We start from the raw sequence: 50,933 nt of genomic DNA on the forward strand, positions 1-50,933 counted from the left end.
CCAAACTTCATATTTAATTTAAAATGACATCAATAAATACGAGGAGTGCAAAGAGCTCATCAATAAACAAATTCAAGTGGAGGCATATATTTTATTTCTTCAAGGAACTTCGTAATTACAGCTTTGTAAACAACCTACCTGGGAACAGGAGGTCTTTTTAGAGTAAGTTTTGTCTTATCTAATACAGAAGACCTTAAAAAAGAAGGTGTAACTGTTTTGTTAAGGAATTAACATTAAAAACAGGTTAGAATTTTAATTTTGGGTATTCAGTTTTTTAAATTAAAAAGACATCTGAGTAGTAATATGGCTTTGTTCCTGTACCAAAATGTAGACATTTAAATATCACAACCTAAGAAAACGTTTTTGATCTAATGCATACAGTCATAGCTATTACAAAAAAAGTGCCAGTGTGGATTTATGTGGTGGGTGTATCTTTTCTGTTCTCTAGCTGACAATACATGACAGCTATAAAACATGCCTGCCAACATCTGAGATCTCTGAGAAGGTTGAAAACCATGAAATATGGTCTTGAGCTTTCCAAAGGGACAGGGCAAAAGCAAGCAGGGGCAATTAGCACACAAAGAAGCCAGCCACCACGTTCATCTCTGAACTCTGAGCCACCATGCTCATCTCTGAACATACTTCATATTAGAAGTATGAGCTGAATTCATGCTTCTAATAACATAGGGAAGTCCTAACAAACTCAGTGCCACCCGTGAATCACTGTCACGAATCATTGCTGGCTACAAGCCAGGCAGGCTGTGTGGCAGTGCTGACAGTTAGGTGGCTGCTCAAAAGGTCTTGGGGGACTCCAAGCAGCACACCACTGGAGTGCCACTGAATGCACATCCATCAAGTCCAGGGCATCTTCTCCACACTTGCCCACAAAGTAACTGGCAGACCTACAGCAGTTCTATCCTTACAACTGTTTGGTAAAGCTCTGAGCTTAGTCCTCATTCGAGCATACTGAGACAAAATTAAAACCATAAACTGTACATGTAAGGAACAAAATCATTTGCTGTCTCCCATCCTGAGGCAGTAAAGAGTAATGCAAGTGACAGCAGGGAGGCTTTTTAGAGCTAAATTTGTCTTCACTAAGTCATAAGTGACCTTGAACAAAAGATTTTGAAGGAAACAAGACCCTAACAGAAAAGTCTGCTGAAAAGCTGAGGGATGGAGGAGGTAAATTATGGTTTGGCTCGATTCCTGTTACTCAGGACCATGCAGGCACAAACAGCAATAAATTTAAACATAAAGACAAGCGTTTATGGCTGTTAAGTGCGGTCAGACCCCAGCACTGTCTGAAGAGCCTGTGGGACATCCCTGCCTGGCAAGACCCAAAGCCAGAGCGGACATGGCCACGGGCCATCAGCAACCATCGGGAACCCCACTCAGGGCCAGGGAAGCTGCACTGTAGCACCCCCTGGGGCCCCTTCCCACATCCATATCCTTGGGTCTCCATGGATTGTCCCATGGGCTCTTACAGCTGTGTGTGATCAGATCAGTTTTATATGCTTGATGCCCACCGCGAGGCACCCAAATCAGCATCACAGCCCATCTGTGCCAGCTTCACAGGTTGCAGGAACCAGAGGGCTGCCTTTTGAAGATGCTGGGTAAGCCAGCTCATGTCATAGACTCATAGAATTGCTTGGGTTGGAAAGGACCTTAAAGATCATCCAGTTCCAAGCCCCTGCCATAGGCAGGGACACCTTCCACTAGACCAGATTGCTCCAAGCCCCATCCAACCTGGACTTGAGCACTGCCAGGGATGGCACAGCCACAGCTTCTCCCGGCAGCCTGTGCCAGTGCCTCACCACCCCCACAGTAAAGAACTTCTTCACATCCAACCTAAACCCCCCTGTTTAAGTTTGAACCCATTACCCCTTGTCCCATCACTGCAGCCCCCGAATAGCGCTCCTCTCCAACATCCTTGCAGCTCCACAAGCTCCTCCCCTGCTACCACCTCCCCGCGCGTTGCGCCTGCAGGGCCGCTCGGAGCCCTCCAGGGGGCGCTGCCGCGGCGGCTGGCGGCCTCTGCGCCGCTCTTGGCGCAGGCCGGGGCCTGCCCCGCCGTGCCGTGCTGGCAGAGGAAGCGGTGCCGTGGCAGCCGCCAGTGTTGCCGCCGTAGTGGGGCTACCGGGCCGGGCCTGGTCATGGAAGCGAAGAAGATGAACCTGCCGCGGGGCCCCGAGAACCTCTGCTTTGACAAGGACGAGTTCATGAAGGTGAGTGAGGGCTGCGGAAGGATACTGGAGGCCCGGGGCGCCCTGAGGCACTTCTTGAGGCGGGAGGTGGCGGGTTCACTGCGGGCTGAGGTGGGTCCGGAGCCTTGCTCGGGCACTTTTAACTCCACCACGGCTCTTTCCCCGGGCTGAGGCCCCTGGAGGACCGCTGTGTCAGTGAGGGGGTCCGGGCCGTTTGCAAGGCCGGGCGGCTTGCACCTCTGCTTTTGCACCGAGCAGGACTTGCCTCTGCGAGGTTGAACCGGAACCTGAGCGGCGGGGCGGAGGGGAGGAGAGAGGATGGGACGGGAGGAGAGGCCTGTCCGAGGCGTCAGCCGCGGGGTTGAAGCCGGGTAGCGTCTGTGCCTGTGGGCCGGGCCGGTGCTGCGGGTCAGCTCCTGGGGCAGACCGCAGGCATGCTTCCTCCAAGTCAGCCTCTGCGTGCTTCGAGGCTAAGTTGCAGGTAGACTGATAGCCGGCATTCGGGCCTCATTGCTTGGAGAGCTTAAAAGTAGTTTTTAATACTATATTCCAGCATGTGTTTGGGTTTTCTTTAAGAGTGTACAAGGAATGTACAGTCCTGTGTTTTGGAGAGCTAGTCTTTTAGGTACTGTGACCCACGACATGTGTGCTTTTGGGATTAAAGACCAAGATTTTGAAGCATTTAAAACTACTTTGTTAAATAGCGTTTTTGCCCCCCCCCCCCCCCCCCCCCCCAAGCTTTAGTTTGGTCAGCTCTCTGGCATACAGAATACTTTATTTTGGAGGTGGGGAGGGATGTGTTCCTGGTTTGAACTTTTTACTTACATCCTTATCTCTTTCCTGTTTCTTTTACAGCCAGATTTTGATGTTGATCACTTTGTATCAGACTGCAGGAAGCGTGTGCAGTTGGAAGAGCTCAGAGAGGATCTGGAGCTCTATTACAAACTCCTTAAAACTGCTATGGTAGAACTCATAAATAAGGACTATGCAGATTTTGTTAATCTCTCAACAAATCTAGTAAGTGTTATTAAATTGTACTGTGTAGTTCAGACTTACTAGTTTAGTAAGATTTTTAGTTTTCGTATGACAAGTATGTGGCTTTATTTTGGCACTGTCATCTTAAACTGTGACCCCTTGTGACTCCCTGAGAGAAACTGAAAGACAGATCCTGTAGAATTCAGGTACTCTACAGAATTGCTGTTGGTCTGTAGTAAATGTTTTAGATGAATGCTTTTTGTCTTGAAAAACTAATTCACTAGGAAGTTAGACTTCAGACAACTTTTTTTTTTTCAAACTGCCAGCAGTTGTAAAATTGAAGGAAATAAATCATTAGAATAGTAATTCTGAAGGATTCTTATAGAAGACTTTAAACTTACTATACAATCAGTATATCTTTAAAAAAATACTCAAACAAACAAAGCAAAACCCAAAACAAAACCAAAAAACCCATCAATATATTTGACTGAAAATTGTGATTATTTTCATATTAAAATGTTTTGCCCGCTGTGTCTCCTGTGCTTTCATTCCCATTCATCCAGGATCAAATTATACAAGTTCAAAGACTGAGATTTACCAATTTTTTTTATGGGAAGAAAAATTTCCATAGGTCAAGGAATATTGTTTTTTTTGGCTTTGTGTGACAAGCAGTCTGATGTCTTTATGCCTGTATATGGGGTAATGTATTTGTGCATAGCATTTAAAACTGGAGACTATAAAGGGGAGGTATCTTTTGTCAGTTCTCTTTTAGAATCTGTAAAGTGATGTCTTTGTCATTAATTCACATATAAACTTATAAAAAATGTCATAAATGTTTTTATTATAATTGCTTTAGGTTGGCATGGACAAGGCTCTTAATCAGCTTTCAGTACCCTTGGGCCAGTTAAGGGAAGAAGTTATGGTATGCTCAAAACGATCATTGTACGCAGCTTGGTAAACCTCAGCTCATTTTCATATGTTGTAGAGAATGTCTTTTACTTATGTCACTAATTGTTAAACAAAAATTAATGACTTAGAATGGTAGTAGGAGAAGCATTGTGTTTTCACAATGTTGTTGTACTAGCACTAAATTTACATTTTCATGAAGATATAAAAGATGCCTTAAACATGATAAATGAATAAACTCTTGCAAGACAAGTCTATGGTGAAATATTGATTCTGTTTCAATATTTGAGTAACTTTTTAGTAGGTAGTAAATAACTCAGAAAAAACACAGGCCCCTTAAGGACTTTTTTTCCTTAGAGCTGTGGTTTAACCATAGAAGATCACCCTCTTGAAGGTGGGTCTTATTCTCCCACAGCGACTTGGTCTTTAGCAGAGGACAATTTTTGATCACCTTGGCAGCCAGTGCAAAGGGATGTTTGCTTCCTAGATGTGCCTTCAAAATATCATATCCTTGATGTCTAGAACAGACAACAGGTTCAGTTACCATAGATAAATATTTATTATGTGAAAAATGCAACTTAAGTCTGATTTCTGTCTTCAGTTTCAAGACATCAGCTGGTTTTATTGTCTGTTTCTGGGTGAAAGGTCGTTTGTTCTCAGTAAGAACACTTCCAGTCAAAATAATGTAACTTCTAGTGGCAGTACTTAAGGAACAGCTTATACTTTCAGTTATTTAGTCTTATTTCTGGCTTTTTCACATAGAGGGCAGTGGATATACTGTAGCTTTTATCGCTCCTATATTCCTAGTAATCCTCCTCCTGTTTTAAGTTAAGATTTTTGATTTAAGGCTTTTTTAAACCTTAAGTCGGAAGTGATCTTTACATAGTGACTTTCTCTCTCAGAGTCTTAAGTCTTGTGTCAGTGAAGGAATCCAGGCAGTAGATGACCGGATGACTAAACAAGAAGATATCAGAAGAAAAAAGGTATAACAGCTAAATTATTACTTTTAAAAGGTCCTCCTTAGGATGACTTTGGTTTTGCCACTAACCCGGAGAAAAGATAATTTAAAAAGTTTTAGGCTCTCTAGATGCACACTGTGCAGGATTTTGTACCTGTAAAAACAGATATTGACATTACGGTTGGAAGACAATTTTTTCTTGCAGTGTCTAATTGAGCATAAATGTTTTACTTTATTTGCCAAAAACATACGTTTTTTTATTTGACTGGCTTTTGTTTCTACTGTAATTGCTCATGTTTCTGTTTATAGTAGTATGTAAACTTGCATATTATGAATGTCATTGCAATATGGTAGTTTTAATTTTTATATGTGGGACACTAACTTTGTCTTTCTGCTGAATTTGGGAAAATATCAGGGATAAGAACATCTATGTCTGTGACAAAAACGTGTCTGCAGGGTTTTATGGACTTACATGAGCAGTACTTCAGGTGAGACATGGCTCAAGTATTAAGATGAAGGGAGAAAACTTACATCAGTAAAAAAAAAACAACAAACCAACAGACAAACCTAAAAAACTATCCAAAATATCTTCAGGGTCATTAGATAATATAAATTGGGACTGGGGTAATCCATGAAAAATTTTTCTTTAATTGCAGATGTGTGTCTTGAGACTTATTCATGTTATTCAGTCCGTTGAGAAAATTGAGAAGATACTACATTCTCAAGGCAGTAAAGAATTGTCCTCATTAGAGGGAAACAGGTAAAAAATCTGTAATACTCAGTTTCGCTTATAACTGATGGGACTAACTTTATTTCATGGTATTACTGTAGATAAGTTTACAAGCATTAGGATATATATTTAGAAATGTAACTCTGATGGAATAAGTGACTGTTACTTTAGTAATTTTGGAGTTTGTCTTCTGTAATCTGGTCAGTTGCACAACCTGTAACAGCCTCCAAAGTTCTGAATTGCAGTGCTTTCAGTAAATGTGCTTTTTGAAGTTGCATGCAATAATATTTTTTTTTATTGAAAGTCACTAATCCTGTCATGTCTGAAATATTCTCTACACTACATTTTATTCCAATACCATTTTTAAGTAAAATGGGAAATAGCTTTTCTTGTTTTCCCTGCTTTATGTATAACCAAAAGGACTGCTGCAAGAATAGTCTAAGGCAGGCAAGCCACACATGTAAAACTTCTGGTACAAGAAAGGTTTGTGACAAATTCCAACAGACTTGCAAGTTTTGTTTTTTGACAGCTTCAGGGAAAGAAGGGTAGGACTGCCTCTTTAGAGATAGCTGTCACATAACAGAAAGGGGAAACGAGAAACGAATCTGGATGGCGAAGAGCGCTTACTGCAGTTTCTGAGCTCTGTAAGGCTGACTTTTCATGTGACAATGAACAGCACTGCCATATAGAAGACAGTGCTTCATGCTGAGGCAAGATCTTATGTTCCTCTCACCTTTGATTCACCTACTTCATATCTTAATAGCCCCAAAACAACTATAGTCATTTTGTGTGTTCCAGATTATTATTACATGATTGCAGTAATTGTAGTAGTACCTATCAGGATTCCAAACATTTAGATTAAACCACAAAAATTGGGGAGAGCATTATCTAACTGCTGCAGATGAAACTGAGTTGATTTGAAAGAATCTATGTATTCCATCTTGTATCATCTCTTTTCTAGCTCACTTTTAACAGGACAGGTTCTAGAGAGAATTGCCACAGAATTTAATCAACTACAATTTCATGCAGTACAAAGCAAAGGAATGCCCCTTTTGGACAAAGTAAGACCAGTAAGTATTGCATAGTAGCCAACTTAACATTTGCAGGGTCAAGCAAAGCCAATAAAATTCAAAGACAAATTCCTGTTTTGACAGGGTTTTGTTGAATTAATTTATGGGTAAAAATGTGTTTCAAGAGGTAATTTTTATCAGTCAAGTAGAGGTATTGCTGCTTCTGAAGGTTTAGACTTTGTTTCCTAACTTTAGAACAAATTACTTAGAATAAGAGTAGGAAATATGACAAATTTTTGTCAGCCTAATGTATCTTGCAGTTTGCCTGTTTGATGATATTGAGGCCTAGTTCTAGAGACTGATGTTGGTTTTGTTAGCTGCAGTGTATAGACCAGAATATAAATGGAGTATTTCTGCAGAGTTGCTGTCTTGAGTATATTCAGGTTTGTCTTTTGAAATTTATTGCCAAACTGTGGCTGTTCAGCCTGGTACACTAATCTCTAATAGTCTGTCTGTAGTAACTACTGTCACAGATGAATTGATGTTTTGGTGGGTTTTTTTCTTCTATCCATTCATTGGAAAGAGGGAAGAAATGAAAACTTGTGCTGAAAGGTAGATATTATGGAGACGGGGTAATGCTTTTACTGGGTTAGCATGGAGCTGGCATTCTTGATTGCTTTTGAGCTAGTAAGGTAGTTCATAGTGCCATTTTTTCATTATATACACATGCCTGTTGGCAGTATAAACATGTTTCAGCTCAAGACTTCCATGGTACCGTGCTGATTCATGGACAGTTTACAAGAACATTCTGGCCACTTTGTTATCAGACATGGATAATAACAGGAGTAAGTATGAGCAGCAGAGTAGTATTCATGGTGAGAGAACCTTTGTTACTCTGTTGTGTGGCTTCCCTTAATGGTGCTTGCCAGGACTTCTGTCCTGTACTTTGTGTTGGTAAGGTCATCAGATTGTAGGTTTCATGACTAGTCAGCGGTTGGGTTACTGACTTGGCATGTTTAGAACAAATTCTGTGGAATTGTTTTAGGATGGATGAACGCAACAGCATGCAAAAGGGCAGAGAATAATTTTGACTGGTTAAATTGGTAGTTCAACTGTAACTACTAATGTGTGTTTCTGAACTTGCTTCAGATACACAGTTGGAAGGACCATCTTGGGCTAGCAGTGTGTCTGCAGGTAGGGTAGCAAGGAGTTGGACCTAGTGGAAGAGATGTAGCAGGAGATCTGGAATAAGGGTTAGCAAAAAGAATGTATGTTGACTGAAGCAGCTGTTTGGCAGAAGCCAGAAGGAATCTAATGACATCATTTTTTTTGTACCAGTGTCACTCAATGTCTTTGGTTTGCAGTAATTTGACAAGTAGTGCTGGAAACACACAGTCAGGTTTTGAGTGAGGGATAAATGCCCCAGTTGTTATCCCAGTGACTTACTGTAAAGCTGTTGTATGTTATCACACATAGTGGTTCAGTTGAACAAGGAACATTTATCAAAATTTCAGGATAAAGAGGACTTTAGATAATACATAATTTGCAACATACAGAGGAAAATACTTGCCTTTTAACTTACTCTAATAAATACTTTGTTAAATAGTATCAGTAACCCACTGAGCTTGTGCTAGCGTTCATTTCTTGCTAACACTTAATAAAACTTGTGCACCTTTCAAATGAAAATAGCAAACTGAGGTATTTCCGGAAGAATTTACTTCAAAAATAATGGCAAGGCTTTGTTTTTTATTATTATATTTGTTTCTCTTCATAGCGTATAGCTGGAATAACAGCTATGTTGCAGCAGTCTCTGGAAGGGCTGCTCTTGGAGGGCCTTCAGACTTCAAATGTTGACATAATACGTCACTGTCTTCGCACTTATGCAACAATTGACAAAACACGGGATGCAGAGGCTTTAGTTGGTCAAGTGCTTGTAAAACCTTATATAGATGAGGTAAGATAAAAACATGAATCCTAAGAAAATTAATTGTTTTGCAAACATGCTTATTTTTCCTGTTAAACTCCAGCTTTCATCATGAGTTTCAAAATGCCTTTGAGGAGAGAGCAGGAGAACTGAGCCCCAACACAATGTCACTTTGTTTGTTGTTGCTATTTTAGAAAAAAGGGATTCTCTTTCTTACCTATGGAGGTTTTTTTTGGGCCAAGAAGTCCAAAAAGCAAGCGTTAAACCAAGCATATGACTGCAGTGAAATCCAATTTATTCTGGACCAGGGTGCATCTGTGGGAATTGCACCAGATCTGGGGCTTGCATTTCTCCGTGGCTGGCTCAGTAGCAAGCAAATGCAGCAAAAATAGTTCTTTGTGCAATGTCCTTTCCTTCCCATTGTCTGAAGAAGCAGTTTCTACATTTTCTAGCTGTTCCCTGTGACAAAACAGTATGTCTGATGCCACCTGAGCTATATGTCATTGTCAGTAGGATGTTTCTTTTCTGCTGCTGGGAATGAAACATTTAAAATTTTCCTGAGTTTATTTTGTATACATACAGATTTATAAAGCAAAACTAGCTCCTGGCTTTGGATGGGAGAGGGAGTCAACTGGTGGTTGTCCTCCCCTTAAGGACAAACTTCCTTTGGGTGCTTGCTAATGCTGTAGCAAATGCTTTAGTGGGGGCCAGGTCATCTTTCCCCCTCAGTTTTCTTAGTGCCTGTTCTTTCCCCACTTCTGCACCATTCTGCTTCTTTATGTAGCAAGAGGCAAAAGTGTTCAGACAGGTAGAAGAATACTAAGAAATGTAAGCTATTGTTCTCGTATTGTCTAACTATGATCTGCCTTCTCTTTATGGCAGCAATTGTCTTTGTTCACTGGATATGGGGTACTGTCCAGGCAAACTACTTTGCTAGCTGCATTAAAGAGTTAGCATTTTCACGGAAGATTCTTTGCTACTGGCTTACCTGCATGTGGGATTGAACCATCAACATCTAAATTTAGAAGAGATTTATGACTTTGTTCTGAGATTCGATTAGCTTTTCCCAGTCATGTATTTACTTTCACGGACTGCTTCAGGCATCAGTGATGTATGAAGTGGGTGGGGAGCCAGACTAACATTTAAAAGTAAGAAACTCATTCCCATTTTTGGGGCCAATCTTCCCAGCTAGAGTGCTGCATTAAAGGAAGTAATAATTCAAGCTGGCAAGTTATACTTGGAAACTGTATATAAAAAAGTAATATACTGAACTATCCCAATGTTTGGCTTACAGTGGTAGGAGTTTTGAAGGACTAGATTGTGAGTCTTGCATTACAGTATTTTATATTAGGTTTTCTGGCATTTAACATTGAACTCTTCCTGGCAGGTGATTGTGGAACAGTACGTTCAATCTCATCCTAATGGACTTCAGTCTATGTACAATAGACTATTGGAATTTGTTCCTCATCATTGCCGTCTCTTGCGTGAAGTAACAGGCGGAGCTATTTCGAGGTAAGTATCTTGTGGTTTCTTTTGATTTCACTGAAGTTACAGCAAATATCATACACTTTCAAAATGCTGTGCATAATTAGCTTTGATGTACAAGCCACCTATCTGGCCTTTCCTGAAGATTCACAGTCAGGTTTGATTTCTGGCTCATATCTGTGTTTTTTTCAAAACAGAACACTGAACAGACTTTCTGGGTGCTGTGGCCCAGACCTTCAGAGGAGGGACAGAGAATCCTTTGTTTCAGTAGTAGAATTTAGTATTGTTCATAGTACAGTGTGTCAGATACCTTGTTTTTTGAATCCATGAAATATGATTGTTCATTTCATCCAAGCAGAAGGGCATAATAAAGCTATTAAAAAATACAAGTTCAAATATTACTGGGTTGTTAGTGCGCATCAGAAGAGTGTGCGTGGTCCTCAGAGGCTTGCTGGTATTTTGCATGTACTAGAACTACAAGTTTAATTGATTTGTACTTTCAGTGTCTTCTCTGAAAGTGCTTAATTCCTTATGCAATTAAATTGGCTGGTTTTGAGGGCTAAATAATTCAGGTCCACTGAATTGTATCCATTTATTCGTCTGTTTGCAGGCTGGTTAATATAGTAGCCTCTAGGGACTGCAGAATTACTTTTTCTAATTAGTCATCCATTGCAGAGCTTTTTATGACTCTTAAGTTTTACTAACATTTCAATTCTTTTAATCCCTCAGCAAGTTACAATCTTTCTTCTTAATAATGGAATGATTCTACGTTGTACTGTGATGTACTGAACTGGAATTAAATGCTTGTATCTCTTCTGCTCTCAATTTATAAATTTTCGTAAGCAAGGTAGCTTTTAATCTTTTGCTTTGAAGCACAATGTCATGTATAAATACAGAGTGGAACAATTATGAAGAAGTTCTGCTTCTTTCCATTGCATTAGTTGCATTACTCGGTACCTCTTTGGAGTTGTTGAAATACACAAGTAAGAATAGGAGTTTTCAGCTGAAATGTAATCATCTTCCAGAACACACTTGCAAAATATATAACTGATAAGATTCTAAAGCACTTTGAGAGTTATAAAAAATACTTTGCATTTGCTGAGACTGTGGGATTGGATAGGAGACCTCAAAGGAAGAATAAGGGAATTAGCATACCTACATAGAAAAACTTAGTTGCATCTCGTCTAATGCAGTGCATGTCTTTTTAATTAATCCTGCCTTCACATATAAGGCTGATGGTAAAATATAATCGTGGAATAATTGCTATTTTATTTCAGTGAAAAAGCAGATATTGTTCCTGGATATGATTTCTTAGTGAATTCAGTGTGGCCAGAAATAGTACATGGTTTAGAAGAGAAATTACCATCACTGTTTAACCCTGGAAACCCAGATGTGTTTCATGAGGTAATATTTTTTTTTTTCATTTGTGATTCCTTTGGCATATACAAGAATTGAATGAGTTATGTTCTCTAGGGTTTCTTTTCCTTGCTGCTTTTTGTGTAAATTCATATTGTTGTATGAGGTTATCTCAAATCACTTGATTTAATTTTCATAGGAATTAATTCTCCCCTCGAGTTTACCAGGAAATCTCATACAGGAGTTACTGGAAACCACTGATCATGTGAATTTGGTCTTAGCATTTGTTTTAGGAGTAGGTGTTCCTTCTTAATTGTAGAATTACAGCGTAAGTGAAGGTGGGAGGGGACAACTCCAGTGTTCGCCCAAGAGTAGGACTTCTGTATAGAAAAGGCTCTAATGGTAATGCAATACCTGAGTTACAACTTGCTTTCTACTGTGGTTGGTTAAAAAAAAATTTGTTTCACTTGCTTGTTTTAGTTTTTGCTCTCTTTCAGTACTGCAGATTACGTTGCGATTAGAATCATGAATTAGCTGATAGAAACAAAAGTATTTGGAGGCAGTATGATAAGGTTTAGAACGTAAAAGATGTATTTTCTGTGGTATTGCAATTATGAAGCCAGGTTACATTATAAAATGAATTTAAACTACTTGTCACTTTTATATTTTCATCATTGGCAGCACTGCCCTGCCTCTAGAAGATCATCTTTTACTAATGTTGAAACAGATTCTTGGTCCGGTATGACGATTGGCTGTGGCAGTACTTGATTAGTGTGTCACAAGCATAAAATACGAGCTTTATGCTCTTCTTCATGTCCTGTCTGTCTGTATTGAACAGGATTGCTGAAATACTTGATTTGTATTTTATTTTATTTTTTTAAACTTGCCGTTTGACTCATGATTACTGTGAAACCTTTTCTTTTCCTTTATTGCCTTTGGCAGGCAATAAAAAATAGTGTGAACGAAAGAACAGTAGGCAGGTCAGAACAGATGACTTAGAGAAATGTTAGATTGCTGGTGGAGGTGTCTAATGATTCTTCTTCCTGTGTTCATGCAAAACTGCTTTCACCTAAATACTTGTATTTGTCTTGGAATTTAAGATCTTTTCCATACAGATATATGAATAATTGAAGGCAGGCAGGTATGACAGTGAATGTTTGCAGGGCAGGCTCTGAATAAGAAGCAAATAAAATAGATGTTGAAGGAAGTTATGGTAATGCTGTGCAAATGACACTGTAGTATGTTCCCCCTTCCTGGTAAGAGTACTATGTTTCCCATACAGTTTCAGTCGCTCTTCAAGCTTTCACCTAATGCCCTGAATGCTGCAAATTGTGAGCCATGCTGGGTTTCTGTTGTCTCTGCTCTTTGGTTTACACAAGAATGTATTTTATCTGCAGAATAGCTCGGTTTGTTGTTTTAAATGAATTATTTTTGAAAGGCTGTGATATTATACTGATACCAGCAGTGACATTGTGTTTATTAAACAAACATAAAACCCCAGCATCCCCACATGACTTTCAGGTAAACCATGTAGTAGGTCTAAAGTATTTTCCAAACTGCTTTTGACTACTTAAGTGACTCAGAATCTAAACTATTAAAATTTTTTACCTAAAAGTCAATAAGAAGTTGACATGACAAATGTAAACATTTCTGTCTGAAGACTGATATTTCTGAAATAAGACAGGGAAAAACAACCATTTAAATTGTTTCTGCACTGCTGCTAAGCCAAGTAATGCAACACAGATTTGAGACAGTAATCTTCTATCTGTGTTTTTTAGATTAATAGAAATGCAGAAAAGTATATTTTTTCCAGGTTTATTTGCATATGTACATACGTATAGGTTTAATGCCGAAAAGTTTGAATATGCTGTATTAACTTTTGGGAGGTTTTTAGATATAGAGCTGGAGAATAGAAAAATTATTTTTTAAATCCTGGAAGAATTGAACTGGCAGTGTAAGCATGAATGTTAAATCCATGCACCATTTACTTATATAGAGTTTTTCTTAAAATTGTTTCATGTTGTTGTGCCCTTATTTCTGAGTCAGATTTGTAGATTTACAGGGTATGTGAAAAGAGTACTTCTTTTATCCCTGAACATTCATTTGAGATAGTTTAAGTTTAGATTCCTCTGTTAGAAAATTGCTCAATTTTGTTTCCCACTTGAAGTCAACAATTCAGTCCTAAAAGCTGAAATGGGAATGAGTCCTACAGTTAGTTCTCTCTCTTGGATATAATGTTATCAGTAACTAGATAAATGTCTCTTGAGTTGTCTTCTATTTTGAACATGAGTGTTAGGTCTCTTAAGAGTTTTTTGGTTTATATCGCTGACTAATACTTACGGTGACAAAGCATTAACAGCTTATTTACCTTTTTACATTGCTGAGTTTAATATCTAAGAAAGGAGGCCTGAAAGAGCACTAATCTGTCATTCATTCTGGATTTAGCTCCCATACCTTATATGGTTCCATTGTGTTATAAATACAGCCACTTTGGGAGAAAAGTCATTACCTAAAAGCTTTTGCGTGCATTTTCAGAATGCTGTCTTGACCCACCGAACTGTCTTTAAACACTACAACTGCCATGTCACAAGAAAAGTATGCTTAAATTATACCTTTAACAAAGTTAGGAACTTGCTGGCATACACCGCAAAAGCCCATGTCAATACATGTCGTGTAGCCACAGGAGTTTCTGAGAGCAGAACCTGTAAGCAGCAATTCAGGAGCTTTTCCTCAGAGTGTTCTGCTGGTTCGTAAGAAGCAAAATCACATCATTCACGTAGTGCTCTGGATTGTAGGAAGAGTCTTGCTACCCTGTTGCTGCTTTTACTGCAGAGAAACCAGAAGCACTGGGATGTTCAATCAGGCTTACTTCATTAATTCACAGTGGCATACTGAGCATGTACCATAGGTTTTAGGACTGCTTTGGTTTGGGTGTTTTTTAAAAGAAAGTTGCACGTAATCCAAACTTTTTCATTGCAGAGGTAGATTTTAGCTGTATTTTGATTCTAAATTGGTTTACATAGCCTTTGTGTTCTTGGCTTTCTGCTTTGTGTGTGACTTAATTTATTATTTCATTATTTTCGGGGTATTAGTAAGTTACTGTTTAGAGTAAGCCCACAGTGCCTTTGAGTATTAATATAATCTCTCTTTGCTTGCAACTGGCTTAACACTGTTTGTAAACATCTTATTAGAAGTATACAGTGGATAAAGTTAGTTTATCTGAAATTGAAATTCTTATGCAAATATTTGGTATTTGCAAAACATAGTTTTAGGCAAACAGGTCTAGAAATTCCTATAATACAGGTCCATATAACAAAAAAAATAGGCTTTCATTCTTGTGTTTATGTTTACTTTGGGATTCATTCCTGATTATTTGTTTGTTGTATGCCTGTTATCTCCTGTGACTGACTGTTCTTAGTACTGTGCAGCAGTGTTGTTCCACTCCAGTGACTAAGCTCAGAACTATTCATACTTCTCTCTGATCAGTTCTTCTTGTTCAGGGTACTTGAACAGTTTTACGCTCTTTAGAAGTGTCCTGCACTGGCTTTTCTTATCACAGAATAAGAGCTACCAGTTAATTGGTTTCGTTTTCACTGCAATCCATGATTTTAGCCTAGCATGATTAAGTGGTGGAGTTAGTGTCAGCCCATTCTGAAGTGTGGTTAACTGTAGTAAGTGTAATACAAGAGTTCTGCTGGATGAGCAGTGACTTTCCTTGTCTGCTGGGACCTGGTATGTGATCAGAATGCTTGTTCTCTGCCTGCAGAAGTACATTACTAGTATGGATTTTGTACGGAAATTTGAACGACAGTGTGGCTCCCAGGCCAGTGTGAAACGGTTAAGAGCTCACCCATCTTACCACAGCTTTAATAACAAATGGAATTTGCCTGTGTATTTTCAAATAAGGTTAGTATGTAATTTTTTTATTCACACTTTCAAAAGTAAAAGTCAATCACAGCGGGATGATCTGGCTTAGGGTCAGATCTCATAGTTCAGAGTTTCCCTTGTCAGCAAATTGTAGAAGTCAGACTAAGAATTTAATTAGTCAAGTAACTGTTTTATACATCTTTTGGTAATTGAGCAAAATCACAACCAGCTGCTCCTGAATATGTACTGCATTACACTGTTTTTGATGCATTACTCATAAGACATTCAGGAGCAGATGTAGGTAAGTCTTGAAATCTTGTTTCAAATTCTTTTTCTCCACTATCCCTGGAACTAAACTGTGTGTCGAAGGATGCTACTTGTGCAAATCCAGAGGAATACTTACTGTGAGAGAAGGAGTCTTTCTTCTTAGAAATACAGAATTAAAGGACTTGATAACTTACAGGTTTTCCAGATGTAGAATGTTTCTGACATTCTTTGTGTCTCACAGGATATACTCTGTGAAGTGCTGGGTCTTGCAACATGTCCTTCCCAAAGATTCCCCCTACTATTTCCTTTTCCTGAGGAGTTAAGTAATAAGTTTTAGGTTACTTTTCAGAACAGGTCTGATGTATCTGCAGCATTATCTTTTACATATCTTGCAGCTAAAAGAGAGCAGAGAAACCCAAGAAAGCCCCATCTTAATTCAAGTAATGCTAGAATGTTAATGAACAGAATAGAACGTAAACCATATTTTTAGAAAGTGTAGTCTGCGCATTTGATTTTAGGGCTGGTTACCAAGTCTCCAGGCAAGAAAGAGAACTATTGATGAAGTCTGCTATGACCTAAGTGTGCTGTGTGTGATCTGTCTTGGTCCAGAACCTTCTGAGGGTCTCTAAAGAAAGGGTAGAATTTCCAAAAGAGAGGGGAGAGAAATTGATTTGTGTATTTTTTAACCTGGCATTTTTTTATTGCGTGACTTTGTAACTGGCAATAACAGTACAAGCGTAGCCACATTTATCCAGTATCTTTAATCCAGAATAGATTTACATTATTGGTGAAAAATTTCATCCAGGAATCTGAAGTGCTGGAACTAGTATAAGTGACAGGAGCATGGGGCTGTGAGCAGAATCTTGGTGTTTTGGTGTTTCGTTGCATTTTGTGAAATGTAAATGCACAGTAGTCCCAGGCTCTGACATTCTGGTTTGATTTTTTGCTTGCACATTTGTTCCTTCGGCTGTGTAGTGAATTGATAGGAGGATCTGTTGCTCTGGGCAAAAAAAGGCTGATGTTCAACTCCAGTCAGTTTCTCCAAACCACTTAACTGTACAAATATTTGTGCTGGCCCAAGGGAAGGGGCAGGTGTACTTACTACAGTAGCAGTGCTGAGTGCAGAGACTAAAAATGTCTGTTGGACAGTAGCCATTATGAACCTTTTAACAGATGTATATCATTGATAGATGTGTGAGTCTGCCCTTTTTGTTTGAAATGTTTTGTTTGCAACTTTTCTGATAAGTGACCACTTGATCAAACTTTGATATTCTTGCTCATAAAATTGAAATGGACCTGCCGCATATTCTTTCTGTTCAAAAATGTTCTTCCCCATTAGGTGTTTTGAGCTTTGACTGATTAAAAAAAATTCCTTTAATCCAGGATTACTGTAAGTCTAAATAATTCACTATTTCACTGAATGGTTGGATAACAGCAGCTGTTTTATCTTTCACCAATTATTCCTATGTATAGGAATAATCTGATAAGTTTTGAAAGTGTCCATGAATTCTTCAGTGCACAGCTGTGAAAATAATGCAATATATTAATAATACATATATGAAGGAAGCTTTTTCTTTAATGATATGTTAATATCCTTACATCAGGATTTTTATGTATTATTCCCTGCCCATGGCAGTAGGGTTGGAATGAGATAATCTTTAAGGTTTCTTCCAACCCAAACCATTCTATGATTCTGTTATCTCACACTATGGCATTTAGAGTTAAGATAGTTGGGGGTTTTCTATTTTCAAGGATTTTTCTTTTTTTGATTACAGAAATCACACATAACAATCAGCCCTCAGTAACGCCTTACAAATGATCCTTTAAGGAACAGATAGATGTACAGGTGTTTCTTCTGTAGCACTGCTGTCTCAAACAGACCCAGTAACTCTTTCCCTTGCCATTCCTTAAATTACATCAGTACAACTGAGTGTGGAACTGTGGTGAACCCTACATTGGGGAATTTTTTTTCCTATGTAAGAAATATTCAGTAAATATTATGTTGTTAAAAATTCAATTCCATTCTCTAATCCATTTTACCATAAGACTTTAAGACACTGCTCTGTCAGTGGAAGTGGTGCATAGGCAGGAATGAGGTTTGATTTGAAGCCATTTTGCAACTGTTTCTGAAGTAAGTTTGGTTGCTAAACATGCATTAGGAGTTTGAACAAGAAAAGCTAGGTGGGCCACTGTTCTCATCTGGAAATGTCAGTTAAGAGGAACCCTATAGTTTTATAGGAAGTTTGATAGAAAGGCCTATATGCACATAAAAGCAAGAAAGGGGTAATCAGTGCCAATAGAGCTCTCTATAGGGGAGGTTAAAATGATAGCTTTGTTTCAGCATTTAGAGGGAAAAGCTGGTTAAAGAATTTTCTGCAGCTCTTGCCTGACAGTTTTTAGACGAGGGAAATGCTGTGTTGTTTATCCAGTATGCTCGAACTAAGGGAAAGTGTCAAAGGTTTCAATATTAACTTTGCTTGTACTAAAAAACCTGTGGAGGAAAGGTTTATTTTTTTTTTTTTTTTTGCTGTTTTAAAGGGTGAATTTTTTACAAAGGGGTTCAAAGGTATCCTGTGAGGAACTATTGATTTTTTGCCAGATACAGAATTGTTTGCAGAACCTTATGCCACTCTTCATTAACAAACATGTAGAAAGCTGAAGCCTCTGGTGTCATGTGACGTATCTGAAGGTCAGCCAAAGAAAGTGTGAGATAATTTGTTCACTTTTAGTTTAAAAACAGAAACAGAAAAAACCCAAAACTTCAGTTCTCAGGAAAGCTGAAGACTTGACACACTGTGAGCTATCATTTTGTTAATGTTTGCAATTGTGACCTTGATAATTTCCCAAAGTATCAGCTTCATATCTGCCTGTGAAATGTTAAAGGCCCATTTTCAAGTGTTTGAATGTCGGTCTCATTTATATCCCAATTTATGCTGGGGAAAAAATAACCATAGATGTAAAATCTGTCAATTGATAACACATTGAAATAATACTGAAATAAACATTGAAAAAATGTTTAGTCATCAATTTAAGCAATTGTTGAATTGTAATATTCAAAACCTTTCTGTCTCTCAGATTCAGAGAAATAGCAGGGGCCTTAGAAGAAGCACTTTCAGATACACTAGAGGAAGCACCAGGTAAACTTGCAATAATAGTTTATTGTGAAGGAAATGGTGATATAACTAACAGTGGCTGCTGTCTGTCGTTTGAGTATTAAGTAGTGACATGCATCCAGTGGATTTACATGAGATTTCTGTTTTCTGATGAACTTATTAAACAGTTCATAGGGAACTGTTTCATTTTTATAGAGAAGGCAATATGAGAGTATTGTGCTTTTTGTGATCACTTCCTAAAAATACCCCTTTTGGCAGTAGCCCTTCACATACTTGTGTAACTATCCTCTCAGTGCAAGAAGGAAGCAAATTGGCGTTTGGCATCCTCTTAAGTGACAACCAGAAGCCTATGCTGTGTTACTGTGGAATATTTTTCTTATTTAAGACTATGTAGAAGTGAAACTGGTTATCTGTTGGCAGTATATGCAGCATATAGGCTTGTTCTGGTTTCTCATATTGGTGTCTGCTCCAAAAATATGCATTGATTTATGAGCAGATGAGGAGATATGCACAGGAAGGATTACAGTGGAAGAGAAAATACGGTCTATTCATTAGAAGGATACTGTAATCAGAAAAGCTTAGTTCAGTTAACAGAGTAAATACGTATGAAGAAGGCAGCTAAGAGTTGCATAAATGTGTCTGTGTATACACACACATGCTCTCCGAAGAGAGACAGGAGAAAAAATCCTAATGGAGATTAAATGCATAAATCCTGCCACTTCAAGGCATTTACCTGGAGCTTGCAGACATATGCATTATGTCTCTAATTGTATGCTATAAAATGTTAGTGCATGAACTACTTTTAAAATACTTGATTTAGATATGGATATTCCTACTGTGTTTTAAGGAAATGTTTCTATTTCAGATATAACTGCGACAGGAGCAGTAGTTTAGTGCTGAGGGAGTATTACTGTTATGGCTGGAAAGCATGTCTACTAAAACTTCTTTATAAGACAGCCAAAAATTATCTTGGGATTGTTACCTCTTAAAGTAGATTATTTGGCTAAGCTGTTCCTGCCTTTGTTGCAGGCAAATTCTCATTTGTTGCTTTTGCAACAGTGAAACTTAATGAAATTTGAAATCTAAAGTAATGAAGAGCTAGTATTTTATGACTGTTTTAGACAGTGCTTAATAAATCCTCTTTGCTATCTTTGTGTCTTTTTGTAAGGCTTTTTTTTTTTTTTACCTTTTATTTTAATCTCAGATAATACAATTACACTGATTTTACATCTTCTAAGTATGTGCTTAGGAACTTGATCCTTGTGTGATTGTTTCTAGATGGCAGCTCATACTGTCTTTTGGCCACCCACATGGTCTGGACAAGTCTTCTGAAGTGCTGGTCAGATCAAATGTTTTTACCATTATTAGCACACCGCCTGTGGAAACTCAGTCTGCAGATTTTGGCACGCTACTCTGTGTTCATTGGTGAGGTAAGAGAGCAGCATGCTTGTGCTTTTGGTAATTGGGTATGTCCATCAAGAGACCTTGTGAAACAAAGTATGTGACCTCTTTTTAAGCGCTTTTTCCCAGAACTTAACATTCTTTACGAAGAACACTTTCTGCCAGTTGATGAGTTTGTTTTATAAAAAGCACCACTACAAAACGTGTTATTAAGCACAAATATGAGTGTTGCTGCGGTGTTACTGTCTGATGGTTATCAAGGCTGTACTTCCATGTATGCTTGAGGCTGCCTCTGCCACTGAAAAAAGTAGCCACAATCTTGGTTTTGTTCTTTTTGTGTGTTTACTCATTGATACAATGAAGAGGTTGTGAAACAGCCAGGTGAAAGCTTAACCCTGCCAATAAAAAGGGATAAATTAATCTAGATCAGTTGCTCAGCATTGAGATTATAAAATGCAAAGTTTTATGGGCAGCTGACTTGACATCAATGATTCCCTGCTTCTGAGAAAGAGAGGTTGTACTTTGCCCTTCTACTCCCTGCTCCCAGCCATACAAGCATGCCCCTGCTTCTTATGTCATAGAAAGACAGCATGATGGAATAGTTGTGATTTAAAGGGACTTCTGGAGGTCATTTGGTACAAATTCCTGCTCAAAACAGGGCCATCTTAAATAAGGTTTTTCAGACCAAGCCTTTTGAAGTTGAATTTTAAGTATATGCAAAGATGCCGATTTCATGCATCTATGGGAGCCCTGGTCCAATGACTGACCACTTTTTCTTCATATTTGGTCAGAATTTATCCTTGCTACAGTCTCTGTCCAGTGCTTCTTACTTTATCACTGTACCTCAAGGAAAAGTAGTTTGAGTTCATCTTATCTTCATATGCCCCTTAGGTAGCTGAAGACAGCAGTAAGATCTTCCTTTATCCTTTTCTTGTGACTCAGTTCTCTCAGCTAAATTGGCTCATGAACAGTACTGATAAGTACCAGAGTTAAAACAGAGTAGTTGAATGAAGTATGTGTTTGACAGATTTGCTCAAAATCATCCAACTCCATAGTGCACCAGAAACTGTTTTCAAAATAACTTTTTTTAACATAATTTAGGAATATCCTTTGTACGTGTGCCATTCTCATGCTGAGAATGTTACACATCCCTTACTGTTTCTCTTTGTCCAGCTTTAACTGCCTTCACTATTGCTAAGGTTCTCATCTCAATTTGATGTTTCAGGTTTCTGTAAGGCCTATTTCCAGTGAGAACACAAAGGAAAGCAAAAAATCTGTGTCAGCCGGTAGAAAGGAATCTTCTGTAAGCCTCAACCCCAGTGAGGAACAAGGGAATGGGTCTTCTTCAGAAAGTCAGCCATTGCCTTCTATATCTAGTACTCAGTTGGTATATGTTGCTGCAGATCTGGACAAACTTCAGGATCAGGTTTGTGCTTGTGACTTTACTTACAAAAGAGACTTTCTTATCTATGTATTCTTACTGTTTAGCATCTTGTTAAGGACATGAAATAGTTTAAAATAATGTACTGTACAGCTTTTTTTTTAATCTTAAATGCTAATACTGGAGTAGTCTAATGTAGAAAATATCCCCTGAAATAAATGGTCTACATTGTGTTTATTTGGAATAGCAGATTACAGAAAAATTACTTTAGTTATTTAAACTTTTTATGAGTAGCTGCTGGACTTAACAGCTAGCCAGAATAGTATGTTTCTGGTCATTTTTGGTGGAAAGTGTCACTGTGCCAGAGTCTTGCCTTTACTAGTAGAATCTCTGTTGCAACTTGGAGTGTGGTGCAATATTCAGCTTTAATATTATGCTCTCTTTTAAATATTTACAGGTTTTAATCTTTGAGGTTGAAAGAAGTTTTATCGTCATGATTGTACTTTACTTATGGTCCAGAATTTGGAAGAGAGATGTATTGCATTAATTTTCTTCCAGTAGGGATGACTTCTGTGTATTTTTGGTCAATAAGGCTCAAATTTCTGTAATTTGTGAAGTATTCTTGTAGTACTGGTTTCCCATAAATGCAGTAAAAATATAGGAAAGAAGGTGTCTTTTGATGCATTGGAGGCATAGAATGTAGGAAAAGTAATGAAAATATGTTTATAACATGACTGTATCTATTTGTTTTGGTTTTTGTCTTTTGTTCAGATTCCTGACATCTTAGAAATGGTTAAACCAAAACTTGAAATGATTGGCTTCAAGAATATGTCCTGTATTGCAGGTAAAGCTGAGAGGCTGAATTCAGTTTCCGTCCCCTTTCTCCCAGATCCACTCTGCCAGCCAAACAGAATCACCTTTTACACACAGTGTCATTATTTACAGTGGAAAAAAATGAAAATACTATTGGTTTTATTACTTGAAGCTTGCTTTAGGTTTAACTTGTTAAATAGACGCTTTCTTCCCAGGCGTGGTTGGACAGGTTTTTGAGCAACCTGATCTAGTGGAAGGTGTCCTTGCCCATGGCAGGGGGGTTGGGACTAGGTGGTCTTTAAGGTCCCTTCCAACCCAAACTGTCCTACGATTCTGTGATCTTGAACTGACATTTTGAGTCTGGAAAATGTTTGATTAAAATTGAGAGTTTGAAGTGCCCTTTTTTTTTTTTTTTTAATGGGAAACATGCAGCCTGATTTCAATCTAGTAATTAAAGCCAAGCATGTAGCTGGTTGAGTGAACTGTTCCCTGACTTCAAGTAAAGCCAGAAGTTCTGTGCTGTGAATTCCACTTACATCTCTAAATTGGAATTATTGGTAGATGTCCAAGTCCATAAGAGAGGTAGGATCTTGTGCATGTCACCCAGTCAGTAGACAGCCTGTTGTCCATCACAACTTGGAGTATGCTGCAGTTGTTCCATAGGGAATTTGGATACTGTTGGCAAGAATTTCACAACCACGGTTTCTGTGGTAGGTTGGAGCCTTTTGATTCAAGCTCCTTGCTGCATCGATACTAAAAAAAACCAGGCAAGCCCAGACAATGATACTTTTTCCTTCCCTCCATCTGTTTTTCTGACTAAAGAGTGGTTGATGTTTTAAAAATGGCTGGTGTGTATTTAGGAAGCATTCTGTATTTGACACCAGCAGACATCTAGGATAGTGAGTGAGATTGGGATGATAGTGGGGTTCACATAATTTATGTTGTGATCGGGCAGGGTAGCTCAGTTTAAACTTTAGCATTTTTACTTTAATAGGAGCCTTGGAAGACTCAAAAACTTCCTTATCAGCCTGTGTGCCTGCCTTGAATAACAGGATTATCCAGGATCTCAGTGAATCCTCCTTTGCTTACCTGAAGAGTGCACTGGAAGTTCCAAGGTTATATAGGAGAACCAATAAGGTCAGTGCTAGTTGCAGATACGAAAAAAGTCTTGGAAAGGCCAATGCTAAGAATGTTAAGCAGGCAGTACGTTTATGAGTTCTTCCGGCCTGTTCATATCTTCTTGACAGTCAAGAGCCCTGTTAAATACTTTGAGATAATTTAGTGATGTACTGTTTTACTTCATTGCAAAGGAAAAGAAATGATATTTTCAAAATTTTCAGTAGGGTAACATTGAAGGAAGGGCAAGGAGTAGAACTGTTCATCTGCAAGAGGAAAACGGTTAAAGAGGATAAATGTGTTTCTCTTATGTTGTATACCGTGAGATGCAGCACCTACTGAGCGGCAGGCTTCTTTTGTCTATGTCAAGAAACTTCTTCCCAGTGAACTAGCTGCGTGGATTTGATTCAAGAACTATCTTGCACAGAAAGAGCAAGATGTGAATAGCTAAAAAGAGTAATTTTTTGAGAAACTAAATAAGTAAATGTTGAAATATGATACCAAAACCAATTGTCTGTCTGATCTTGGCTTTTTCTGACACTGACTTGCCTTTGCCAGTCTGTCTGCAGTCATGTTGGTAGTTAGCTTGTTATCATCCAGGCAATAGAGAGAAATTTGGTTAACAGGAACCACAGAGTACTACAGCCTTGCCTGATTTGAACACACAAATTCTAAGATTTGGAACTCTTAAGAGGTTAGTGATGTATTTCAGGTGTTAGAGATTTTGTGTACCCTGGGTGTGTTCTGTTGCTTTGCAGTGCATGAAGTTCACCCAAGCTATGTGTGGATCATCCATGGAGAGATGAAGCATTCTGCAACCAAAATGAGAAGAGAAGATAGGGGATACTAGTTATCCCAAAAGTATTCCTCTGGAAAATATACTGAGGGAGCAGGATGGCATAAGAACAAAATAAAAAATGTTTTCTGTTTAGTGAATTATAGCATAAAATAGTAGGTATTTTCACATAGATATAATAGTCTATAGTGGACACTGAGTCTGTTCAGTTTTCTCTGAAATTGGCATGATCAGAAAGTGCATTTAAGATCATGCCCTGATAATAGGAGTGGCTAGCTAGCACATGGATCTCTCTAAATGCTTTGGTGATTTTGAACACTGTTCTATGTTATATCACATTGTATAACACTACTAAATGATTTTGTGATGGTGTCTTTTCTATGTATGATGACCTCTTCATTAACTTATTGTGAATGAAGTACATATCTCTTTGCTTCGGTGCAGGCTTAGGATTTTATATATGTGCTAGAATTTGCTGTTGATGCTTTCAGTAAGTAAATTACTGTTTCTTTTTCCCCACCTTGTTTCCCTGTCATCTACCAGGAGGTGCCAACTAAAGCTTCACCTTATGTTGACAGTGCTCTTAAGCCCTTCTACCGACTGCAGAATGAATACAAAGGTACATTGAAGCAGCCCATGATTCATCAATGGCTGGAAAGTGCCCTCTCTGAAAGCACACAAAAGTAAGAGGAACCATGCAGAGCATTGTTGGTATTAATTGAAAACTCCAGTGTTCATTGAATGGGCACAGGAAGAATACCTAAAGCACTATGAATTAACTGTAAAGAAAACAAGACTGTACCCGTCTTCTGGCAGGGTGTGTTTCTTCATATATACTCTGGTGTTGCTTATTCAGCAGATGAAAAGCGGGACAGATACCTGACTTCTGCTCAGAGCTGTGCACAGGGCATTTGAAAAATTGTTTAGCTCTAGTAATGCAACAGTGAACTAAAAATGTGCATGTTGTTTCAGAATTGATGTTAAGACCTTAACCTCGTTATTCGCAGGGAACAATGGGTGAATTTTCAAGAAATCTGAGTTCTACTTTGTTTTGACTTTTGAAATGTATATAGTGATTTCTCAGGGTCAGTGATGTACTAACGTGTATGAAGTAGTCTTTTCTGTAAAAGTGAATTTTTTTTCTTTCTCATCTTCCTTAATTTAGGTATTATGAAACTGTATCTGATGTGCTAAGTTCTGTTAAGAAAATGGAAGAGAGCCTAAAAAGATTGAAGCAAGCCAGAAGAACTGCAACTTCAAACCCTGTTGGTACAAATGGAGGCATGAGTGATGACAACAAAATCCGACTGCAGCTGGCCCTAGATGTTGAATATTATGGAGAACAAGTAAGTTATGAAAAACAAGTTTGTTTATTATTGTTACTAGTTTTGGAAGGGTGTGAGAGAGGAAAGAGAAGCTTGACTTAGTCTTTTGGTCTTGAAAGCTTTGTCACTGTGAGTGGGGGGGGGTGCTTTCTTTTTTCACATCTGTATAATGCAAGTGACTTGAGACTTTGGTGATTGTAGATCCCACTTGAGTAATGCATGCTTTCCTGTCCTTATACAAATGCAAAACTTGTGCTTAGTGCTCGGAAGCAAAAATAAAATACACTGTATGGACAGATCAGAGGGCAGGGACCTTCCTTAGCTATGATCATCTTTATGACCCTGCTTTTGTTTGCCTTCTCTCTGGATATTTCCAGCCTTGACTTACTGCAGAGTAAAGGGTCTATTCCCAAGAGCTTTAAAGATGTTAGCCTTACTTGTTGTTCTGAGTAGCTGTAAGTTCCTTTCAGTGCCAAATACAAAACCTTAAATAACAAAATAAATAAGAGAAGTAAACGTTCCAGGAAATATGTGCATTAGCTACATGAAATTGTTTAAGAATACTGTTTTGCACTAATTTATTTCTGAGAATTATATACAGAAATAAACAACATTCCAAGTGCAAGTTTGTATCATTAGCTGCCAAGCAGTTGCCATCGGTCTTGTTTGTGAGCAGATTTTGTTGATGTATTAAAACAGGTAGATAAAGTCTGCCTGTGTATGAACAGATGCTTTTCACATATTTGGGACTTGAAGGAGATTTGGGTGGCAGTGTGGAAATCTTACTTATTATTTGGCAGGTTTTGGCTGGGGCTGGGCTTTTGTTCTTTTATTCCCATTATATGCACTAACATCACTGCAAAGTGAATTTAAGCTGAACTGGGGTAGGCTATTCATGATCACTTAGGAGCTGTTTTGGTACATGTGAACATTCCAAAGAGTTAGTTCCAGCAGCAAGCACCTTTTTCAGAATTATTTCATTATGGTTTTGTTATGGATCCAGGTTTTCCTTTTTCACTGCATGCTTAGTTTTCTCAAGGCCATATTTTCCTAACTGTCAGAGCAATAGATTTCCTGAGTAAGGAAAGACTCACAGCAACCTATTTGTAGAGTTGTTCTCATCCCCAGGGAGGTTGAAGCCTAGAACCATAGGCTCTTGCACCTTTCATCACCATGCTGTTGGCTGTTCCTGAATATATTCATGTTTATCTTTAAAATTTTGCCCAGAAACCTCATCTGAGGTTTGAAAAAATTTTGCTTGAAATCAATGCATTAAAAACAAACTTAGAGCCAAGTTTCTCTTTCCGACTGTTCACTGGACAACTTCCAGCTGGATTTAGTTACAGCTTGCCTAGATGATGGTTAAATATTTCCCTGCAAGACACTACATTAACTGTAAAGACTTAAGTGAGCAAAGTTGGCTACAAGTATCTTTTCATAGCATGCACTATATGCACTTGTGAGTTTTTGCCACATATCAATGCAGGACAAATCATGTGTTTTGCTAAATGTTTTAAGTAGAATAATTAGTGAGCTTTTGATATTTTAAAGAAAATTAATGTATGTTCTGTGTTTTCAGATACGAAAGATGGGACTGGAAACAAGCAATCTAAAAAGCTTTTCAGCACTTACAGAGCTGGTTCTAACTGCCAGGGATCAGGCTACAGCGGAACAATCCTAGATATTTTTGAAAACATGTGACTGAAGATAAACAGTGTCCCTAAAAGAAAGAGAATTTAACTCTTCTTTATTTTACCAAATAAAGTAGCAATGAAGTGCTTCCTAATGTATCTCAAGCAGCCAGTCTGCGCATCTACTTTCAAGATAGGCTTGTTTCACCAAGACTGAGCATTTACCAGAGTTTTCCATTATATGGAAAGCAGTCAGAAGTTCTGAACTTTCTACTGTAGAATAAAAGTGGAAGAAAATGTGGGGTTTTTTTTTATTTTTGTTGTACATCCTAAAATGTAGAAGAATGAACTTATATGATGAAAATAATATGTAATAAATTGTCTTCCTAACTTCTGGTGTCCCATACGTTTTTAATTCAAATGGATTCATTGATGGCTGTCAAAACCTTTCAAAGGACTTTATTCCAGCTCTCCTGGAATAAAGAAAATGCTTGCAGCAATAAGAATCTGCTTATTGTTACTGCTTTGCACTTACTTGCTTTCCCTCATCGTAGGGGATGCTTGGCTCTTGATTGAGGTTTGAGTGGTTTCATTTTACTGATTTTTTTTTTTTTTTTTTTGGGGGGGTGGGGGGAAGGTATCTGTTGGAATTTGGGAATTTTTTTTTTGCCTGAATACATGTTGACTTCTTGTCATTTCAGACCTAGTTACAAAGATTTGTCTTTAGCCTAGAGTGATTTGTGTGCAGTCATCTTTTACATGTGAGGGACAGGTGACATAGTTGGGGACAGTAGGAGATGAATTTGAGGCTTTCAAATGAGAGAATGCCTTGTGTGAGTGAAATAAGGTTGTGTTTGTGTTTTGGGGTTCTGCTTTCTTACCTTGTGAAGATATATCACTGGAATTCTAGTTCATGTTTATTAATTAAAAATACCCATTTCTTCCTAAAGTATTTAGAGAGCTTGAGTCTTAATGGGGGAGCCGAAGACAACACAGGTCTTCCAAGTACGGAGATAGAGAGTCCGTAGTCCGTAGCTATTCTGTATCATTGAAGTTGTAGGGAGCACACCTTTCACGGCATTAAGGCTTTTTATTCCTCACTGTTGATGAGCTGGTCATATTCTAGTTGAGAAGACACACCTATGTGATCACTGTGCTTTTGAAGTGATTAGGATAGGTGATTATTAGGACTTTTACAATTTTATGAAGGGAGACAGCGGGGAAAGTGCTGCTGCTTAAAATTATGTTGATTCTCCTTGGATTCCATCTGAGTAATGGAGAGCAGGATTTGGCTCTCTAGTTAGCTTACATCTCTCTCTTCATGGCAACATACACAATTGAGAGAGCATCCAGATTCATTGCCGAAGAAAGCAAAGTGAGCCAGCTTGCTAGATGTCACATCTGTTTGTTTCATTCAGTGATGTGGAGATCCTCAGCCAGCCAAGGGCTTAGGTACACACTACTGAGTGCACCTAATTCTTACTACTTACGAACAAGAAATTTTTTGTCTGTGTTCTATTTTTAACAGGCTTCTAACTGATGAACCTCGAAAGCTTGGTCTCCCTGCACCTCTTCATTTGCTTTTATTAAGTCAGGAGTAGAGATATCTTATAGCTTCGTGTTTTCAGCAACGTTTTCTTACTATAAAACAGACGTGTGAGTTGTAGTCTGAGACTGAGGTTGTAACATGCATTGTGGAACTTCTTGTTTTGGAAGGTGTGTATAGATTTAAATGTCTGTAACAGCTGTTACAAAAGTAGCAGCTTCTGAGATCTGTGCATACAGCTTTGTCTGTATCCTCCAAAATCGGAAGAGGATGCATTCTGTGTACCAAACCAAAAAGGCATGAAAAGATTACTTGCCCTTTTGTTGCATATGATTTCCCACATCTTCCTGCAATAACAATACTTGCTGCTTGCCATCTTTGGCTTGCTGAGTACACAGGCTGAATTCTGTTCTTTTCCATTAAAGGCCAGCTTTAATTTCGGGCAGGAAGTAACATTGTATAGCAAATCAGAATCATTGAATGGCCCTGTGATTGCTGTAAATATCTACATCACTGGGTTTATGTCGGTTCCCCATCTTTTATTTTTGTTCACTTGAATAGCGTTTAATTTTCTCTCAGTGGGATACAACATTAGTTAAAATATGTGATATCCCTGTTGAAAGAAAGAAGTTAGTTGGATTGGCTTTGTCTTCGGTAAAATGAATTTATCATTTTCAAATACTGTGGATCAGTGAGGAGGAGAGGAAGTACTGTGTAAGTAAATGTGTTCTGGTAGAGATGCCTTCTGCTACTAATCCTCTTTCTTCTGTTCCTCAGACTTATTTGTATGTGCACTTCCCTTCATGACCATAATGCAGATTTTTGAACCTTTTTCTTCTTTCATTCTAGGCTTCTAGAAAACTTGATATGCCTTTTAAATCTGGAAGGAATTTACCTGGAAGAGGGTTACAGCATTGAGGAGGGAAAGAGTGGTGGCATGTTTTCCTCTAAAGCAGTATTGGATTTTCAAGTTTGTGGGTTATACCAGGAGAGGACCAGACTTTCAATCTTGTCATCTAAAGGCAACTAGCAATATATGTATTTGGCTGGACCACTCAATATTGAAGAATATTTACTCTTCGTTTTCATAAGCAGTTGTGGTTTTGTGCTTGAACTGGAGGGATAAGGAAAGAAACTGCCTAGGCATTCCATTTTTAAGCTTATCAGCCTTATTGTCAGCTATGCTTAGGGATAAACTGTTGTTTTGATGAAACTTAGAAAGCCTGTCCTTGTCTTTGTTTTCTTTCTCCAAATCTGTTTGTTAGAGCATGATTTTAGGTGCTTAGACTGCAGTTGAGAGCTCACTGTATGAATTATGTTTGGGTTGTGCATCACTGTGTGCCTGGCAGAGGAATTTGGTGGAACTGGAGGAGAATGAAGGGTATAAAATGCCATAAAAATTTTAGATGTAAAATTGATGTCAGAAGCAAGTCTCAGGAGATAATACATTATTGGGGAAGCAGAGAGATTTAGTTGGGAGGAGTGAGGTGGGGTATATTTTTTGTTTTGTTTGGGTTTTTTTACCATTTGAATGTCTAGGAGGATGGGTACATGTAGAAATAGCTTGTCTTTTTGGTACTGTAGTGCTTGCTCCAGCACTTCTCTCTTCCCAGTCTTTGCTCTGGCCAGTTCCCTGTCTCTGCCCTTTCTTCCTTCCCTTTTTTCTCCATGGTGTCAGAAGAGAGGTGCTCTCCACCACAAAGTGTGTTTTCTGAAAAGTTTTATGGATTGTGGGTTCTGTTTGGTTTTCTGCCTGTAACTACTGAACAGGGTACAGAGCCCTGCAACAGCACGCAGCCCCCGCCTGCAAATAATGGCATTTTGTCCAGGGCCCAGGGTCTCCATTTTATTATTTTCCATCTTCATCATAGAAATTAAATATGTAGTGGTCTGAAATTTTATTTATGGCTGATGCTACCTTCTGACTTTAATGAGCAAATGGGATAACTCAAAGTAGTGAGAGCACTTGGAAGCTGCCTCTTTCATGCTTACAGCTGTATCACTGGCTGTATTGCATGATAATATGCAACTTGTGTCTTAACAAAAACATAAACCTGACTTGGAGCACATATCAAAAGCCAGAAGAAAGGATGTAGTTATGGATATAAACCCAACTGAACTGTGGCAAAGCAACTTGGAAGTGGGTTTATTTGCATCTTTCCCTATCTGCATATTTATAATTAATTGCTTCTGTATACAATACAAGTACAGTATTTAGATGTTAGAGTGTCTGGAATACATAGCAGTATAACAGGTAAATATGTGGCTGCTGTGTCATAGCACTTGAAATCCCAGTATTCTCAGGAGTTGTGTTATTTATTAGTCCTTTCCGAAGGATCTGTCATGTATCTGCATCACCAGCAGCAAGCCACTGGCAATATTGGGGTTTGGGTTGGAGACACACTCGGGCCACTGTGGATGACAATGAGATGCCGTGTTCTGTAGGATACTTCTAGCATCATACACCAAAGACGTGTGCGTCAGTGCTGAAGACAAATCTAGAGATGAGGGGTGGAAATCTTTGTTCCATTGAGAGGTTTCCTTAGTACCGAGATTTCACTTCCAATTCCTCACTTCCTAATTCAAGCATCTTCTAATAGTTTGTTGGTCCAGTTTAATGGTTCAAACCTTTATGACTCCATTAAGAGTTGGATTGGATCACTGAAACCTTTTCATTCATGTGTAGCGGTACACCCACCATTTATGCTAGCATAGATTATTGCCATTAATACTGTTCTTTAAGAACATATGGTTTAAATATCTTAAAGTTTACGGATCTGGGCTCTAACCAGTAATGTTCTTTTTCATTGTAAGTCTGTTATAAATGCCTCTCAGGTTAGAAAGTAATCCAAGGGATGGAATTGTATTGGAATAGTCGGCCTCGTCTTTCTTTTTCTAAAAAAATTGGGGATAATTCTGTCTGGCAATGAGAATTTATCCATCACAGTTCATTAATGCTTCCAAACCCTATTTTTAGCTTTTTCCACAGAGTTAAGAAATTAAAGTATCCACTTGGGCTGCAGGAAGAAGAAACTCTGAATGTGTTTTTGCTTCCAAGGCAAAAAATCTTGTCTCAGTGGGACAAGCGAAGCTTGCCCATGCTGTTGGCAGCATGTTAAAGGAAAATGTTGCTGATGAAGCTAGAAATCTCCGTGGGTAACAGTAAATCTTTAACATAAAAAGGGGTCTCTCTTGCAAAACTGACCAAAGTAAAAATTACAAGGTGACCTCTTAAAGAATGAAGAGGTTCTTTTCTGTACCTTTCTATAGTAAATGTGTATGCTTATCAAACTATTTTTGAAGTCACTGCCGTGCTGGCTACTACTTTGTCCCCACTGCATCAAAAAGGGGGCTGAGGGCAGAAAGGAGACAAAGTGGGAATAAGGAAAGAAGAGAAGCTGGAGGAGAGTTTGGGTCACTTCACATGAAATAGATGAACGGGAGTGAAATGTTGCAATGTTTTAGCTTTCAAAAAGCTGTATTTCGAACACTGCGTGCTTCATCTCAAAGCCAAGTAGAGCACTCAATGAGGTTATAAAAATAGCTGATGAATAAGAAAAAGGTGATGGGAAATGTACATCATTCCCCACCCTTGCCATCCCCTGTGCTTGCCTTTAGACCCCTTGCAGAGGATTTGTTACCCTGCCAAGGAAAAGCATTGCCCTTGTCTTCTCTTCAAAAACAGCTAAAAGGAACGGCTTGTTCAGCATTACATCCAGGAGCACCACATCTTCCTTCTGTACTGTGGGGTCCTCTGGCTGACCTGTTCCATCACCAGTCAGCTTGAAAAAGGCTTTATTTATTACCTGCAAGGCAAAATACACAAGTAACTGGAGTCATCAGAGCATGACAGTGAAGAGATAAATGAAAGCTTGAGTAAATGATAAAGCACATGAAATAATAACTTAGCAGCACAGGATAGACTCTGTGGATGGTTTAGAAAAAGACATTGGAGTACTTATTCCAGAGCATGTGAAAAAACTCTACAACTGCTCAATAATTTAACATAATTTGCCTTATTTTTATGAAAGACAGCCCTCTCCTTCAAGCTCTCCCTCCTTCACCTTGGGACTTGAATGCTGAAGCCTGTCTTCAGGTGAGGTTGTGTGCTGCACGCACCCATGTGTGTGCCATGTCTGGGAGTAGCCCCTAAGTGATGGATCCTCAACAGCCCAGGAGCTGCAGCCTATACTGCATGCTCCAGCTGCGGTGCCTGGAGGTGTTTGAGCTGGAGGTGGTAACAAATGCAGTCTAACTTGCCCATGCAGTACCTAGCACACTTGGATCTCAAACTTCATCTCACTGTTGCTGTTTGTGTTTGTGCTGTGATGAAATTTGAAGTTTGAAGGTAAACCTGTTGCTGCAGATAGGTTAATCTAAGGAGTATTCATATCTTCCAGTTACCCTAAATACCCCCAACTGAGCATGTCACACGTGGCTCTGAGTGGTTTGTTGTAGATAAATTCACGCAGTTCAAGAGGCTGAAACTGAGCAGGAGGCATAGCTTTTAAGTGCCACTAATGTGTACTGTACCTTTCCAACTGTGAGGTTGGCATCACTTATTCTACTGAGATCTGCTCCCTTCCCCAGCAGTGTAGGCAGTTCCATGTTGCCAAGAAGTTCCTGTAGATCAGAGCTGCCTTCTATTGTTAACTCTGGCAGTGTTAGTTTAATTTCCCTACAGAAAAAAGAGAGAGAGACACAAATGAGTGCATGCTCTCCACTGTGAAAGCATGGTGTTTGGGCAGTACTGCGGAACAGGCTTGTGATAACAGCCACAAGAAATGCTTGGTGTGTGGGGAAAGACAGCTACCAAGGGTTAATGGGCACCATGTTACTGTTTCCAAGTGGGAAGTCAACCTAAATCTGCCCTGGTTATGCTATTAAACCTCAGAGCATCCCACTTTGTGGGTCCTGTTGCTCATTTCCTTGAAATACCCCAGATAATAAGCCAATCCCTCTGAAGTCTAGTTTCCCTGGAGTGAGGCCCCCTGGGTTTATCATGGAATGGCTTGTGTTGGAATGGACCTCTAAGATCATCTAGCTCCATTCCCATGTCATGGATTTGCAGTTGTTTGTGCTCAGTGTTAAACCCTCCCTGACAGCATCCAAGCCCCAGTTAGTGAGTAGGTGGGTCTGTGCAGTGCACCCTGTCTCATTCTTCCCTATGGGAGGATGCCTGTGCCCAAGCCCTACCTTGGAGAGAGTTGCTGGAGCCAGGCCAAGGACTGCAATGGCAGCTCCACATCGCTGTCATTGATGGGCTGCAGCAGAACCAGCAGCATGGTCTTGCTGATGGGCACTTCAACCACAGCAAAAGTCCCACTGGCATCAGTTTTGTAGTTGAATGTCCCCACGAATGACAGCATAGGGACCATGACCTTCGTATTTGAATCCACCCAGAACTCCTGAGTCTCTTCAAGCCGGGAGGCTTGCTTAACATTCACTGAAAAACAGATTGAGAAAGAGGAAGTTGATTCTTCCTTCATTCCCCTCCTTTGCCCCTCAGCCAGTATATATGTTTGTTTAAAACCAGCACACTGTGCATTAGACAAGAGCTATGTGTATAAAATCAGATTTAACTGCTATAAACATATGTATCCCGCCTTTAATATGCTTTCCGGTGGCATGAGGCAGAGGCTGGTGCAAGCTCACAGCACAGGGACCACAACCATCAGGACTGCAGCCAAAGCTGTTGTATTTCTGCTGGCTTTGTGGCCTTCCCTGGGAACAGCATTGCTGCTTGCTTGGTTGCCTGCTTCCTCACAGTGGAGGGTTTGCTTAGAGTTCCTCTCCATCCCTTGGGTTGTGTTGATAGTACATTTGGGAGCACATCCATCAGGGCCAGCCTTGCTGCAGGAGTGCTCCCAGCAGCTGGGAGGGCTCAGGAGAGAGAAGGTAGCACAAGCTCTGGCTGAGATCTCACCCTTGGCAATCTTATGAGCCAAAGCAATAAGGAAGGTAGTAAGAACAACTCTGACATGTCAATTGTGCCAAGGAGGTTAGAAAGGACACACCTGAACATATACTAAACTTTCATGTAAATATCTTATCCAGTTCAAAAGTATGGGAAGCTTTGCTCTTACCTCCTGCTGCTTCTATGCAGCTTTGCATTTCTGCATGTTATTTGCTCGCTGCCACAGATCAGTGCTGCTGCCCAGTTAGGCAGGTAATCCTGTTGGCATTAAAGAAACTACTGCCACATCACTGAGAAGGGCAAAGATCAGAAATGTCAACACTGCTGTGTGGTGGCATTAGGGAATTAGGAAAACAGATGTGTATATTGTGTTAAAGAGAAGAACTCCTTACATTTAAATATTTAGTATTGATATAAAATAGCAGCTGGTCCAGATCTACCGTTAACATGTCTGTTCTCCAACAAATCCACCTAAATGCTGGACACTGACATATTTAGTGAGTGATTTTGCATAGGAACACTTGCCTCTTAAATGAGCTTGCATAAAAGCTTTAGGCACATTTATGCACTTTCACCTAGTATAACTTCACCAAAAAGAAGCAGCAGGTAGGAGATGTAAAAGGTGCAAGCAAAACAAAGAATAAGGCAGTAGTTCACTTTTTTCTCTTATCTTACAGTAAGGGATGCAAGCAGAAAGGAGCCGCTTTCACAGGGTCTATATAACCTGCAGAATCTATTCTCACAGGATAGCAAAAGTCAAGACTGTAACAGAGTTAAAAGGAAAAAAAAATGAGCATTTAGATAGCTAAAAGCATCAAAGTGGGATAGTAATTGATTTTAGATAGGCTTGGGAAAGATATTGCAAACTTTCAAAGCTCTCCTACTGACTTTGAGACTGAGTCCATTAATACTGTGCCAGTTGTGAAAAAGGACAGATCAGCACCACTGTCTTTGAAGCAGCTCCCTGTGGCCTTCCCAGGAGCAGGGCTACTACCCATCCTCCACCCAGCCTTCAACCCCAAATAAGCATTGCTTCCTCATACCTGCCAAGCGGACATCCACTGCAAACAGCAGGTCAGCAGATGGATCGACTTCTGTCAGTAAGCAGTTGCTTTGGCCATTGCTTTTGGCCTCCATGAAAGCGTTTATTTGCTTTACTGCCTCGCTTGGGTTTGTGAAGTCAACAGCTCGGGCATAGAGAGCATCAGCAGAAGGGAGCAAGTCCTGCACAAACAGTAGGGATAGAGGCACACCAGGGGCGGAGAACAGGCAGAGCATCTTGGAAAACTGCAGCTCCTCGTCCCTGCTCTTGACCAGGTTTTCAATCATCCTCAGGATGGAAAAGACTTCCCGCCCAAACACCCGGGAGATGCAGTCGGGGTCTCCAGAGGCAGGAACAAATCCCAGCAATCCCTGCAAATCAGCTGCCGTCTGGTTTGAGGCGCCCAGGTAGAAAGACACCAAGGAGCCGTAAAGGCTAGTTGGGGACAGGAGCAGGTTTTGGCCCCGCCGCTCCTCCCGCAGCGTGCTGTAAAACCGCACGCCCAGGTTATGCACAAACTCCTTTAAGTAGCTCAGTGCCTGCTGCCCCTGGCTACTCCTGCTTGGGACCTCCAGCTTGTCCTTGTTCAGTTCGTCTTCATAGGCAGGTGTGGTTTGAGACTCAATAGAGACAGGTACAAAGGTTTTCTTTCCCTCCGGAACCTGGCTTTCCAGCTCCTCACAGGTACCCTTCTTGAAAGAAAACAGATTGAAAGGGTGGACATAGACCCGGTCACAAGCCAGTGTGGTGAGGCACGCCAACAAACAGAGCAGTTCTGCTACCAGATTCATGCTGTAAACTTGATTCCACGGTGACTGCTGCAAGAAAAAGTCAGGAGGAAACAAGACTGATAAGCCTGTAGTAAACACAGTTTTTCTTACTTGCAGGGTGAGGTGTTTGTGTTGCTTTGGAGTTACAAAGGCAGGAATTTAGTGCTGACTGGTCTGACTGTGCCCCCTTTAAAGCCCAGGGTGAGATGGCCACCAGTTTCAGTGATGGCAGGTGAGGAAGTGCTAAGCACAGGTTTGACCCCATTACCCACTGCAGTACTCTAAGGATTTAGCATGGGAAGCAATGTGGTTGCGCTTGCAAACTAGAGTGGGCTAGTTCTGTCAAAACATTATAATAATGCAGCTATATAGCTCCAGGGGCTTGGTCAGAGCACTCTCTGCAAACTGCTGCACTAAATCTTGCTGACACGTGGACAAGGCTAAGCGATTTGCCTGCTGTTACATGGGAAGTGGGTTTGGAAACCAGGTCCCTTGAGGTCCGACCACTGAACGTTCCCCCTTTTTCTGCCTAGTCAGCTTAATTCTTGGCACTAGAAGAGCATTTTGTATTCTCATAGCCCAGGGCAAACATTCTTCTAGCTCCTAGGCAAAAACACTCAAGGCTTCATTATACAAACGTGCCAACACTAAAGCCATTTCCGTATCTCCTTCCTTATCTGAATACAGACTTAGAAGGGTAAGCTGAGTTTTAGTCTGCTGTACAGGCAGTCTTCTCCTGTTGTAAAGGACCACCTGCTGCTCTTGTTTTTCCTCGTGTCCAGGGGATTTTACTGGGTGTGGATGTCACTGGTGTTCTGTCACAAAAGGTCTGGTGCATACTGGGAATGAGAAAGGCATGGGCACAAATGCACAAACATGCATGGATACACACACCCATGCAAGCACACTGACAAATTTTGCATTTTTATAGTTCTTGCCTTTCCTGCATCCAATGTTTTGGCAACCAATAACTCCTCTGTACCCTCCCTGGGTTTGTAGTATGACTTTGAATTTGTATATTTGAAACACAAATGCATTGGAAATTACACATCTATAACACTTATCATTGGTCAAAATGCTGTTGTTCAGAACTGTATTTTTATTCTACTAGTCGTTTCTTGTTTACTGTAGCTCTGTCCCCCTCTTTTGTCCTTTCCAAGCTCTGCAGAACTCATTGCATGGGCAAAATGCTAACAGCAGAGCCAGTAGCCAAGCTCTGCTCTCCACTGCCTTTCTCCAAGATGTTTTGAGTTGCACCAGCCTGTCAGGTTTTGCAATTCTGGCAGCCTGAGCCTTTTGAGAAGACACAGTGCAGTGTCTGTCTCTTCAACACTTTAATTCACACAGAGTGGAAGTATTTGTGTTTAAATCCAGTCATTCAAGCCCTGGCACCTTCCTAGCTTGATTTACAATGTATAACCACAGTCACTTCACTGAGGGATCACTGAGTCTTTCATGCTTAGTAATACTCCAGTTTGCAGCATTGCCATTCTCTTGCAAATACAAAAACTGAGACATGCAGATGCTTGGTAATTAGACATACCTTGCTAAGTACATACGCCCTCTAAAGGGTGCATCTATGTTCCCAGGCTGTAGGCTTCTAACAACTTGGTTTGCAAATGGAGTTTCTGCTGTTGCGATGGTCCCTTAGAATTTCTGAACTTCTCCCTAGCCGGTGCCTGCAAGTCCGGCCTGAAACTGTTTGCTCCCCAGAGGTATGCAGGCAAGGACCTGCTGTAGATCTCTTCATCTAAGGATTGCTCTTCCCCATTAACTGCCACCCCATCTCCTGAATTAGCATGTAGGCAGCAGCAGCGGGTGCTGCCATCCCCTCTGCTCTCTGCTCTGTCTTCACCTCCCCAGTCCTGCTGGCAGCAAGTGACATGCATCACAGAGCTTCCTCATTGCTTATGACCAGTTAAAATATTATCCTGGGATGTGCCTTCTCAGTTTCAGCTTCAGAGTTAGCCCAGTCACTGTGCTAGTGTGTTTCTAGGCTGCTTGCTGCATTTTCCAGACTGGGATAGCTCAGAAAAACAAACTAAAAAGCCATAAATTAGAGGCACTGCCCTGCTCACCCTGTTGTCTCCACCTTACAATTCTTTTGAAGCATTTCTTAACCTTTCCTGCGGCAGCCAGGAGGGTGACTCTGTGCCCCCCAGTCAGGCTGTGCCATTAGGCATTTTTGGTGCCCAGTGATTACTTCTTTACAGCTGCCAGAGCCACCATGAGCAGAAGAGGAGCAGTTCTCACTGCCAGCATTTACGCTATGACCCCATCTATGAAAAGCCAGCGTGTTTTATTTCCCTAGAGAAGCCAGCCCCAAGCCCTTCAGAAAAGCAGGAAAATCAGAGCTGAACGGCTGGCATTCAAAGCAAATCCAGTAAGTGTGCTTACTTGCCTTGGGCCTGCTGTGTGCCACCCCTCCGACACCGTCCCCCCTCCAGCAAGCTCCTCTTTACCCTGGTGCGGGGTGTAGCGATTGCAGCTGGATTTATGCCCTTCCCACGGGAGGGCCCTTTCCACAGGGCCCTGTGTGCAGTGGCGTTGCGCAAAGCTACTTTACATCACAGGCTGTGGGGACAGAAGGAGGTAGCTCAGGACAGACAGGACCCAATGAAACCTGAGCACAGCTTAACACCGGCTGCATAGAAAGTTCCAGCGATGGATATGCAACCTTTAACCGAACTCAGCACATCTGTGTAGCCTGCAGTTACACATTCACTAGGACAGACACTGGTGTTTCGCTATGCAGAAGAACTTATTATAGGAGCTGAAAACAACTCAGCTCGGTTTGGGCCAGGTTGAAAGGAATGCAGGTTTCTTTGTGCCTGTTATACGGTTGGATCATGTATTTTTCTCCTCCAATAAATTGCCTTTAATCTGTGCCTTGCAGCCTGGGTGCTCAGTGAGTGGGACATGTACGCTACTGTGGATTAAAATGATGAAGCTCTCAATTTGTACCACATCTTTCCCTCTTGATCTATCTAGGAAATCAGAAGATTATTCTTTTTTCTCTTCAAAGCAAAATGTGTCAAAAAGGAGAGCATGAAAATTAGATGGATGAGATTGCCAGCACCACATCACAGAGACAGCATCCCTCCCAGTCTCAGTTTCCCAAGCCCTCTTTGGCAAAAGGGGTGGGATTTGGACACCTTTCTGCTCGTTTTCAAACCATCCTGCTGTTTTGGTGTGCCCCTTCTTCCTCTTTCAACAAATAAACAGTGAATCAAACGTGATGTGGCAGTTGGGTTAGACTGGGTCTCATTCAGTGCCCTTGTTATAGCTCATAATTAAAATCCCATAGCTTTCGTGAGAGTAGGGCTGATTTAACATCCATGCCCTGATTTTAGAGGGCCAGTCAGGCATGGTTTGTACTGCGCTGCCCAGTTCCATTCGGGTTCAAGAACAGAGCCAAGACAGAGAGGGATGTTTTTAGTGTACATGGGCAGTCAGACCTATGTAGCTGAAATGGAGACAGGGTCAGCTGAGTCCTGCCAGCCCAAGTGCTGCTTGCCAGGTGCCTAACACCAGAGGGATGGAAAATGTCTGTCTCTGCAGCCCTGCTTTTCACTTAAACAACCTAATTACCTTAGCTCTAATAAGGTCTGAAAATGGCTCTTAGCACAGGCCCATAGGACATGGTATCATATGTACAAGGCTTAAACAAACAGCTTGAAATATTCAAGAAGTTTTGTCCTCTTGTTGCCTGAGCATCTCAGTTGAAGAAGCATCTGGCAACAGAACAGCCCCTGATCACTTGTCCTATCACAGGCAGCTATAAAATGCGTGTAGCCCAAGCACAAACACAGACAATGAGAGGAGCAGCTCTTCCAATGAAGATGCATTTTGTTCAGTTAAATGCTAAGTAAACAAACTAGGTTTTGGTTTGCAATCCATTTCTTTTCCTTTTCCATTGGAGGGCTGGGTAGAATGTGTGACAGCACTGCCTACATCTGTCTCCCACGCTGCCACCTATGCAGATCCATGTGAGGTAATAAGCACCAGTGGTGGGCACAAGTGGCCTGTGAGCTATAGCTTGTCAGCTACATCATTCTAGGTGAGTCTTGAAGACAGAGAAAAAGCAAACCCAGCCTGATAGTCTCAGTATTAAGGACACTGAAACCAAGGCTGTTTCAGTGAAGGGCACCTTGTGTTCTGTAAAACTCTGGAAAGAATCCTTTTTAACAAGAATTATTGACTTTGTCTAATAAGTGATGCTAATAACATACACTACAGCTGCCAGACTTATGTGTTTGCTATGGACAATAAATACTGGAAGAGGAAATAACATAACCTGAGGCCACTGTATTTTTTTCCTTAAATCATCACGCCTCTGCACTGTAGCACCCGGGGGAGGTGGTGGTTGGGTGTTCACTGCTTCCAGTTCCCCTGCAGGCCACGACTGAGTAGTGCTGCAGCTAGCGGTCTTTTGCGTAGGTACCAGTCCCAAGCCAGGCACCCCTGCCTGCAGGGGATGCTGGCCAGAAGAGCGATAGCAGAAAGCACCTGAACAATAACTCAGATGCGCTGTGGTGGCTCTGTCATACAAAGACAGTCCAGGTTTTAGGTGAAAGTTCTTAGTGGTTTGGGCCAAGTTGACCCTTAGGGCTCTTTCGGTGTTTGTGCACTCGGTTCTGTTGTTTTCTGTCAACAAAGAGTTGTGAACGTCTACCAGGAGTGCAGGAGTCTTCCCCTCCCTCCCCCCCCCGCCCCCCACGCCATCAATAAGGCCATCAAATTAAAATACTCAGCTTTCTCCAGAAAAAAGCTTCCGCCAGATGATGTTCAGTGACCTGCTTACACCACCGCTCCTCCTGCTTCAGAGCACCGGAATTCAGGAGTTTGGCTGGCCTTAGTAATGAGGAAGAACCTCTAATTTCACCTTATGTTCATGTCCTACCACAAAGCTCAGAAACAGGTCTCCTCTAATCTGCTGGCCACTTACGTTCACTCAGCTAATATTCCCCTATTAAACATCACACAGCAGTGCACTTCTTAGATCTTTGTCTTTTATCTTCTCAGTTTTCACTAAAGGAGAAGCTTTCAGACTAGGAAGAATATAGACTGCTACACCTGGAACATGTTTTATCCTGGTAGGACTTAATTACAGTAAGTCTTTCATTTTACTTCTGAGCCATTTTTAGGCAGGTGTGCATAAGCATTATCCCAATTACTATATGCGGACTCTGTTGTCAGGCGCTCTTTTTTTCTTGGGTTGCCATGGTTTTAGGAGCTTGTGCATGCATGCAGCATGTGCTTAAAGATAGAGCTTCAGCTTCGGAAAGAAGAGAGTCTCTATCCTGCCTTTCGGCTCCCGTGTCCAAGGATGTCTCCCTGAAGAGAACTGTGCCAGAAAACCTGCGTTGGGCCAAACTTGGGCGGAGAGTTTTCCTGCAATAAGGAACTGAAGAAGGTGAAAGCAAAGCTGTTTCTACAGGCATCCCCTGTGCAAAGCAAGTCCAGGGCCTAATGAATCTTGCCCTACAACAGCCATAAGTAAAGGTACAAAGAAACACCGACCTCTCAAATGTGTTCTTCAGTGAAGAGGTTCCCACTCTCCTTTTGCCTCACTCTTCCTGACTTTTGAGGGGCATTCAGCTCCCCCTTTTATACCCTCTCTTGCATAAAGCAGGGTCCACCCTCCCCCCTCCTCCCCACTGCCCTCATTTCTCTTCAAAACCTGCCTCTGTTTTCCCTGCTTGTTATTCATGGTCATTAGTAAGAGGGAGAAAAGAGGGGTGGAAAAACACTGGTGCTGTGGTTACAGCCAGCTCAAAGGGATCAGAGCTCCTGGTCAGCCTCACTCTCCTGAAGTGCTTATGGGGAAGCACTCCCTTGCCTCACAGAAATTTCTCAGTGATGGTGCTGATAGCACTCCTCCGTGTAAGCAGTGTCAAACAGGCTTCAGAAATGCTAACCCTGGCAGAGGAACACTAACCGTACAGCCGGCAGTGTGTAATTCAGTCTTGAATGGGAAATGATTTTGTCCAAGCTGGATTTTCAATTGACTGGTCAGGCAGCTATTCTTTCACTGAAGAACATCTTGTCTCCACTCTGTCAAAAAGTGGTTTTATTGATCCAGATGGTTCTGGGAAAAGCTGCATAAACCTCAGCACTTTGTGTGGAGACAATAGTAAATATTTTATTCTGATTTCTTCAGCTTTCCCAAAGTTTGCTCTAAGATCTGAACTCAAAAGGGCCTGATATATTCCTGTGATGTATGGTGGGAGTCATGGAGAAGGGATAATGAAGTACTCTGCTCACAGCCTCAGACCACAGATCTTCACATGGGCCCTTTCCTGAGTTGAGTTGGCATGACTGATCTATACAGATTATGAATTATTACATGGCTGACTCAGACATAATAGCATATACATGGTCATATATCATTCATCGCTAAATTTGAGGGTTTCTTTTTCGTAAAAGTGCCTCGAGTGAGAAGTAGCCACAAACAGTTCACTTACACAGCCTGTGGGTTGGTGTTGGTAAGTGTAAACCCCTACACCCTGTCAACACCCATAGTGTTCCCTCTCTCTTCTGCTTGGGTTAGGGAAGACACTGGGGGGTCTGGACAAGGCATCCACTGGAGTGGGCAAACAGGCACTGCAAGGAGGACAGGGAAGAAGGAAGGAAAGGAAAAAGAGAATGCCCATGTGGGAGGATCCGACAAAAGGAATTACTCAACAAGGAATGTCATTTCATTGACTGGTGCAGCAGTTGCCCCTGCAGGTGTGGCAGGCCAGTCATGATGGTGAAAGGAGCACCATTTGTGTGACATCCAGGAAAAAGCTTTGTAGAGCAGTCAAGTGCCTACACAGATCAAGACAGTTCACTTTGGAAGAGAAACCACTGGTATGGGGAGCATAAATTTAAAATGATGAAGGTGAACAGAAAGTCCTGAATTACTGTTTTGTAGTGAAGCCAGAATCAGTGGGTTCACAGTAAAATTATCAGCAAAGGTAAGTAAAAGGAGGAGGCTTTTTGCTTATATAAACTGCAGGAGGCACTGCTGTAGGATGTTGCAGAGACCAAAAGTCTTAGCTGGTACACAAAGAGATTAAATAAAGTCACAGAGTGCATGGCCTTTGGAGGCTGCAGAACATCGTGGCCCAGGTGTGACCGGAAAATCCCCAGCCAGCCAGCTGTCAGGAATTTTAGTTTGATCCGTGTAACAGCTCTTGTGCTCCTCTCTAAGGGCTTGTCTTCAACTGGCGATGGAAATAGAGATGTCTGCGCTGTGGCCACCTTATGCTGGCTCATTTTGCAGTACGGACTGGAAATACTCCTTTGCTAGAATATTAGTTAGCCACTTTTCAGTTTTTTCTCTCTTAAACAGGGTTTATGTACTAACCAGAGGCACAGTTACTGCACTGGGGGCTGGAAAGTCTCCTGACGGACCTTTGGGGTCTGTTCTCACTTCTGCACACAAAGTACTCCATGACCTTTTCCAGAGTAAATAAGCAGGGAGGAAGGGGTAAGCTCTAGTGATGGGTCAGGCAGGTTTCTATACATTAGTAAACCATTTCCCCACCACCACCACCATTATGTGAGAACTGTGGCAAGCTGCTGTGGGCCTGATTGTATTTGTTTGGTTTTGCTATCTCTGGTGGGGAAAGGCTGTGCAAAGTAAGGTTTTTTAACTGTTTTACTAAAACTTTGATAAGGAATAGGCTTGCATGTGATTTTCCCATATTTTCTCTGTGCACCTGACCTCTGCCCTTGCTGGCTGGAACCACTTTTCTGTGAAAGCAGCTGGTGAGCATGGGAGATGTACTCTGCCCAATTCTTTGTGTAAAGAGGATTGCAAAAAAGCTTTTCCATAACAGCATTCAAAGTACAGATCATGAGAGAGATTATCCCACTTCTGCCATGGGTTATCATAGCAAGGGGCAATGTAAAAACTGGTAATGTGGCTGCTTGAAAACCCCAAGGACCACATGTGCCGCCCCTGAGCTGGTGCAAAGGGGCGCAATGTGTCAGCCTGGATGATGCCAAAATGCACATGGTAAGTGGGTGGCCAGAGAGTTGACCCAGGTTGCTGGGGTCTCCCTAAAAGGGCACTTGTGGCATGGTGCTCCCTCCTCACAGTAGAAGTCCTGCAGCCACCCTGTGCTGCAAACCCTGTGTGATGGAAGAGGGAGCGTCACCATCTCTGCATCTCTCTCTGCTTCTCAAGGAACAGCACCCTTGAGGGAGGTCTGTGTGCTGATGATCCCCTCTCTGTGGAGCTCTTCTAGTGATTTAAGACCCAAATGAGCTCATATTAACACTAGCACATGTTGTTCCAGCTTATAATTACATTTGCCTTGTTGCAATTCTGTTTGCAGGCCCTGAGCATAGAGACTGCTTTGAATTTTTGTAACCCTACTTGTTTCCTCTCCCAGTGGAAGATGCAGTTTTTAATCACAGTTTAAGACTGGTCTATGCATACCCTGCACAAGCACACTGAGGCATGACTGTGTGTGTGGGCAAAGGGAACCTCCTACCCTGAGGATCTCAAAATACTTTTCAGTCTAACAGTTATATCAGTGATCTATATTTGATTTTGCTTCCTTCCCTGTGGCAGGTGCTGCATCTGTGAGGAATGAGAGACAATCCTGGACCAAAGCAGCCAGGACAGAGAAAGCCTGCCCTAAGGGGGAAAGGGGACATGAAGAGGTGATGTGATTCACCTTCAGTCATGCGGCAGGTTGGCAACATCTCAAGGACAAACAGGAAGGTTTCTTGACTCCCAGTCCAGTGTGTTACCTGTTTGATCACACTGTACCTTCACCCCTCGGATGAGAGATGCAAGGCAGAGGAGCAGGGATGGCAGTGCCTGCACAGCAAAATGCTTGCCTCAAAGAACTGGGGCCAGCTTTGTTGGCAGAATTGATGCACTTTTCATGACACTCTCCTGACGTATACCTTTGTGTCAGGGAGGGATTTTGCACTGCCCCAACATTTCCCAGCTAGGTCAGCCACCGAAGTCTTCAAGCTGCTCCCCAAGATGAGCGTGGGAAGCAGACAGGTGACCATTGCATGAGAGATGCCCCAGTTTTCAACTCCAAAAAGCTCCACCAGCAAACATCCTGCTCCCCTCAGTATTGCAAGGTTGCTGCCTACAGCTCAGTGAAGATTTACTGCCTGTGGATCTTCTGAGTGACACCTTGGGAGGCTAATCCTTGTTGGCACTATAGGATTTTGAAAATCTCATTGCACTTTTTGGTTCCAAGCCAAATTATCCCCAGGGTGCCATGCACAACAGCTGTTATTTCCTAGCCTGGAAATTCAAAGCATAGCCATAAAAGACCTTTGGAAGCTGGGACGCCTCTGTGCAAACTCGGGTTCACCCCTCCTCTCACTCCTCTACCAGCAGCTTCTTGCCCTGAGTGAGCAGATAGGTGCAAGCAGCAGGACCCCAATATTTTGGCTGCTACTTGTTCCTCTGGTGGCCTCCTGCCTCACTTGAGGGGTGGTTTTAATCGTGTATGGTTTATGCAGTTCATCAGTGAGAAATAAAATGGCTCATTCACCACCATGGGGGTAATGGGACTCTTCCATTTTCTGGACTCACAGCCACTGAAGGGGCTATGAAAAAAACACACAGCCAGACAGTTACAGGGGCAAAAGTGCAGCTCTCTTGGGCCAACAGAAGTAATTTTCACTGCTCCAAGTATAATCTATAGCATAAAGAAGAATAGATAAGGATGCGGCTTTCAGATTTGCTTTAACCTGAGTGGGGTGCACAACTGACTATAGCAAAATTGTTGGCTCCGCTGGACTGCCTCATGCTTTCAGATGCTGGTAGAAAAAGGGAACGGTAGAAAGCGAAGAGAGGCAGAGCCAGGCATTATGTTAAGGCTGCACGGGTTGCTAGAGCCTGGCAGGATCTCTCTCCTCTGGGCTGCTGCGCAGACCCATCCCTGCTTCAGGACCAGCTCCGTCCATGCCACGCAGAAGTGGGAACCAGCTTCCCACGCCAGGGGCAATGTGCAGCTATTCGGAGGTCTGAAGTTTGCGGAAGGTGAGCAGGGTGAAGGCGGGCGCTCCCCCAGCGGGCTGCAGAGCTGGAGGGATGGTGGGAGATCCGTCTCTCCTTAGCCGAAGCTGCCTCCGTGCGGAGTGCCTCCGCATCGCTGCTCCTGGCGCAGCAGCGGCTGTGCTGAGCGCCTGCCGGCACGGCTGCAGCGCCAGCAACGTTTGGAAATGCTGTTACCGTGCTGCGCTTTGTTAAACCGATAATCCTGGAAGCAAGAGGAGGGAAAAATAAAACTTACACCCAGAGGTGGGTTTTTACAGGAAATCTTGCAAGAGATTGTCGTTGAAGTTTCTGGGGTTTCAATGAGTGGCAAAAAGCAGCCTTCTTGCAGATCAGAATTTCCTGCTCTTTTGTTTTTACTGGATGATTTTTAGGAAAAGGCTTAAACGTTCACTGCAGTTTTAGGTTCGTTATTTTTTTTACTTTGCTCTTTTTTTCCAGCTTTTTCAATGTTTACTGTAAAAGCATTAACTAATGTTAGCTTACTGTTTAAGGGATAAAGCCAAAGAAGAGTGAATTCAGCCCAGGATATTTCTAGCGAGAAAAGAACAGAGATCGCCTCCTGGTCAGGGTGCTGAAACACATCTCAATGAAAGCCTCTGAAAACTATAAGCTACCCCCCAAAAAAGCTCAGTAGGTTCTTTTACAGCTATTCCCCCAAGAAAAGTTGAGCTCCCATAGGGATTGGCTCTGACTCAGTGGGTTGAAGACATGCTGCAGTTTGGCTCCTCTCTCACACTGCCACTTCGTGTTTCACAGTCTAAAGAAGAGAAAAAATACTCTTAAAAGCCTTCTTTTGTCTGTAAAACAGCTACTCCTCTAAAGTAACGAATTAATGCAGCAATGTGTGCTTAGCTCTGAGAAAAGCTTGGAACAGCTTGGAAAGCCATGCCTGTTTGGCTGGGTAAAGCACTTAGATGGCTGTCTAACAATGATATTTCAGCTGCCAGCACAGATAATGTTGTCATTATTTACCGAAGCACACAAGAAGACACGTTTCATATTTCTTTCTGGGTGCACAAAAGGGAGGGTAGAGCACTGGGGATGCTGAGCAGAAAGAGGACAGGCAGAGCAGAGCTGCCTCCTAGCCCTGGGGTGCTCTAAGCACTGGGGTAACCTGGGCAAGGTAGGCTAGGAGGGGAACCTGTTCAGTGGGGTCACCCCCACTCGGGGCAGCAGGCCAGCACCCACCTCCCCTGGGCCCTGCAGGATGTCTGACCCTTGTCAGCATTCCACAGCCAGGCACGGCAGCGGGCAGTGATGGCAAAGGTGCAGGTGGTGTGAGCACAGATTAATTCTAAACCCACATTTTGCATTGATGCCTCTTTAGGAAAATAACTTTTTTGCTATTACACAGCACACTGAAAGCAGCCAGGCTGTTTTCTTACCACTATGCAAAACTATAATGAGCATTCACTGTAATTTGAGGATCCTTCTCTGAAACAGAATTTCATATCCTGCAATTCCTCCAAGATATTTCTTTTCTTTCTTTAATCAGCTCAGGGCATGATTTTCAAAGGGAAGTTCTTAAAAGACCTCCCCTTGATTGCCAGTGCCCTGTTTGTCATTGCTCTCCAGCATTTTTCGCTGGGCAGTCCATGACATTTTGTAGGGCTGTCTAGTCCTCAGGCCTGGCCTGCAGTCCCTGCACAACCCCTTAAGTCCTGCAAGGCCTTTCTCACCCCCCCCTCTCTCTGCCTCATTTCTGCCTCTGGAAATGTGGGAGAGAAGGATGCTCCAGCCCCTGGAATTGCCAGAGAAATCATGTCGTATCCTATTGCTAAAAGCTGAAGGAAAGTCCTTGAAAAAACACCACCAAGCTGAGCTCAGTTTCTTCTGGCCTTGGCTGTTGTTGGAGCAATATAACATCTCCCCAGTTAGCAAATACGTGTACAGGAGCACGCGCAAAGCCTGCCACTGGGCAAAAGTCTATACTCTGCATTGAGCCAAAGTAATGGAAAGTGTACGAGACAGCATGGTTTCATGTGACTGTGGCTGTGGCTTTTGGATTCAAATCAAGGCAGGGTTCAGAGGGCTCCAAGCAGTATGAAATGAGACTAATCTCAGAGACAGAACAATCTTTTATTTAACTCCATACAAATTCAGAGGAAGAAGGAAGAACAGAGAGCTGCTGAGCTTCACAGATGGCACCTCAGTCCACAGAGTAACATCTACCCTTGCGGATACAAGGAGATATATAAAGGGACCAAGACAAAACTAGTCATGTCTCTCAAGCCCCTGGAGAAAGAGCACAAAATGAAATAATCTAGCCTAAACCAGTGCCTCAGGGAAGGTCAGATGAGACTGAAGAGGCTTAGCCAGCAGGTGACAAGCACTGGAGAACATGGGATCAGTCAGGTCAAAGCCTATGGATAAACCCTTCAGTGTTAAACTGCTGACAGGGCATGAGGTTTAATGACAACAAGGTTATGAAAGACTTAATTGGGTCACTTGAATAACCAACTTCAAATCCTGAATGACCAGGGTCCCCTGATATTAATGGGGAAGGAATTATGTATATGTGACTCAGAAAAGCACATACCAGATGCTGAACAGCGTGGGCTGAAAGTCAGAGCTGCAGCATGATGCTCAGAAAGGAGGCCAAGGGGAAGTTTGGAAATCATAGTTTCCTACATCAAGCTTTTTGGGTTCCCTTTATGTCACCTTCCACTCCATGAATTACAGCTGGAGAGAGAGAATAAGTGTCCCTCTTAATAAAAATCAGCTAAAACCATAGAAAACCAAATGAGACTTTCTGCCTTGTTGGTGAAAACAAGAAGACCCCACAAAGTCTGACCTGATAGCAAACAGAAACTACTCTGCTCCTGTTCCTGTCAGCAGTAAGTGTGCCTGAGGCTCTCTGCTCTTGGCAGAGGGTGCTCCCTCTCTGCCAAAGCCACCACTTCTTCAGTGCAACACTCACCCGGGCCCCTCTGTGGATGCCATGGGATGAGAAATGTGGCCAGGCAGAAGGGGGATGCCTGTGGGCAGCTGCAGTTGCACTGGTGTTCACACTCTGTGTGCTTTGGAGCCACGGCTCAAGATAACAGATAAAACCCTTGGTGTTTCAGGAACAGCCGTTTAATGATGGTGACAGTTTTTAGCCTTAATGTACATTGCAGCCTGTGCATCACTCACACTGCTACACTGTCACCTTGAAATCTTGCCTGGTGACGTGGCTCACAGAGAGATCTTTGCAGACTGCAGGAGCCTTATGGTGTCCAGAGGTGGCTTGTTGGGAATTAATTGCATTCAATCTGACATGTCTCTCTTGGCTGGCAGCACCTTCACATGCCATAACACCCGTCTGGTGGGCTGGAAACCTACTGTCCCCGAGACAGTGTAATCATGCAGGAAGGACTTTATTACTCAGGGCTGTCTTGTATTGCTTTAATGTCACAATATGTCTGTTGCAACAGTGTGCCAGATGAATGTGTACTTGCCTGGTGTCACAGCCTTCTATCATCCCCTAAAATCTACCCTGCTTTTACTCAGTGAACCAGCACGTCTGAGAGCTAAGATGTTCCAGGTCAGTGGCTCAAATCCTGCTTCCTGCTCTTCTGAGCTACTAGCAACATGCTGCTGGTTCTGTCCATAGCAGCGTATTATAGGACCTGTGGTTCACTATCCTCTACCAGCCCCTGAGTATCTGCAGAGGGCACCAAGTGGCAACAATAACAAGAATCATCTTAGGTGAGAAACACACTTCATACTGCTTTCAAAAGAGGGTTTCACAGTAAAAGAGCATAACTGCGTAAGTCCCTTTCCTTGAGTGGGGTAGGTACTTGATACATTTTTATGTGTCTGCCCTTTCAGACCAGAAAGCCTCAGGGGATGACCCCGTGATTCTTACCATGTAACTGGCAAAGCGTTGTATTTTAATGAGAACTAAGACTTTTTATTAGCATTTCCTGTTCATTTGCCTTTTTTTCCAGCTGCCCTCCCCCCCAGGCATCACCTCTCCTGGCCACTTTCAGTGCCTTGACAGCAAGGCTGAGATCTCAGAGACTGAAGCTTCCCTGCAGCATCATGACACGAAGCAGCAGGGTGAGGAGAGGGAGAGGCTGCAACGTGAAACACCCCTTATTCCACACCAGAGCATTCACGTAGGAGAGAAACTGCATGAATTGCCCTGAGGCAGGATGAACACCCATAGAGCTCAGCCCACACATTTTTTCTGTAACTGATCTCTGAAAGCAGAAATTCCCTGAAGCAATATACGGGTGCACTCCTTGGGCTGTAGCAGGTGTCTAGGATGCTGAATATCTCCTTCCCCCATCAGCATGTTAGTCTGATGCATGAGAACATGCCTTAGCCCACACAGAGGTGTTGTGCATAAAGTAAATTCATGATTTTGCCCCTGGCTGAATGTGGGA

At 41.6% G+C, this 50,933-nt stretch overlaps 2 protein-coding genes across 5 annotated transcripts; one reads left to right on the top strand and one right to left on the bottom strand.

Annotated features, from left to right (window-relative positions):
* Positions 1 to 2,011: 2,011 nt before the first annotated feature.
* Positions 2,012 to 27,648, top strand: COG2 (component of oligomeric golgi complex 2). Of its 4 annotated transcripts, XM_065680311.1 has the most exons (18): positions 2,017 to 2,225; positions 3,060 to 3,221; positions 4,036 to 4,101; positions 4,988 to 5,068; positions 5,700 to 5,803; positions 6,735 to 6,843; positions 8,558 to 8,737; positions 10,095 to 10,219; positions 11,470 to 11,596; positions 15,315 to 15,454; positions 18,758 to 18,819; positions 20,074 to 20,225; positions 21,422 to 21,622; positions 22,349 to 22,421; positions 23,385 to 23,527; positions 24,846 to 24,985; positions 25,468 to 25,648; positions 27,207 to 27,648. In XM_065680311.1, the coding sequence occupies exons 1-18, from the start codon at positions 2,154 to 2,156 to the stop codon at positions 27,306 to 27,308; spliced, it is 2,220 nt and encodes a 739-aa protein (XP_065536383.1). In that variant the 5' UTR covers positions 2,017 to 2,153; the 3' UTR covers positions 27,309 to 27,648. The 4 variants fall into 4 exon arrangements, with proteins under 4 accessions (XP_065536386.1, XP_065536383.1, XP_065536384.1 ...); XM_065680312.1 differs by lacking the exon at positions 2,017 to 2,225 and having other exon boundaries at positions 3,190 to 3,221; positions 4,036 to 4,133; XM_065680313.1 differs by lacking the exon at positions 2,017 to 2,225 and having other exon boundaries at positions 3,190 to 3,221; positions 4,036 to 4,121.
* Positions 27,649 to 30,924: 3,276 nt separating this feature from the next.
* AGT (angiotensinogen) lies at positions 30,925 to 39,071 on the bottom strand. The gene is made up of 5 exons (XM_065680319.1): positions 38,931 to 39,071; positions 35,765 to 36,581; positions 34,001 to 34,250; positions 33,338 to 33,482; positions 30,925 to 32,610 (listed from the first exon to the last, which is right to left on the bottom strand). Exons 2-5 carry the CDS (start codon positions 36,552 to 36,554, stop codon positions 32,419 to 32,421), a joined length of 1,377 nt encoding a protein of 458 aa, XP_065536391.1. The 5' UTR covers positions 36,555 to 36,581; positions 38,931 to 39,071; the 3' UTR covers positions 30,925 to 32,418.
* Between the last annotated feature and the right edge of the window lie 11,862 nt (positions 39,072 to 50,933).

This window comes from Lathamus discolor, chromosome 5 (assembly GCF_037157495.1).
Source record: "Lathamus discolor isolate bLatDis1 chromosome 5, bLatDis1.hap1, whole genome shotgun sequence".
Classification (NCBI taxonomy): Eukaryota; Metazoa; Chordata; class Aves; order Psittaciformes; family Psittacidae; genus Lathamus; species Lathamus discolor.

Excerpts from the sequence above, each read along its gene's own strand:
- COG2 (XM_065680311.1), top strand. The coding sequence starts at position 2,154 with ATGGAAGCGAAGAAGATGAACCTGCCGCGGGGCCCCGAGAACCTCTGC. Across the intron at positions 11,597-15,314 it reads ACCCAGATGTGTTTCATGAG|AAGTACATTACTAGTATGGA; the intron begins GTAATATTTTTT and ends CTCTGCCTGCAG. Across the intron at positions 23,528-24,845 it reads TATATAGGAGAACCAATAAG|GAGGTGCCAACTAAAGCTTC; the intron begins GTCAGTGCTAGT and ends GTCATCTACCAG.
- AGT (XM_065680319.1), bottom strand. The coding sequence starts at position 36,554 with ATGAATCTGGTAGCAGAACTGCTCTGTTTGTTGGCGTGCCTCACCACA. Across the intron at positions 33,483-34,000 it reads CTCCAGCAACTCTCTCCAAG|GGAAATTAAACTAACACTGC; the intron begins GTAGGGCTTGGG and ends TTTTTTCTGTAG. Across the intron at positions 32,611-33,337 it reads CCAACCTCACAGTTGGAAAG|GTAATAAATAAAGCCTTTTT; the intron begins GTACAGTACACA and ends TTTGCCTTGCAG.